Source organism: Eschrichtius robustus, chromosome 3 (assembly GCF_028021215.1).
Source record: "Eschrichtius robustus isolate mEscRob2 chromosome 3, mEscRob2.pri, whole genome shotgun sequence".
Taxonomy (NCBI): domain Eukaryota; kingdom Metazoa; phylum Chordata; class Mammalia; order Artiodactyla; family Eschrichtiidae; genus Eschrichtius; species Eschrichtius robustus.
Window position 1 is genome coordinate 17,737,519 of NC_090826.1, and position 70,004 is coordinate 17,807,522.

At 54.1% G+C, this 70,004-nt stretch overlaps 2 protein-coding genes across 2 annotated transcripts in view; both read left to right on the forward strand.

Annotated features, from left to right (window-relative positions):
- Positions 1–2,068: 2,068 nt before the first annotated feature.
- EPHA8 (EPH receptor A8) lies at positions 2,069–35,381 on the forward strand. The gene is made up of 17 exons (XM_068537770.1): positions 2,069–2,162; positions 7,498–7,562; positions 13,447–14,110; positions 21,409–21,564; positions 23,758–24,093; positions 28,276–28,400; positions 28,476–28,638; positions 29,914–30,007; positions 31,017–31,084; positions 31,810–31,974; positions 32,174–32,359; positions 32,643–32,704; positions 33,276–33,485; positions 34,248–34,397; positions 34,484–34,674; positions 34,948–35,121; positions 35,267–35,381. The coding sequence occupies exons 1-17, from the start codon at positions 2,069–2,071 to the stop codon at positions 35,379–35,381; spliced, it is 3,018 nt and encodes a 1,005-aa protein (XP_068393871.1).
- Positions 35,382–67,159: 31,778 nt separating this feature from the next.
- Positions 67,160–70,004, forward strand: part of C1QA (complement C1q A chain) — a 3,056-nt gene continuing 211 nt past the window's right edge. The window contains exons 1-3 of the mRNA XM_068537772.1: positions 67,160–67,211; positions 68,159–68,328; positions 69,405–70,004. The exon at positions 69,405–70,004 is cut by the window's right edge and continues 211 nt beyond it. Of these exons, the coding sequence (XP_068393873.1) occupies positions 68,166–68,328; positions 69,405–69,979 (738 nt within the window). The 5' untranslated portion in view covers positions 67,160–67,211; positions 68,159–68,165 and the 3' untranslated portion in view covers positions 69,980–70,004. The remainder of the gene's footprint in view (positions 67,212–68,158; positions 68,329–69,404) is intronic.

A 70,004-nucleotide genomic window follows, 5' to 3' on the forward strand; every position in this document is an offset into this window, starting at 1 on the left:
ACCAGCAAATATTTCTGGGAGCCCTGGCCGGGGTATGGGATGCCCATGAGTGCCGTGACTGCATCCTGCACGGTCTGCATCTTTCTGCCCTACCTTGCCCACTGCCCCAGTGGCCCAGGAGTGAGGTGCCAGCCAGGGACTCTTCTGTCTAAAAGAAGCCAAGAAGGAAGGTCTGGAGTCCTGCGGGCTGTGGCCACCTCTCCACAGGTTTGCACACACTTGTTATTAAAATGTTTCCATTAGCTGCCAACTTTAAATATTAGGAGACACCGCATAAAAATTCCAGATATACAGCTTCTCTTGAAAACGCAGAAAATTGGGCTCATACCCCCAGGGCAACGTTGACTGGAGCTGGGAACACTTCCCTTGGCAGGTTTCATTAGCCTGCCTGCCTGTCTCACGTGGGCATTTGAGTTTGCCTCTCCGGGTCTAATCCAATCTGCTCCCCTGAACCCTAGCCCCCTTCACAGCATCCCTGAACAGTCTCTAGCTAGTGTCGCTTTGAACGCTTCAGCTAACAGGGGGCTTACTACATCTTTGAGGCAGTTGGTCTGAGCTGTTAGAAAAGGGCTCCTAATACGAGCCGTCTTCCCCTTTCTGTAACAAAGAAAGACGCACAGGAAAGAAGTGGGTTTTGGAGTCCAGCGGATCTGGATCTGAGCACCTCTCTAGCATTTAACCAGCTGTGTGATCTAAGGCAAATGATGGCCATTCTGCACTTCAGTTTCCTTAGCTGCACCTCCCTTGCGGGGCTGTGTGAGGCTTAAAGTAGCGCAAGTTTATAAAGCGCCTAAAACAGGGTCTGGTACACAGCACACACTCCCCAAATGGCCTTTATCATCCCATGTAACCTCCAGCCGTTGGTCCAACTCTTCCCCAGTGAGCACAGGAGTGGAAGTGTATTCAGAGGGGGCTGAGCAGTGGTGTGCACTAGCTGGAAGGCAGAGCAGAGGTGAGACTTGCCCCAGTGGGCACACACTTGCCAGCCAGTCCCCAGGAGCTGCAGATCTCTTATCTGCTTCCTGGACAGCTTGGCCCACCAGGTGCTCACCGGGTTGGAGGCTGGTAGGTCAGGCTTCAGGAGGGAGCCCCACGACACCGTCCTCCGCCTACAGCCTGCAGCCTTCCCAGGATGAGATCTCTAATCCTGGGAACGGAATTGGAGTGAATGAAGTCAGGGGAGGGGAAAGCAAGGAATAGTAACCACCATCATCCAAGCTGGCCACCTGGCTGTGTGCCTGGCAGCATGCCGGGCACTTTACCTGGGTCCTTGAATATAATTCTCAAAACCACCCTAGGACATAGACACTCTTGTCCCTGTTTTACAGACATGGAAGTTGAGACTCAGGGAGGTTAAGAAACTTGCCCAAGGCCAGCATTGAAACGTCTGCCTGGTCCCTGAGCCTGAGCTCATGATCACTGCACTCTAAGGCCTCCCAAGACTCGAGACTCGGGGTGCCCAGTCATTGGGATGGGGGAGGGGAGAGAATGTTTAACTAGAAGTGATTCTGAGTTTGCCTCTGAGCCTCTGTCCGTGAACTAGTGTGTGTGCATCACCCCACGAGGCACTTTGAGGGGGCGCGTGTGCCTGAGGGTCACGTGTGTAAGAGATAGTGTGCCCGCGTGTGTCCACGCGGGGCCTCCCCGGGTGGGTCCGTGGGTCCCGGTGTCGCGTGGCGTCCGAACCGTGGCTGGGTGCGCGGCGGCTGAGTCCACGTGCAGACGTGAGGCGGGCGAGGGCGAGCGTGCGCACGGGCGGCGGGCGGCGGTGTCCGCGGGTCGGTGTCCGCGGGTCGGTGTCCGCGGTGCGGGCTCCGTGTCCCCCCCCCCCCCCCGCCTCGGTGCTGATTGGCTCGGCGCCGTGACGGGCCGGCCCCCGCCCGGGGCGGCGGCGGCGGCGGCGGGCGCGGGTGCCCGCGTGTGCGCTGCGAGTCGGCTTGTGCGCCGGTGTGTGCGCCCGTGTGTGCGCCCGGCAGCCGGGTGTGCGGGTGAGCAGGGAGCGCGCCGACGCGCGGGCCGCCGCGGCCGAGCCCAGGGTGCGCGGCGTCCCCGCCAGCCCGGCCCGGCCATGGCCCCCGCTCGGGGCCGCCTGCCCCCGGCGCTCTGGGTCGTCACGGCCGCGGCGGCGGCAGCCACCTGCGTGTCCGCGGCGCGCGGCGAAGGTGAGCAACCGCGGCGGCGGCGGGGCGGGGCGGGGCGGGGGCGAGGGGCCTGGGGGCGCGGCGCGCGCAGCCAGAGCGAGGCTCAACTTCCTTTCCCTCGACCCCGAATGCCAAAGGAGCTGGGATCCCCGGGTCTGAGGGGGCAGGCGTGGCACCGCGGGAGAGACCTGGGGTCAGGGGATAGAGCGATGGCGATGGGGACAGGACTGAGGGAGAGGGACCGGAGGGCTTGAGGATGAGGGACAGAGACACGGGGTCAGGGACAGGAGGACAGGACTGAGGGATTCGGAGCCAGGGACAGGGAACTGAGGCTCGGACACTGGGGATGAGGAGACAGGGCGGGGGGACAGAAGACAGGAGAAGAGGTACAGGGCAGAGAGGAGACAGGGCAGAGGACAGGGGTGGGGACAGAGGACAGAGAGCAGAGTGACAGAGGGACACAAGGATGCAGGGTGAGGTTCAGAGAGCTGAAGGAAAAGGGGCTGCGGACGACGTGGAGAGATGGGGACCAGGAACTGGGAAACGAGGACCAGAGAACAGGACTGGGTTTGGGGGAATATGGGAATGAGGGGCAGCGAATGAGGGTCTTGGAAGTGGGCCGGGCTGGAGGGTTGAGGACTGGGGGAGAAGGAGGGACAGCAGCCAGGGAGTGACAGCCAGAGGGGAGGCAGCTTTGGTGGGCACTGGGGAGAAGGAGCCAGTGAGGAGGGGGCTGAGGGGGCTGCAGACGGACTGAGGCAGGAAAGGCCCTGGAGAGCTGGGTCTTGTCCGGAGTCAAAGCTGGGGCAGTCCGGTCACTCAGGGGACACAGGGTGGGGGTGAGGGCTGAGCAGTCGGAATCAAAAGGGTCTGGGTCTCCACACACCTATGTGCGAGCGTGCACGCGTGTGCACACACACACATACATCTTAGCCCCACTGGACCCTCCAGGTCCAGCTCAGGATGCCACCCTGGGTTCTGCTCCTCACCCCAGCCCCTGCCCTGGACCTCCTCTGCTTTTGCAGCTCTGCCAGGAGGAGGCTAGACCTGGTGCTCTGTGCAGGATCCTGGGACTGACATCCTGGGTCCAGAGCTGCGTTCTCACCCTGGCAGGATGAACTTCCAGGTTCCAGGAAGCTCCAGAGCCAGTGTTCCTCATCCACGCTCAGATATACCACAGATCCACCCCTCACACACGAACGGCTCACAGAGATGCAGTCGTACCCACAACCAAACATGCACAAACAAACACATGTTAGGATTCACACACATAGACCCAGGCCTGTAGAGACTCATGTGCATGGACAGCCCCCTCCCCACACCATAGTCAGATGCACGGAAATGCGGCCAGTACACGTGTGCACACATATACATGTAAAGATTCATGCACATGAAAATATGCACATCCGTGGGCAGACACCACACATACAAAAAGACCCTCAAACTTGCATTCATGTCCACAGAAATGCATGTGCACAGAATAAACGCACACAGACATAGATAAACTCATAATCTCCAATGAAACGGGGGCCACACAGGGCGCAGGGACCCTAGCAAGGGAGCTGAGGGGAAGAGTGCACAAGGGGCCTGGGAGCTCTTGGAGCTGTGGCCTGAGGACACAGTTTTCCCAGGGCTGGGTGGGGAGAAGGGGACAATTTCTTCACCCAGCAGGATTCTGAAGGGCCCACATCAAGGCTCTGGGCATTGGGTGGTGCATCCCCAGCTCCTTGCTTCAACTCTCTTCTCCAGCAAGGAGCCAGCACCGTCCAGAATCCCAGGCTGGCAAACCCCAGAGCCCCTGGGGAGGGGACTTTGACCAGGCTCCCGAGCAGAGGAGAGACCATTAGCCTGGGAGAGAGGATGTGTCCAGGGAGGGGCGACAGTTGGGGAAGAGGCAAGGTCTCAAAGAGAGGAAGGGGAGACATCTGTCAAGGGTGAGAAGGAGGGAGACGTTGTCCAAGGGCCAGCCCACACCTATCTGATCAACACAGCAGGGTACCCATGGCTGGACATGGGTTACCCACGCAGGTCTGACAGTCCTGGGTGGAGACCTGGGGCATGGGTTCCACGTAGAACAGCCAGGAGTCGTTGGGCTGGTGCAGAGCCAGGATCGGCCAGGGAGACTGTTGGAACTCAGGGAGGGGGCTCTTTTCCCAGCTGGGGTCCTGCAAAGGTGACAGTGCCCCAGGTTGCCCAAGTGCCCATATGCCAGGTCCCTCGCAGTGCTGGGGACGGTCCTACACCTGCAGAGATGCCCCTGAGCCCCACCAGGCTCGAAGCCTTATCACTCTGTGGTGTGGATTATCCACCACTTCGGGGGTGATCTCCGAGGCATTCACATCTTGGCTGACATCCCCTGGCCACCCCGAACTCTCCAGCCTCACCATCATGCGCTGCGTCCTCAGGGAATGTAAATCAATTTAGGTATTAGTCTCAGCGAAATGGAATGGGGGAAGGTGACAGTGCTGGAGGAAAAAAAGAAATCGCATAATGCCTTCCACAGTCAAACAGGAGAGGCTTAGGAATTATCTGTGCTTCTCAGAGCAGGAGAGGGACCCGTTTGATCCCCCAGAACAGCCTGGCAAGTAGGCCCAGGAAGGATGCCTACAGACATCTTGCTGATGAGGAAACCGAGGCACAGCGGGGTTAAGTGGTTGCTTCACTGAAGGCCCTAAGAGACCATGGGTCCAATCCTCCCACTTACAAGTGGGGAGACAGGCCCAGAGAGGGTCATTGACCTCACAGATGTCACACAGACCTGCAGTCCAGCCGTGCAAGAGGCAGGAGAGAGCCCAGCCCAGGTGAGCAGAGGGTTGGCATCTCCAAGGGGATTCAGGCCCAAGCTGGATGGGCTTAACGCTGGGATTCTATCCAGCCCTGCTGAGCCCTCCTGTGGGCCTGGAGCTTCCCATGAGAGACACTCTGTGTTCCCCCCACAGAAGGGGACATGAGGTAGGGAAGAAGGGGACAGAGGGGGAGGAGGGGAGGGGATAGACGGAGAAGGGTCTGGAGGGAATTGGAGCAAGCTGCCCTGGAATCCTATAACTCTTCCTGAATCCAATAGAATCGACTTTTGACTTATTTTTGGATTATCTGAGCCCCCTGGCTGACTGATCAAGAAGCAGCTGCAGGTGTGGTTGGGGATTTCCAGAGGGGAGGGAAGGGTCTAGAAAGTGGGGTCTGCAGGCAGTTGCCTCTAGAGTCAGGGTGTTAAGGGGGAGAAGTCCCAGCGAGGGACATTCATTGCCCCTCGGTAGGGGCAGGTCTGAGCTGTATCCGGGTGATGCTGGCGAAGGGCTGAGACCCCATCTGGGATGTGGGTTGGGGCGGGGGAACCCACACGTCCCCTTTCCCCACCCTCTCCCCAAACTGGGCCCTGCTGGTCTGGGGGAATCTGCAGTGCGGCCCCCTCCCCCTCCCCCCAGCCAGCAGGAGGAGAGAGCTCGCCTGACCCAGTTTTCTCTCCATTGCCTGAGAGGGAGGGAGGGAGGGAGGGAGGGAGGGAGGCGGGAAGGCTTCTCTGCCTGTGCCCCTGGCACGGGGCCGGCTGGGCTCGGGGAAGGGAGATCCCTCTGCGGACATTCGCTCCATCCCCTGATCCCACCTGGCCCCTGGGGACCCCGGGGAGGACCTCAGAGGCCCCTTCCTGGTTCGGCCAGTCTTCTCTCCAGCCAGCCTCTGGGGCCCCTGACAATGGGTGGGGAGGGTGAGAGGAGGAAGAGGAAGAAAATCAGCGAATAAGAGCACCTTCACTCCAACATTTCCTGAGGACACTTGTCTCCATCTTTGAGGGGCGGGCGCAGAGCTATGCAAATCTCAGGCAGAAGGACACCCAGCTTCTCTTCGGGAAAGTTCCAGGAGGGCCCCGTTTGAACCCTCTGTGACCTGCCGGAGTCCGCAGATTGGGTTGTTTGGAAGCCCCTGGTTGCTGGCTGGGAGAGGGGGTACATAGAAGAGAAAGTGAAATGAAAGCTGTGGGCCTTGGAGCCCAAAGCCCTTTCATCGGCTAGATCAAAGGAAGCAGGGGCCCAGAGAGGTGAAGGGACTTACCCAAGGACACACAGCAGTTAGAGACAGTGCTGAGATTCAAGCCCTGCTCTTCACAGTTTAGTGCATCTTTATCACCTTAAAGTGAGTGGGTGGCTCCTAGGTCCCAAGAGAGAGGCAGGAGGGCCAGGACTTAGGGAATAGGAACCAGCTTTAGTAAGGCATTGACTCCAGACTTTACAGTTTACCCTCGCCCACCCTCACGTATTATTATCCCCATTTTACAGATGAGGAAATTGAGGTTCGGTTAAGTGCAGGTCACCTGCTACCAAGTAGCTGTATTGAGATATGAGCCCAGTGATGTCTGATTCCGAAGGCAGGCTCTTTTCTCCACCCTGTTGTTGGTACTTTGCAGGGTCCCCTTTGAGGGTCTGGCTTAGAGTAAACTTGCCTTTCAGACCAGCGCTCCTTCCCACCACAGTGACAGCCCAGAGGTTCTGCTCCTTGGGCTCAAGCTACCAGGGCTGGTGGCCTTGTCTGTGGTGCTCTGGATGCCAGCCCTGCAGCTACACCTGTGGGGCTCCAGGCACGTTCCTGATCTTCACTGAGGCTCAGTGTTTTCATCTGGAAAATGGAGATAAGAATGAACACCTTTCAGCCTTGTTGTGCGGGCCACAGATGAGGCATCTCAAGCTCCCCTAGCAGAGCCCAGCACATAGCAGGTGCTCCCTACGAGGCAGCTCTTCCTCCTCCAAAACCCTCCACGTCCCATGTGCACAGAGGACCTGTTGGTGCGAGGCACCCACTGGGAGACACTGGTGATGGGAAAGCTGGGGCCAGTCCTCTGGGGGGAGGTTTGACCTCACAGCATGAACGTCGGTGGGCGCTTTTGAATGCCATCATGTCCCATGAGTGGCCCAGGTCATCTTCACAAGCCCCTGTAAGGCAGGCATCACTGTCACCCCATCTTAGGGGAGGAAACGGGGGCTCGGGGAAGGGAGGAACCTTGCTCAGGGACACACAGCTTCTGACTGACAGAGCTGGGATTCAGGCCCAGGACTCCCGGACTGCTGGGCCCAGCTCTCAGCCGCCCCACTGCACCACCAACCAGGGTAGCCTGGCACTCGGGGCAGCTTGTATTCTGGGAGGTGAGAAGGTTATGTTTTGGCTGTGATGGTGGAAGAAGGCTTCAAGGAAGAGAAAGAACTTGAACTGAGCCTTGAAGGATGGGGAAGTGAGAAAGGACCCAGAGACTGGAGCTGGCGTGTTTGGGCTGAGAGCAGACCAGTGTGGCCAGGCTGGGCTGGTCCTATGGGACTGGGGAAGGGGGGCCCAGGGGTCTGATGTGCTCTTGTTTCCTGTTCTGCAGTGAATTTGCTGGACACGTCGACCATCCATGGGGACTGGGGCTGGCTCACGTATCCCGCTCACGGGGTAAGTGATGGGCAGTGGGGCCAGTGTTGTCCCTCTGTGAGCAGGGAGAGGCTGTGACTTACAGTCTTATCATCAGACAGATCAAAAGGAAGCAGAGGCCCAGTGAGGTGAAGGGACTTACCCAAGGACACACAGCAGTCAGAGACAGAGCTGCTGATTTCTTAAATTTAGTGCATGCAGACTTTTGGGATTCCAGAACCAACCCTAGTGCTGCCTCCCAATTCTCCAAGTCTGAGGCTTGGATGTGGGATGCTTATGTCTGTGTCCCAGGCCCATCTGGCCTCCATGGTCTTGGCACTGTGCCTGGCACACGGTGCGCCCTCACTAAACGTATTATCATTATCATTGTTATTAGTGTGTAGTATGGTTACATCTCAATAAATTTCCTCCTGCAAACGTGCTCAGAAACGCACACACACAAGCACACACGTCCCCACCATAGACACAAACGCATCATACACCCAAGACTTCTTTCATGAACACTTTGGCAGCCCCAATGCCTCTGGAGACAGAGGGATAATAATATATTGATGATGATGATGATGATGATGATGATGATGATGATGATGATGATGATGATGATGATACTGAGCTGGTATTTGAATATTTCTTTACTTTGGGGTAAGATTGTCATCTGGGCTCTCTGTGGCCTGTGACTGGGGTCAGGACGAGCCCAACCCCTCTCTCTCTGGGGGGTCTCGTCCCCAGGTATCAGTAAGCTGAGTCTGCTGTCATCAGCCCCGGTGCACCAGGCTTCAGGGAGCTGGAGGGGCAGGCCAGGGGCCCCGAGAGCCCGGAGGACCCCCTTCTCTGCCTGAGAAGGTCAGCCCTGCCTGAGGACAAAGGCTGGGTCCTGGGATGTCCCTTTACCCCCCAGGGCCTCAGTCTCTCCCTGTGAAGCACTCTTTTGTGTGTCCCACGTGGCTGTCTCCCGGGGTGAGCGTGGGTGTGAAAGGGCTTTGGCACGGTGAACCGGCTCTGCCAGTGGCAGGGGCTGACCCGTGAGCAGGTGGGCTGGGTCAGCATTTCCCCTGAGACCCAGCAGCTAGGAAGGAATGGGCCTGGCTCCCCGGGTTGGCTCTGGGTGTCTCTGTCCCTCTGTCCCACTCAGAGCTTAGGACTTGTTTTTTAGGGTAACAAGAAGTTGGAAGGGTTTTGAGCGGGGGGTGAGGAATATGGCCAGACTTGGGTTTTGGTCGATCACATTGGTGATCTAAGGTTCTTTTGTTTGCTGGGTGTTGTAAAGAGTGGCTCAGGGAATTCCCTGGCGGTCCAGTGGTTAGGACTCCGCACTTTCACTGCTGAGGGCACAGGTTCAATACCTGGTCGGGGAACTAAGATCCCGCAAGCTGTGTGGCACAGCCAAAAAAAAAAAAAAGAGTGGCTCAGAGTTACCTCATTTCGTTTAGGAGTTAGAACAAATAACTTACCTTCACATAGCTCTTAACAATTCATGGACATTATCTCATTTCATCCCCACTACCAATCCTGCAAGTGGGTGCAGCCACCCCATTTCACAGATGAGGAAGCTGAGGCTCAGAGCAATGAGAAAATACTTGCCACCGTCAGACAGGTTCCAAGTGATGGATGCAAACTCAGATCTCTCTGGGCCTGGAGCCCGTGTTGAGTCCCTTGTGCCGCCTTGTGAAGGGGTGGGAACCAATGCTGCATTATCTACTGAGCCAGGGACCACCTCCCATCATTATGGGGCCTGGAGATTGGGCTTGCCCAGAGAGGAAAGAAGGTTTCCAAACTCTAGATCTTGAACCTGTGCCAGGCTGGCGGGTGAAACACACAGATGCCCACATCCAGTGGGTCTGGGGAGAGGCCTGGGAATCCTTTGTTTAATAAGTGTCAGCTGGGTGGAGAGAGATGGTCCTTGAGGTTCCATCCACCCTTCTGATTCTGGAGTCTGTTAAGCACCCTGGGTACCAGGGTCATCCAGGGCTGTCTCCAGCATCACAAAGTTATCAGATTGTCCGGCATGCCACAAGGCCTAAAGCCAGCGGTGCTGGGTCTGAACGAGCTGGTGCTCTGCCACCTCTAATCAGTGTGACTCAGGCCAGTCGCTTTACCTCGCCTCCACCTCCTCATTTATGACACAGGGATGATCACAGAATCTGCTCCAAGCAGTTTTCATCCGTGAGATGATGCAGGAAATGGACAGTCGTACTGGCGAGAAACCAGACGCTCTGAGAGCTTAAGCATCTCTGCTAAGGTCAGGGGAGTCTGGCCCCAGAACTCATGCTTTTTACCCGGCTGCGCCCCTCTCTTTGGACCCCTCCTTCCACATACTGGGTACTGCTCCACCTTACCTGGTGAATTAACAGCCATTCGTGAACTTTCCTCTTTATTGTCTCGCTTGATGAAGTAGATGAAAGGGGCAGGCATTAGCTACCGGCTTTGACCTATGAGAAGCCCAAAGCTCAGAGAGGGAATGTGATATACCCAGGGATGCACAGCTGGTTTGCTGCATTCTGTTCCGGGAAGGGGACAGAGTTCCAGAGCGGTGGTGGGGGTTGGGGGAGGAGTGTGCCAGTGGGTAGAGAGGTGGCTGGGGTGGGAGTGCCCCAGGTGGAGAACAGGGCTGATTCCGCCCTTTCCCACCCTCCAGGAACTTATGCCCCTCTGGGTGTCTGCAGCAGCCCCTGGGCTAAGCCAGGCCATTGGCACTGGTAGAGCGGCTGGAGCAGACTCAGATTGAGCTGATTAATTTATCCGGGTCCCTGGCAGGAAACAGACAGCGAGCAGCTGGCTGGCTCTTGGGTGCTCCATTAATTGTGACAATGACTTTAACCCCAGATGTGACTCAGTGCTGCCCAGAGCCCCGGCTGCAGAGTGGGGTGCAGCGTGGGGGTCCTTCTTGGGGTGGGGGGGTGCAGGAGGCACGCAGGCTTTCAGGTGAGGCTGGCACGCCCTGGACTGCTTCCCCAGGGGTCCCTAGAGGCAGGCACGGGTGGGCTGGGAAGAGGCTGCCAGTTCAGCATCATAGCAGTCCTGTTCCTCGGGTGCCTTCTGTGCCAGGCCCAAGCTAAGCACTTTGTAGGCATCTCCTTTCATCCTCTCAAGCCTCACTGAAGTGGGGCCTTTCTGAGCCCCTCTTACAGATAAGGGCACTGAGGACTGGCACATATAACTGGCCAAGACGAAGTCAGACCGAGGGGCTTTCGTCAGGCAGGAAAGACTTGAGATGCCCACAGTCCCCACTCTTGCGCTTGTGGGACAGCTCAGGACCCCACAGTTTCTCAGAGCCGCGTGAGGCGTGGTCTTTACCTCCTTCCTCCCCTCCCCGACCCCCTGCTTAAGCAGTAGCATCTCTAGTTCAGGGACAATACACATAGAGGCCCAAGAGGGAAGATCAAGGCACTACATCTCTGGTGGAGCCAGGACAGGGACCCAGAGCCTGTCCCCCCCTCTGCCCTTGGCCACCAGCCCCTCCTCAGAACCCTCCAGAGTCCACTGAACTCAGCCCAACAGTGACTGCTCCTGGCTGATCAGCATTCTGCAGCTGAGGAAGCTGGGGCCCAGAGAGGAGCAGCAATTTGCCCAAGGTCACACAGCCATTTAGAGACTGACCCAGGCCCAGAACCCAGGCCTCTCGACTTTCGGATCATTTCACAACACTGTGTCTTCAGTATGACTCTTCTGTGTCCAAACTGGGCTTGCTGAACATTGCTTACACTTCCCAGCTTCTGCTGGGGCTCGTCCCCCCCATCCCTGAAAGAGGGTCCTGCTTCAGCCTACAGGAAATTTCGCCATACCCTACATGCCCACTCCCTTTGGTGTGTCACCCTCCACACCTTGTCTGTGAGGATGTGAGGTGCCTGGGGGCAGGGAGTATTTCTGGTGTATTTCTTTCTTTTTTAAAAAAAAAAAGTTGTGATAAAATACGCTTAACATAAAATTTACCATCTTAACCATTTTTAAGCCTACAGTTCAGTGGCATTAAGTACATTCGCGTTGTTATATGACCATCACCACCATCCATCTCTAGAACTCTTTCATCTTCCCAGACTGAAACTCTGTATCCATTAAACTGTAACTCCCATGCCCCGCTTCCCCTGGCCCCTGGCAAGTACCACTCTACTTTCTGTCTCTAGGAATCTGACTTAAGTACCTCAGATAAGTGGAAGCATACAGGATTTGTCCTTTTGTGTCTGGTTTATTTCACTTTGCATAACGTCCTCAGCGTTCCTCCATGTCGTTGCAAGTGTCAGAATTTCATTCATTTTTAAGACTGAATAATATCCCATTGTATGGATATACACATTTTGTTTATCAGTTCATCCACTGATGGACATTCGTGTTTCCACCTTTGGGCTGCTATGAATGTGGGTGTGCAAATCTCTGTGTCCCTATAAATAAATAAATATTTATTTATTTTTTTATTTTTACCTTTATTTATGTATTTTTTGGGTCTTAGTTGCGGCACGAGGGCTCTTCGTTACAGCGCGCAGGCTTCTCTCTAGTTGTGGCATGCAGGTTTTCTCTCTCTAGTTGTGGCGCATGGGTTCCAGAGCACGTGGGCTCTGTAGTTGCGGTGTGCAGGCTCTCGCTGAGGCACGCGAGCTCAGTAGTTGTGGCGCACGGGCTTAGTTGCCCCGCGGCATGTGGGATCTTAGTTCCCTGACCAGGGATCGAACCCACGTCCACTGCATTGGAAGGTGGGTTCTTTTACCACTGGACCACCAAGGAAGTCCCCCCTGCTTTTGTTTCTTTTGGGTGTACACTCATAAGACGAATTTATGGTAATTCTATGTTTAATTTTTTGAGGAACTGCCGTAGTGTTTTCCACAGTGACTGCACCAGTTTACATTCCCACCAGCAATGCACAGCGTTCCTCACCAACACTTGTTATTTTCTGTTGTTTTGATAATAGCTAATGGGTGTGAAGTGGTATCTCATCGTGGTTTTGATTTGAATTTCCCTAACGCTTAGTGATGTCGAGCATCTTTCCATGTGCTATTTAGCCATCTGTGTATCTTCTTTAGATAAATGTCTGTTCAAGTCCTTTGCCCATTTTTTAACAGATCTGTTTGGTTCTTTGTTGTTCAGTTGTAGGAGTTCCTTACAGATTCTGGATATTAATCCCATATAAGATATGTGATTTGCAGATATTTTCTTCCATCCTGTGGGTTGCTTTTTCACTCTGTTGATAGTGTCAGTGATGGTCACTGGTTTATTTCTGAATCAGTGATTCCCGGCCAGCACCTGGCACAGGAGCAATCATACTCAACTTTCCCACATCCTGGTACCCCCCTTGTGTGGGATCCAGGCCAGCCCGTGAGCCCCCAGCCTTAGGTTGGGGGCAGAGGGAACATCACACACAGCAAAGCAGAGGGAGTCCATCCATCAGACAGTCACTCAACGAGCACCAATGCAGGGGTTGCTGCTGAAGGATTTGAGGCGGGGGGTGCAACATAGGTTCAAGCATTAGAAAGGTCCTTCTGGCAGCTGATATGGAAACTGGACTAGTGGGCTCACTGATTTCCCCAAGCAAGTCACCCCACTCTGGGAGTGACGGAGTAGCCGTGTAGAAATGAGGTCAGAGCTTTGTAGCTTTGGCATCAGTTCCAGTCCCAGCTCCATCACTCACTAGCTATGTGACCCCAGACGCGTGGCTCTATGTCTGAGCCCCTCTGTTCCTCATCTGTGAAAAGGCAGCAAATAACACTTCCCCAGAAGAATGTGACACTCTATGAGATCACTTCTGTAGGGTGCATGGCATCTGGTTGACAGTCCACTGGAAGGTCAGCTCCTCGAGGCTGCAGAACATTCCGTCTTCTTCCCCAGGAAGCCACCAGCACAGGTGCATGTGGCTTGTGGTGAGAGAGGGCCAGGTGCTGCCTCTCGTTTCAGCTGGCTGTGCTCTCTCTGCCCGCAGTGGGACTCCATCAACGAGGTGGACGAGTCCTTCCGGCCCATCCACACATACCAGGTGTGCAACGTCATGAGCCCTAACCAGAACAACTGGCTGCGCACCAGCTGGGTGCCCCGCGACGGCGCCCGGCGTGTCTACGCCGAGATCAAGTTCACCCTGCGGGACTGCAACAGCATGCCCGGCGTGCTGGGCACCTGCAAGGAGACCTTCAACCTCTACTACCTGGAGTCGGACCGTGACCTGGGCGCCAGCACACAGGAGAGCCAGTTCCTCAAAATCGATACCATCGCGGCCGACGAGAGCTTCACCGGGGCCGACCTGGGTGTGCGGCGCCTCAAGCTCAACACGGAGGTGCGAGGTGTGGGCCCCCTCAGCAAGCGTGGCTTCTACCTGGCCTTCCAGGACATCGGTGCCTGCCTTGCCATCCTGTCTCTCCGCATCTACTACAAGAAGTGCCCCACCATGGTGCGCAACCTGGCCGCCTTCTCGGAGGCGGTGACGGGGGCCGACTCATCCTCGCTGGTGGAGGTGCGGGGCCAGTGCGTGCGTCACTCCGAGGAGCGGGACACGCCCAAAATGTACTGCAGCGCCGAGGGCGAGTGGCTGGTGCCCATTGGCAAGTGCGTGTGCAGCGCGGGCTACGAGGAGCGGCGGGATGCCTGTGTGGGTGAGCGCGCCTCTGTGCGGGTGGGCCGGCAGCTGGGCTCAGTCTGGGCAGGGATGCTGGGGGCCGGGGAGCAGGGCTGGCACAGTCAGCAAGCTCCTGGGTGGTACACACAGCACCTGGGAAGATGCGTGAACCTCCAGTGTTCCTGTGTCACCAGGCCACCCACGTGTGTGTTGTGTGTGTGTGTTGTGGGGAGGGAGACACACCACAACCAGGTGGACCCTCCGTGGGCATCGTGATGTACCCAGAGAGGTACATCTCTGGGCACCAGTGTGATTGGGAATACTACTGGGTACATACCTATGCTAGGGAACAGTGATGTGACCTAACATGTCCAGCATTATTCTAAGCACTTTTCACATATTAACTCATTTAATCCCCACAACCATCCAGCGAAACAGGAACTACTATTATCCTGGCTTTAAACATGAGGGCACTGAAGCACAGAGAGGCAAAGCAACTTGCCCAAGGTGACACAGCTAGGAAGTGGCAGAGCTATGATTTGAACGCAGAAGTCTGGCTCCAGAGTCTGGACTCAGAACCACTAAACTTCTAACCTGTTGGGCGGAGGAGGCATGGATTGGAATCAGGGCTCAGGGCGAATGTGTGGCGTACAGGGCCATTGTGAGGTTATGCGGGCAGGGGCACCCCGGGAGGACTGTCTGGGGTGGGTATGTCACAGCCTGCCTGTGTTCAGGGATGTAGGGGAAGGGACGGCCAGGAGCACTTGGGTCATGAAATAGCACCTGTTCCCATGGTGTACTGCTGGGGTTCCCATGTCACAGACCAGGAGCCGGATCCAGAGCCCAGGCTGTGTGCATGTGTGTGTGGTCAGCAGACCCCTATGTGGGGGCAGTGCAGCCAGGCATCCTGACAGCCCAGGAACACTGGGAGGGCTGGTGTGCACAGACAGCTGGTGCCCCAGCGATTAGTGGTCTCCACCTGGTTGCCCTTCCTTGATCTCCCCAGGGACTAGACGCATGGCAGCTCAGCCACTCAGAGCTCAGTGAAGCCTGCTTCTGGGACCATTGGTTCTCCTGAGGGAGGAGATGTTCCTGGGCAGGGATCAGAGAGACTAGGGCCTGCCCCCAGACAGCCTCAGTGAAAACTGGGACGGGGCCCTTAAAGACACTAGAAATATCCTCTGAGCCCTTTGCTGGTACGACACAGGCCCTGAGACCACAGTTAGAGGGACCTTCAGGCCTCTCAGCACCACCCCTCTGCCCTAGCTGGCAGGAAGGCGCCTTTGTGCTCGCAGGACTGAGCAGGACACAGGCTGACAGTTTCAGGTGATGTGCAAAGTAGCTTCAGAGTCCAGCCTGGTCCAGCTTAGGAGTTATCTTGCCCCGAGATCTCCAGGACTAGATGCTTCTGTCCAGCTACCAGGCCCTTTCTGGCCCCTCTCTGGGGCTCTCTGATTTCCTTAAGAAATCTTTTTTCATACTGCCAACTGCCACGAGTCTTCACTCTCCTGGACTCTAAACCCCAAAGCACCTTCTGTGACATTTGCCTGTTTCTGGATTTGTTCTACCCTCTGTGGCCTAGTTTTCCAGGCTCTCCAGGCCTCCAGCCTCTCCTAGTTCCTTCACAGACATCCCTGTACTTCTCAACTTCCCTCTGGGTAGTAACAGTAACAACAAACATCCCTGTTGCCTATACAGCTTGCAAGGGGATTCCTAGCACATCCATTCATTGGCTCATTGTAGCAAGGCAGGTATTACAATTACACTTTACAGATGGGGAAACTGAGGCTCAAGAGGTAGTGTCCTGCTTAGGTTCAGAGCTGGTGAGAGGTGGAGCTGGGCTCTGAGTCAGATCTGTCTTACTCTGAGCCATGTGTGTGGGCTTTTCACCTATCCCTGGCCCATCCTGACTGCATTCCTCGCTAGAGCCAGCTCCCAACATCCCCTTATTCGGATGGGGATATAAAGTCCCTTCGTGACAATTTTTTGAGTGTTTGCCATGTGCCAGGCACTCTAATGAGCACTTAGTACACATTATATCAGTTACGCATTCTGTTGAGCATCTACTGTGTCCCAGGCATCAGGGATAGAGACACAGGGCATCCCTGCCTTCGGGGAGTTCACAGTTTCTCATCCTTACAATAGTCCTCTAAGCTAGGTATTACATCCCCATCTTACAGACATGAAAAACTGAGTCCCCTCAACTTAAGTGGCAGAGTAGGGATCTGATCCCATGTTGTCTCACTCCAGAGCCCTGAACTGCTTCCTCTGCCCACAAAGCTCTCTGTGAAGCCCCCTGGGGTAACATTAAAAAGGTTAGTAACCAGGACAGTATAAGCTGTAACAGTCGGGCGGGCTAGCCAGTAGATACCTGCTCAAGGTCAGCTGCCCCCAACCCTGGATTGAGCCAGTGAGCACAGCAGGCCACTTGTTTGTACAGCGTGAATCCTTGCCCTTAGGAGGGAGACTGGTCCTCCTGACTTCGGGGTTGGGGCCTCACTCAGAGGTACTGCTCCAGCCTCCTTTTTTGATAGAGATGGGAAGTGGAGCCCAGAGAGGGAATGCGTCTTGCCCAAGGACCCACAGCATGTCAAGGGCAGGACTCTTGGTGGAAACCCCACGGCCTGAGCAAGGGGACCTCCTCAGAGCTGGGAGAAGCCAAGGCCACTCCCATTCCCTGACGCTGCTGGTACGTTAATAAAAAATAATGAAGAAATGCCAAAGCAGGGTTAGGGAATTGCAGCATATTTTGAATTTTACATTTAAATCACAATGCAGCGTAATTATGCCAGTTGCAAGATAATTACAGGTTTTATAAAAAATATTAATTCATAGTGCACTGCAGGCAGTGACGTTTGGGGGCGGAATGCCAGTTTTAAATCGCACGAGGAGAGACTTTTCTTAACCCTGTCGGTGGGCTTCTGTGATTGTCTGTTAACCTCCTCTGAAGAAACAGCACAGGTGCAAAACTGAGGCCCTCCCCGAACGGGAGACCTGGGCCAGCGGCCCTGCAGTGTCGCCCATCCCCACCCCTCCCTAGTGGGTAGCCCGAGAGTGGGAGAGGATGGGGGATGAGCAGGAGCTGGACACAGACTGGGGGTGCCTTTGCTGGGCTACTTGAGATGGCCTCTCAAAGCTGGAGCCCCCTGCCCAGCCTGAGCGGGGCCTCCTGAGACCCGAGGGGCCCTGGCCTTCTCCATCAGGCAGTTCTGTCTGAGCAAACAGGGCTGGGAGAGGGATTCCCGGCTTCCCCAACCCGAGTGCCCCCCCCTGCCCGCCTTCCTTCTAGTGATAGGAGAAGGGACCCAGAGCTTGAGGCCTGCGGCAGCGGCCAGGCCCATGGCGAGAGCCACCCTCCCAGCTGCCAGGTTCCCATCTCGCTAGTCTCACCCTCAAGGCTCCCCTCAGAAGTGGCTGGGCAGCAGTTGCTTTTACGGAGAAGACAGTAAAGCCCAGGAGAGGGGACCAGCCCAATCACATGGCTTTTTAGAATCCTTATGGAGACCGCACTTGGGCCTCAGGGACCCACGGAAGAATGTCAGAGCCACATGGAGCTAGTCCAGTTTACCAGTGGGGAAATGGAGGCCCAGAGAGGTGAAGTGACTGACCCAAGGGCACACAGCTAGGAGTGGTTGATTGAATCCCACATCTCCCAACCCCCTGACCAGAAAGCTCCCCACACTACCCAGTTTCTGACCCAGTGACCTCCCCCAACACGTGGCTGCATCCCCCCCCCCACCCCCTCCAGAGAGAGGAAGGACCTCTCAGAGCATCACCCAACAGAGCAGCCCCCAGAGTCTCAAGTCCTGGCTGCCGTCCTTTCTGTCACCTGGACACAAAATATAAACCACCCTCTGCGGCCCTAATCATCTTTCTATAAATATCAGAGCATCTCATTTCGGAGGGGCAGCGTGAACAACGAGCTCTTTTGCCTTCCTGACTGTGTTCAAAATCTGATTTAGAATTAATTTCCTTTGGTCGGCCACTGGCAGACACCTTATTTGTCAAATCTCAAGCTCTTCGTGGGGGAGAGGAGAGAGGTGGCCAGGGTCTCCGTCAGCTTGCCGGCCTGACAGGCGGCCTGGGCAAGGTGCCCTCGGCAGGGGCGGGAGCCCCTCCTGGTGCACGGCCGACACCGGGCACTGCAGACTCCGGAAGTGCCCTGGGTCGACGGGCAGGGCCGGGCCCCAGCCCAGAGACGCTCCATCTGTCTCGGCCATTAATTCCCGGCTCTGCCTCCAGGTCTCCGGGCTCCCTGAGGCCTGGTGATTAGTATTCTTATTCAAGATTATTTTATTTTCATTGAGCGGATTAATCTAGCCTTGACACTTTATAGCCATATGGGTATTAGCCGAGCGTGTGAGAACCGCCCACCGGTGAAGTGGCAGGATGGCGGGGCCGTCTCTAAGCAGAGGCCGGGTGTTGAGAGGCTGGTGGGGGAAAGGCTGGGGTTTGCATCCTGGCTCAGCGGGGACCCTGGGGCGAGGCACGCAAGCTCCCCAGCCTCTGTTTCCTCTCTGCCAAACAGATGTATTCATGCTGACTGCGTACAGTGGTAATGACGAGTGCCAGGCGCTGTGCTCGTGTGAATTCACGTGTATTCACTCTTGTCATCCTCACAACAGCCCTCGGAGGTGGGAACTATTATTGTCCCCATTTTCCAGATGAAGACACTGAGGCCCAGCAACTTGCCTAATGTCACTTAGCCTGGGGGAAGGGGCTGGAAAAGAAAAGGAACCCAGGCAGCCTGCTCCCAAGTTTCTGCCCTTTAACACCTGAGGACTAGCAGAACTCTGAACGGTCAGGGACTCAAAAAGCAAAGGCTGTCGTGTTGTGCCATGCATCACACCAAGATGGCACCGCATGTGTCCTGATCTGCCCCTCACTGCTCTGACAGCTCCTTGAAAGCAGCACTAGCTCTTATTTACGTCCGGTCTGTGGCTCAGTAAATTTGGGTGAAGGAATAAATAAGGGACAGAATAAGCAAACGGTTCCCGAGATGTTGATCAAGGTGGACCCGATCAGTACAGTGAGGAAGAGTGTCATTCAGTTCAGCCACAGGTTCGATAAATGTTTGCTGGTGAAGTGCAAAGCCTGTTTCCCCTGTCTGCTTCTTGGGCTCAGAAGGAAGCTCTTAGGCTGTGCCCCGGGACTGGGCCTCCCCAGGGGGCTTCTGGGAGGAGGAGGGGAGATCACAGGGTGTCAACTAGGACCCTCCCCACAACCCCAAGCACCCAGCCCCCAGTCAGGCCTGAGCCCTCTTGGGGTCTCCCCAGGGGGCAGGAAAGAGGTCTCAAAACTGAGGCACATTCTCGCTGACTTCCCAACCTATAAGCCCCTTCCGGCTCCACGGCCTCTGAGTCTGGGAAGCAACTTAAGGGCATCATCATTTCTCCTGATTTCAGGTTTTCTCTCAAGTTTGTAGAATTTTACAAATTAACCTAATTTTAGCTATTATGATAAAGAGGTACAGTCAAGTAAATGACATATCTTTGCAAATGAAGCTTCTCTCAAGCACTGAGTTTTCTAGAACGGGACTTAGCGGAGAGAGATCCCAGTGAGTTTCCTGGTGGTCCCCGTGGCAGAGGAGTTCAGTTCCACAGATGGAGCTGGGAGCTGCCCGGCTGGGCGGCATTTGGTCCTCCTGAACCCCTGGGTTGTCTTTCTGCCCAGAGCAGATATTGGCCGGATTAGCTCACTTTGAAAACTCCCGCCAGTGTTGACAACTTCTACCCTGAGCCAGACCCTAGGAACTTTGAGATGAATAAGGCGGCCCTGCCCTATTCACAAGGATCTACCCACAAGGAAAGAGAGTCAGACACACAGATGAAAAAGTACAGCCATAATGTTGCAGGTGGTGAGACCGAACAGGGATGCAAAGATGGGGAGGGGAGAGGTTGCTTCTGTGTGTGTGTGTGTGTGTGTGTGTGTGTGTGTGTGTGTGTGTACATGTGGAGATGTGGATCAGTCCAGAAAGGCTTCATCAAAGGCACAGTTAAAATGAATCTTGAAAGAATTCGACAGGGTGACAAAAGAGAAAAGGCACAGCATGTGCAAAGGCCCCGAGACAGGAAACAACTCCTGAGTGTGGGGAATGGCCAGTCCTTTAGTTCAGCCTGAGGGAGAGGGAGTGGCACTGAAGGAGGCTGCAGGGAGGCTTTGAACACCAGGCTTTATTGTTTAGGCCATGGGGAGCCTGTGAGGGTTTGGCCCAGCAGCAGTGTCATTTTAGAGAGTCCCTCAACCCACAACATCTGCACTCCCTGCATGGCTGACTCGTTCTCAGCCTTTAGGCCACAACTCAAAGACCTTCTCAGGGAAGGTCGCTCCTCCCACCATTTACCCTTTGCCACATCCTCTGCTTTATTTCCTTCTGGAAATGATCACAGCCTCATTTACTGTGTCTCCCCCTGCCGCCTTGAAAAATGGCAGCTTCTTGAGGGCAGACACTATGTGGACCTTGTTCGCGGCTGTGTCTCTGGCACAGAATAGGTGTTCATACATACTGGCTAAAGGAAGAGTGATCTCGCGGGCAGTGGGGCTGGGGAGGCGGGGCTGGGGGCCAGGTTTGGAAGCTGCTGTGGTCATCAGGGGCAAGATGTGTGTGTCAGAGGCCGGAGAGAAGGTCAGATACGAGAAACGTATCAGGTCAGCCACGGTGAGACTGGGAGGGTCAGGAGCCTGCAATTCCTGGACGATCAGCATTGTTCGGGGCGCTTGTAAAACACAGATTCCGAGGCCCCAATCCCTGGCTCTTCTAACTCAGTGGCTGTGATGGGGCTGGGGTCTGTGTTTTTATAGGGATGGTTCCACGTCTGTCCGTGTTTGGGAACCTCTGGTCTCATCACACATGTCTCTTCCAGTCACGTTCCTCCCTCACCCCCATTCCCTCTCTGGCTTTCATGTCCCCAGGTCACATCCCTGGGGTTTCGGCCCCCCTCGGATTCTTAGCCTTGACCCCTGCCCCTGAGGCTGGTGTCTCGCTCAAGGACAAGTGCCCTGTGAACGACAGAGCCTGGATGGGAGGGGCCATTGGAGGCCCGGCGAGGGGGATTCAGAGAGGCTCCTCCCTGTGCAGACTATGGGGCTGGGACTCAGGTGTCAGGGTCCCAGCCTCAGCTCTGCCTCCGACTTGCTGTGCAACCCTGTGTAAGTCAGAGGCCCTCTCTGAGCTTCAGTCCCTCCATCTGCAGATGAGAGTAGGAACGGGTGATGCTGAAGGTCTGCACCTCTGTCCCTCAGGGGGCCCCCCAGGAGCCCCGGGGCCAGAGAGCTGTCCCTGAGGCCCGTCAGGGTGGCCAGCCGGCTCACCTGAAGCCTCCTTCTCTTCCACAGCCTGTGAGCTGGGCTTCTACAAGTCGGCCCCCGGGGACCAGCTCTGCGCCCGCTGCCCTCCCCACAGCCACTCTGCAGCCCCTGCCGCCCAGGCCTGCCGCTGCGACCTCAGCTACTTCCGTGCAGCCCTGGACCCACCGTCTGCAGCCTGCACCCGTGAGTACCACCCCATGGCCCCAGAACCCTCGAGACTAGGCTAGGACCCCATGCTCGGCCCCTCAAGCTCCCAGGGAGCCAGGTCTCAGCGGGTGAGGCAGGGACAGGTGGCTCTCATGGGCCAGGGGCCAGTCTGGGGATGGGGGGTGACTCTGACCCCTCAACAATGGCCTTGACCTCTCTGGGCTCCCAGCTTCTTGTCATAGGTCACCTGCCATCTCTCCAGGGAAATCTTTCCATTCCTCCCTCGGTCTCTCCCCTCTGCTCCAAAGGGCAGGACAGAACTGGACTCATGCCCTTCCCAGCACCAGGTGGCTTTGGTCATCTTCTGACCCAAGGGTCATGCCAGTGTCCTGGGGGCTGGGGGACTGCCTGTGAGGCAAGGCGGGCATCAGAGGAGCCGCCCCCACCCCTGCCCCGCACCACTGCCATCCCTGAGAGACTGGTGGGGGCTGCTGAATTCGGGGAGCTGCTTTAGTGGGGGGCGGGGTGCATGATTGTGTATGTGGAGTGGGTGTGGCTGCTGTGTGTCGGATTCTGTGTGTGCCTTGGGAGGCCTACAGCGCTTGTGACTGTGTGTGTCCTTGTCGGTAGCAGTTCATGCAGAAGATGCCTGCATAGAGTGTGAGTGTTCAAGTGCTTGTGCCCACGTGTGTAAAGTGTTCTTAGACGGGCATGTGCACACGTGTGTGTGCATCTGGGTACCTGGAACGGACTCATGAGTCCCCGTGGAGCTTGAACGAGCCTGCTTTGTGAGCTCAGCATGAGCACACCTGGCCCCGCAGGGGAGGTGTGCGCCTGGAGAGGGTGAGGCAGCAGCGCGCATGCCCCGTACCTGAGGGGACGCTGAGCGACTCTGGCGCCGTGCCTGCAGGGCTGCGTGACTGTCTTGGCATTTCTGCTGATGCAGCTCCTGCATGGCCTCCTCTCCGCTGGCCCAGAGGGGCCTCTCCCTCCCATCCCCGCTGGGGAGGAGCTGCAGCCAGCTCAGCCCACCCTGTTCACCAGCCTTGGGCTCTTGTGACGGGGTGAGGGGTACTTTACTCGGTGCTGATGGGTTTTGCCCCAGAATTTACCCCAACCTGATCTCCATCTCCCCCTCCCCCAACTTCCATCACCACCCAGCCCCAGACCCCCTGCACAGGGCAGGTAAGGGCCCAGGTGTATTCACATTGCTACACACACACACACTTCGCACACACACACACACACTACACAGATACACACACCACACCACAGCCGCGCGCACAAGTAAACCCTTCTTCCCTCCCTCCCTGCCTCCCCTGTTCTTCCCAGACGTGTGCCTTTGCCCCATGTAGGACCTGCCGGGGCAGAAAGGACTGCTGAGGGGCATGGTGACTGCTCTGGGCTCCTCAGGCCAGGTGAGCCCGGCTCTAGGTCACGAGCATTTGCACTTAGCTGGCTGGACTCCAGTTTCTCTCCAAATCCACAATCCAGTGCCCTCCAGTTCTAGGAATCTTAAGACTGTAAAAGACTAGGCTTTTAGTATTCCATACCCTGCAGAGTCTAAGGTTCTTTATGATTCTGAGATTCTACAATTCTATTTTCTTAAGATCTAAGATTCCCAGCTTAGGATTCTGAGAGTTGGAATTCCATCGCCCCTCAGGCCCTCCTGGTTCAAATCCCCACCCCCAGGATCCTACCCCAACTCCCAGCCCCCAGCCCCACCCCTCTCTCCAGTGTCCTTGTGCTGCCCAGACTGGGGCTCCCATCCTGGGGCAGTGGGGAGGGGTCACTTGGCACACGGAGCTCTGCTTTTCTCCACCACAGTGTTCGGTGTCATTTACATTAAGTTCAGCCAGGGGGTTCAGGAGTGGAGTGGGGGATGCAGATGACTGGGGCATCTCACACCCAGGGTAGCTGCTATGTGCAGTCTCTCCCCAGCTCTGGATGAAAATTTTGTGAAGCACAAACCCCAGGATCCGGGTGGTGCTACATGGGGTGGGGGAAGGGTGGCTTCTGTGCCCAGACCCTGACTGTGCTCCCAATCTGATGGCAGAGACACTGCCTCTGCCCTCGGGGAGCTTCCAGAGGATGGAGTAGGTGTGCCCTTATCCTTAGGGAGCCCCAAGTATCATGGGGGAACCACAGCCCTTCCCTGATCTGATGGGGGAGACTAGACCAGCCCAAATACGTGCCCTCCACGCCCACCTGTCATTCTCTGCTTTCCAGGCCCCCCCTCGGCACCAGTGAATCTGATCTCCAGCGTGAATGGGACTTCTGTGACCCTGGAGTGGGCCCCTCCACTGGACCGGGGCGGCCGCAGTGACATCACCTACAATGCCGTGTGCCGCCGCTGCCCCTGGGCCTTGGGCCACTGCGAGACGTGCGGGAGCAGCACCCGCTTCGTGCCCCAGCAGACCAGCCTGGTGCAGGCCAGCCTGCTGGTGGCCAACCTGCTGGCCCACATGAACTACTCCTTCTGGATCGAGGCCGTCAACGGTGTGTCCGACCTGAGCCCAGAGCCCCGCCGGGCTGCCGTCGTCAACATCACCACGAACCAGGCAGGTAGGCGGAGCCGCCCGTCCCCAGCTCCCGGGCCCTTCGTCCTCCCCGGCATCTGACTTGCTGTGGCGTTTGGGCGAGTGCCTGCCTCTCTGGGCTCCGCCTTCCTCACCAGGACTCTGAGCTCCAGGCTTTGCGCCCTTAGAAAAGTGAAACATGTTCTATAAGTGGAAGGAAACCAAAAAGCACAGAGGCAGGCTAGCATGGCCATCCCAGGCCTGGGTTCTAGAATTTTCCCTCTCTGCCTCTGTCTCCTCCCTGTTGTAATAGGAGTAATAATACCTGCTCTGTTACTGAGGCTTAAATGAAGGAAGTGAAAATGCTTAGCCCGGTACCTGGCCCACGGTACGTGCTCAATAAATGTCATTAAAATATCAAATCACTCTGATTATCATTTTCCAGAACAGCTGCCACTGCTGCCCCTGGGATGGATCTGGTCATACTGGTTTGCACGACAACCACTTATCTCTCTGTTTCTAGCCAGTTGTTGGACTGAAGTTAGCCCCTTTCTTTCCAAATTCTGGTGGGTCCTGCCTGTCAAGTGGCAGCCTGACCCGAGGGCCGCCTGCGGCAGTTTCCCTGCTAACAGCCCCCCTGGCACGTGCCCTGTGGCTCCTCACCCCCGTCTCCTCCCAGCACCACGCAGGCCTGGCTCAGTGACTCCGTTCCCACCGTGTCACAGAGGAGGAGCTGCGGCCCGGAGCCAGCCAGGGTCACCACATAGAAGTGGCAGAGTCAGGATTCGAACCCAGGTCTGTCTCACTGCCAGGTGAAATAGGCTTCCCCACCCTGAACCCAGGGCACCCCCTCCCTGATGCCAGGGCTCCATCCTCCCAAGAGACCCTCATTCCTCTGGCACCTGTGGAGCACCTGTGAGATGCCACGCTCCCTGCTCGGTGCCAGTGACGCAATCGGGAGTAGGCCCTTGTGCGTGGTGCCAGGCCCCGCCCCTGCCCGCGTGTCTCTGGGGGGCCGAGACAGGTGTCCGGCTGGTCAGGGGCGGAGGGCGGAGCAGAGAACCTGCGGCCCTCACACTGCTCCGTGTGCTCCATCATTAAAAAGAACAGCCTCCCGTGAGCCCGCACGCCCTTCCAGCCACGAGACTACTTCTCTTCACGTGGAAGCTTCCTTAAAGAGCTGTCTTGCCCTCACATCTGCGTCCTCTCCTCTGTGGGCCTCTTCGGGCACCTCCAGTCGGGCGCCTTTGCCCACCTGGCCCCAGAAATTCAGTTTGCGGTGGGCACTCTACCCTCCCACCCCCTGCTCTTCTTCCCTCCTTCTTGGAGTACTTTTCTCTTGCCTTCCATGCCCAGCCCACCCCCCACTTTCCATCCAGCTCTCCGGCCTGTCCTTCTCCATCTCCACCAGCCCCTTCTCTCTGCACAACTTCCCGAAAGCTGGAGGACCCCAGGCACGTCCGGACCCTCCTCTCTTTCCTACTTACCCAGCTCCATCTTGCCTGAGTGACCTTATCAGGGCCCACGGCTTTGAATTCCACCTTCGTGCTGACGTCCCCCAAGTGTGTCACCAGCACAGGCCTCTCCCCTGAGGCCCAGCTCCCCACTCCCATCTCCACTCGATGTGTTTCAGACACACAGAACCCCCAAACCAGCCCCTTCCCCAGGCCCCCATCTCAGGACGTGGCACCACTGTTCGTGGGGTTACTTGAGCCCCAAACCCAGCCGTCATCCTTGGCTCTCCCTCCTTCGTGCCTCGTCCACCCACCAGCCAGTCCCACTGGGTCTCCCTTCAGCGTGACCCCCTCCACACTCCGACCCCTCCACCCCACACACACACATGCCCTCGGTCCTAGTCAGCTCAGGCTGCCGTAACGCATACCATAGACTGGGGCTTAAAGCACAGACATTTACCGCTCACAGTTCTGGAGGCCACAAGTCCAAGATCAAGGTGCCGGCCAATTTGGCTCCTGGTGAGAACCCTCTTCCTGGCTTGCAGACGGCTGCCTTCTCGCTGTGTCCTCACATGGCAGAGAGAGAGAAGGAAAGAGAGAAAGAACTCTCTGGTGTCTCTTCTTAGAAAGGCATCAATGCCATCATGAGGGCCCCCATCTAAACCTCATTATCTCCTTAAGGCTCCATCTCCAGATACTATCGTGTTGGGGGTTAGGGCTCCAGTAGACGAATTTTGGGAGGGGGACACAATTCAGCCATCTCATGTTGCCTGGACGACCCTGCACCATGATTCAGGGGACCCATCGGACCCTCCCCTGCCCACCTCCCCAGCCTCACCCCATCCACTGTCGCTGGGCTCTCTCCCTTCCAGCCACACTGGCCTCTGGTCCTCATCCTTGGACACACCAAGCCCTTCCCTGCCCTGGGCCTTGGCCCTGCCTCTCGGTCGGAATGACGTGCTCCTCCCCGTGACGTTCCCCTCGCTGCCTCCTTCAGTCCTCGGTTAGCTGTCCCCCACCTCTGGGAGGCCCACCCTGACCACCTCAGCTGAAATGGCCCAGTTCCCTCCTGGGCCCCTGCAGACGTCAGGTCCTCTCCATCACGGCACCCTCTTCATGTCTTTCATGGCACCTAGCATACCTGTAATTATGCATTGATTTGTTCTCTCATTAACTCTGTCTCTCTTAACTAGACCAGAAGCTCCTTGAGGGCTGTCTTGGGCACTGCAGTATCCCCAGGTCCTAGCCCACTGCCCAGCACGTGGGAGTCATTCAGGAAATTCTAGGGGTATGATCCAGTGGACACCCACAGCTCTGGGCTGGGGGCCTGGGGCAGACAGCAGCCCTGAGCAAATGGGAGAGGTCTGTCCTCAGAAACCACTTGCCCCTCCCCTTCCCCGTGCCTCCCCGTAGCCTCTTGCCTACAACCCCCTCCTCCCTGGAGCCCTCTCTGGTGCTCTGCCCTGTTTCCCTCCCACCTCTGAGCCCCAGTCTCCCTCTGTGTCTGCCCCACTCACACAGCACCTCTTGCCTTGCAAATTTGTTGGTTTTTAAGAGGCACCCATGTGTTCCTGGCACTGCTGTCTGTCGCACACATACGGTGGTCTTCTCTGATCCTCACCTCCACCTGGCAGCTGGTGCCCACCAGCTTCACTTTCTGGGTGGAGAAACTGCCCAGAGGTAGTCATGGGCCCAGCCAGCAAGAGACGGGCCGGGTTGTGAAGCCAGACCTGATTCCCAGGCTGGTGGGGTCTCCCCTGTACCACACCCTCCAACTTAACTCTCGAGTTGCTTCTTAATTTTTCATGTCAGCGTCATCCAGCAACATTTATTGGGCACCTACTATGTGCAGTCCCTGCCTCAGGGAGCTCCCACGTGTGCAGAGAGATAGGATGCCCAGTTTTGAGGCCAGAGCTGGCCACATGGGGCAGGTGGGGGGGCACGGGAGGAGTAGGGCAGAGTTGGAACTCGGGTGAGCAGAGGGGGAAGAGGAGGCCTGCGGCTGGAGGGGTCAGGGAGGACTGGATTGCAGCTCTGAGGGCAGTCCCTTCGGTTTGGCTGTGGCTGGGTCGACATCCGACCCTTCCCAACAGACTCACCTCAGGGGTAATTGCTCTGAGCACAGGAGTGGGGGAGAGAATGGGTGGATGAGGGAATGAACAAGGGGGCCAAAGGGTGACCTAGTGTGACTTCGAGAATACTTGGGCTCACATGGGCCTCAGGCTCAGCTCATGTCCCTCCAAACCCAGGCAGTGAGGGCGCTGGTTCCTTTGATTCTTCCCCTCCCCTCTTTTCTTCCTCCTTCCTCGAGTGCTCCTGAGAGCCTGCTGCACACCAGGCCCTGGGCGGGGGTGGGTGACATGGAGACAGAGACATCAGGTGATGGGGCCTCAGGGTCGACAAGTGCGGCTGCTTGATGGGGCTGACGGGGGTCCAGCATGCTTCCAGTGGATGGGCTTGGCCAGAGAGGAGGAGGAGACAGTGGAAGTTGGGGGGTCAGGCCCCATCTGGGTCAAGCCAACCCCAGCATCCCAGTTGGGAGCCAGGCTGTGCCAACCCCAGATAACTGACCAGGGTGGCAGCCAGTGATTTGCCAGGAGGAGCAGAGGGTACTGGCTCTCCTGGGGCGGCGGCAGGACAGTTAGCAAGGTGAACGTGGCCCAAGCCGGCATCCCTGGGCGGGGCCTGAGGAAGGGGCAGACAAAGGCCAGTCCCCATCATCACCCATCCACCCATCTGACCTGACCGAGCTCCCTTCCCTCCCCCTGCCCCAGCCCCATCCCAGGTGGTGGTGATCCGCCAGGAGCGGGCGGGGCAGACCAGCGTCTCGCTGCTGTGGCAGGAGCCAGAGCAGCCCAATGGCATCATCCTGGAGTACGAGATCAAGTACTACGAGAAGGTACCCACAGGGAAGGGAGAAAGAGGGAGGCCACCAGGCCGGGGACCCTTGGCTGACCACCCCTCCCACGGGCAGGACAAGGAGATGCAGAGCTACTCCACCCTCAAGGCTGTCACCACCAGGGCCACCGTCTCGGGCCTCAAGCCGGGCACCCGCTACGTGTTCCAGGTCCGAGCCCGCACCTCAGCTGGCTGCGGCCGCTTCAGCCAGGCCATGGAGGTGGAGACCGGGAAACCCCGTGAGTGCAGGGAGGGGGAGGGCAAGGGAGCTGGGCCAGGTGCCAGGGCCAGGGCCAGGGTCGTGGTGGTCAGAGGAGGGGAACTAGTGCATGCTGAGCTGGTGCATGGGCCAGATCAGCATTTTTACAGGTGAAAAAACTGAGTCTCAGAGAAGGAAAGTTACATGCCTTAGGTGACAGAGCTCATAACAGCCCATTAACTGCAGGCTTTCCCCGAGCGTCAGTGTGACTTGCAGGCATCATGGTGCCCTTTGCTAGCAGGATAGCCTTATAATCGTCCCAGAGACCCTTTAGTGAGTTGGCAATATCCACATCCCCATTTTACAGGTGAGGAAAATGAGGGTCAGAGCAGTAAAGCGAATTGCCCAAGGTTACCCAGCAGAGCAAGACTTGAACCTGGTCAGCTTGGGGACAAACTCTGTGCCCTTCCCCAGTATCATCCTGCCCTGCACCACCCCCCCCGCCTCCAAAACAGCAGTTCCCACAGTGTAGTCCAGGACCAGCAGCAGCTGCAGCCCCTGGGAGCTATCAGAAATGCTGATTCTCAGGCCCCACCCCAGCCCTTCGGAAGCAGAAACCCTGGTGCTGGGGGCCCAGAAATTTTGGTTTGATCATACCCTCAGGGTGATTCTGAGGCACATTCAAGCTTGGGAACCCCCTGCCCCCATCTCCAGCCCATTGGGGTCTTCTCCTATACTCAGCACCCTCCAGGGGGGCAGTGCTAAGACAGAGGGTTCAAGGCTGAGTTGATGACCTTCCTCAACCTGGCACCCCCTTGACACTTGTGTGTCTCAGGTGCTCTTAGGTCTGATACCATGTTGAGACCGCCCAGGTAGGAATCCTGCCCGGCTCCATCCCGTTTACTGTGTGTCCTTGAGTAAGTTCCTTGAGTTCTCTGGGCCTCGGTTTTCTCATGTGACAACTAACGATAATACTGGGCTCTCCCTGGAAGGGATGTGGGTTACTGACTGGAATGTGCAGCTCTCAGTGTATTCAGCTTTGTCACTGTTACAGTAACGGGCAGGACAGGCATTTTTGGACTCATACTACAGGTGAGAAAGCTAAGGCTCAGAGAAGTCTAGTGACTCTGCCCAGGTTACACAGTCCCAGGAAGTGGTGGCACCAGGTTGGAAAGCAGGATATTGAAGGGGAAACTTGTAGAGGGGAGGGTGGGGCAGAGGAGGGTGCGGCCTGACCCCGGGAAGGCTACCAGACCTCTGGGCCTGAGGCCAGGGCCGAGTGGCTGGCCACCCCCAGCCTGGCTTCCCCCCACAGGTCCCCGCCATGACACCCGGACCATCGTCTGGATCTGCCTGACCCTCATCGCTGGCCTGGTCGTGCTTCTGCTCCTGCTCATCTGCAAGAAGAGGTGGGTGGTCCTGGCCCCCAGCCGCCCCAAACCCCTCCCCCGGAGCACTGTGTCTCCTGCCTGCCCCCGGCCCCGCTGAGCCAGTGATGCCCTGTGCCTGGGCTCACTTACAGATACACCTGTTCTTCCTTCCTCCTTCTTGGAACGCTTTTCTCTTGCCTTCCATGTCCGGCTCACCCCCCACCCCACCCCTGCCACTTTCCATCCACCTGTCTGGCCTGCCCTCCATCTCCGCCAGCCCCTTCTCTCTGCACAACTTCCTGAAAGCTGGAGGACCCCAGGCTGGTCTGGGACCCTTTTCTCTTTCCTACTTACCCAGCTCCATCTTGCCTGAGTGACCTTCTCAGGGCCCACAGCTTTGAATTCTACCTTCATGCTGACATCCCCCAAGTGTGTCACCAGCACAGGCCTCTCTGCTGAGGTCCAGCTGCCCACTCCCATCTCCACTCAGACGTGTTTCAGACACACAGCACCCCTAAACCAGCCCACCGACTAAGTAGGTGTCAGAACTGGGACAGGACCCAGGTCTGTTAAAACTAAAGACCATGCTCTTTGTTACTCTCCCCCCTCCCACTCTGTTCCAGAGAGAGGTGGTGTGGGCTTAGGGTCCCACTCAGCGAAATTGGAAAGATCATCCATAGATGGAGAAACTGAGGTCCAGGGAAGGGAAGGAGCTTGCCAAGGTCACACGGCGGAGTTGGCATCAGAAGCCTCATCTCCCAGCCCCTCTACCAGGGGTGATTTCGTGTAACATTGAGCCAATAATGCCATAGACTTTGCTGTGAGGGCCAAGTGGACTTGACTCTGTAAATTATTTGGTGTTTGTAAATGTCAAGAGTGTCACAGTTCAGCTGGGTTGAGAGCCTGAGGTTGGGACTCCCCCCTTGCAGGGGCAGGGACTGGGGTGGCAGAAGCTGACCTGAAAGGGGAAAGGGTGTAGAAGGGAGGAGTTTGGACGTGTCCCTGAACGGGGTCAGGGCTGAAGCCAGGGACGGTCCACCCTCCACAGGCACTGCGGATACAGCAAGGCCTTCCAGCACTCGGACGAAGAGAAGATGCACTATCAGAATGGGCAGGGTGAGTGCAGGGCCCGGGGATCTGGATGCAGAAGACGAGGTCACAGTAGGAACCAGTGCTGGTCTGGGGGTGGCGCAGGTGGGAAGGAGAAAGGTGCCCACAGAACAGACTAGAGCCCCAGAGAGAGACAGCGGGCTGTCACAGAGACCCAAGACCCACATACAACTTTGGGGGGTCATATGCTCTTGGACAAGAACCCCTGCTACAGAGAACTTTTTCAGGACCCTGCAGAAACCTCAGAAAACAGGGCAAATATGGGGACGCCTACCTCAATGCCCCACTTCTTTGCCCACGGCAGAGTCAATCATGGTACTGATTCCCATGGAGCCTGAATGCAGTCTCAGAATCCTTCTTAACACAGTCTTCTAGAGAAGCGTTTTCCATCAATCTGAGTTGGCACTGTGATGTGACCTTTTTTGGTCACATTCCTACCCTAGGACAATTGAGAAAGGTCTTAAGGACCCTAAAAGTGACCCCAGAAAAATGACAGACAGGCTTAGAACTCAACGAGAAATCCCAAACTCCCCTAGAGACCTCAGCTACTCCACAGAGACCCTGCTTTCACGTGGCAAGCACTTATTGGGCACCTACTGTTTGCCACCACATCCTGGGATTCCCGGAGACACTTCTCACTCCACCCCCCAGTCCCGTCCCAGGCCCAGGGAATGCTGGGAGAGAAAGTCCTCATGGGGCCCACCGATGGCCCTTCTCTCCTGGCCCTTCAGCACCTCCACCCGTCTTCCTGCCCCTGCACCACCCTCCGGGGAAGATCCCAGAGCCCCAGTTCTATGCAGAACCCCACACCTACGAGGAGCCGGGCCGGGCGGGCCGCGGTTTCACCCGCGAGATCGAGGCCTCTAGAATCCACATCGAGAAGATCATCGGCTCCGGTGAGCTTCAGGGATTGTGAGCGTGGGGACATCACAGGGGGTGCCCAGGGGAGGGACACCCAGTGCAGAGGGACACGGGAGCCAAGATGCCCCACATGGCCAGACACTCGGGTGTGCGGGGCTGGGAGAGTGCGGAGTCTGGGGTGAGGGGAGGAAGGTCCCACCGCCCACCCCCTGCCTGCCTCACTTGGGTTCACAGGAGAGTCCGGGGAAGTCTGCTACGGGCGTCTGCAGATGCCGGGGCAGCGGGACATGCCCGTGGCCATCAAGGCCCTCAAAGCCGGCTACACGGAGAGACAGCGGCGGGACTTTCTGAGTGAGGCATCCATCATGGGTCAGTTTGACCACCCCAATATCATCCGCCTTGAAGGTGTCGTCACCCGTGGTAGGTGCCAGGCGACGGCAGCCTCACCCTGCAGGGCCCCTCTTGCTGGGGTCAGGGCTCTAGGTCCATCCCCAGGCCACCCTGCCCTGCCCCATCCCCCTGGCTCAGGTCCCCAGATGACTTGGCAGGGAAGGGGGCCCAGAGCCTGGAACCCCAGTGGAAACCCTACGTTCCCTGGGGCCCTGGGTGCTGGCCCAGCTCCTGGCAGCTCATAGCGGGGGTGCGGGGGACATGTTCCTGATCCCCCCACCAGTAGCCACCTCCTCCCCGTCGCCCTCCCCAGGCCAGCTGGCAATGATCGTGACCGAGTACATGGAGAACGGCTCTCTGGACACCTTCCTGAGGGTGCGTGCCCCGCCCCTCCTTTCACCTGGGCCGGGGGAGGGAAGTTCAGTCTGGGTGGTGGGAGATAATGTGAGACCTCCAGATACCCCCTCCTCCCCAGAGCTTGGACCCAAGAGACCTGGGGAAGGGCGAGCCAGGTGTGGGGAGGGGTCTTCAGGGTCAGCCCATCAAACTGCCTTTCAGCCCCCCATCACGTGGAAGTCCCTCTGCTGCACGGGTCCTGATGCGCTGTCCAGCACACAGGCTAAGAGGGGTGCCTCTGTGGGGACCCAGGGCCCCAGTCAGCTGGGAGGCATGGCGGGTGGTGGTGGAAATCCCTAGATTCCCAGCCCTCGCCATGCCGTTTATCTGCTGGGTGCTCTTGGGCACAGGGCGAAACCTCTCTGGGCCTCCATTTCTCCTTCTGCAAAATGGATGACCAGTCACTGCCCCCCTACCTACCTCTCAGGGTTGCTGTGAATGTAAATGAGACGTGAGAACAAACCTTAAATAGCAATATGCTTCCTAAGCAGTGAGGCACTTTGTAAACTGCAAAGAGCCTTCCTGAAGCCCAAACCACGTCCCCCTGCAGACTCACGATGGGCAGTTCACCATCATGCAGCTGGTGGGCATGCTCAGAGGAGTGGGCGCCGGCATGCGCTACCTCTCCGACCTGGGCTACGTCCACCGCGACCTGGCTGCCCGCAACGTCCTGGTCGATGGCAACCTGGTCTGCAAGGTGTCTGACTTCGGGCTCTCGCGGGTGCTGGAGGACGACCCCAACGCCGCCTACACCACCACGGTGCGTAACCCGCACCCCCTTTCCAGCAGGCCCTGGGATGGAGCCCCCCACGTGTCGTTAGGGAAGTTGGACGTTTCAGGGTTGCCTTCAACCTGGGGCGAGTCCTACCTCTTCTCTGCACCTCAGTTTGCACCAAAGCTTTCCCACCTCTGCTCCGTCACTAACTGGCTTGCGGAGATACCAGGGCCGGTCCCCGCATCCCTCACTGGGAGATTTGGGGAGAGTTGGCGTCTCTCTGAATAGCCTCCACTCCACGTCTGTCTCTAACGTTTGACTAAAAACCAGCATTTTCAAAATGTGTTCTGGGGGGATTTGGGCTTCTCTAGCAGTGCTTTAGGGGCTGCCTTAAGGGCGGAGGGCCTCCACCCCTGCCTCAGTCAGGACCTTCCCTTAGGATCTCGCCCACTGAGCCTCCAAATAAGGTTTCATGTAGAGAAAGGATTTTGTGACCAAAAAAAAAAACCCTCCAGGGGAGCTGGAAAATTACTAGACCACGTTCTCTGAGCTTTGTCACTTGTTCAGGCATCAACCTGTTGACCGATACTTACTGAGCATCTACTGGGTGCCAGGCCCTCCACCCACTGTCTTTTGTTCAGTCTCCACACCAGCTCCATGTGCAGGTCTCCCCCATCAGAACAGGTGCTCTTGGAAGGTGGAGGCCGTGTCTCTCCAACCAGCCTTCAAGTTTCCCAGCCCAGACCCCTGCCTTCAGCTCCCTGACGAGCTGGGGAGAAGCTCTCAACACTCGTGTGTCCGTCGCAGGGAGGGAAGATCCCTATCCGCTGGACGGCCCCCGAGGCCATCGCCTTCCGGACCTTCTCCTCGGCCAGCGACGTGTGGAGTTTTGGGGTGGTCATGTGGGAGGTGCTTGCCTACGGGGAGCGGCCCTACTGGAACATGACCAACCAGGACGTGAGTGCCGGAGCCTGGCTGGGCAGAGGCGGCCGGGGCCTCGGAGGGAGGGACCACTCCAGCCCATCGCCGTGTTCCCCCCACAGGTCATCAGCTCCGTGGAGGAGGGGTACCGCCTGCCCGCGCCCATGGGCTGCCCCCGCGCCCTGCACCAGCTCATGCTTGACTGCTGGCACAAGGACCGGGCCCAGCGGCCTCGCTTCTCCCAGATCGTCAGCGTCCTGGACACGCTGATCCGCAGCCCTGAGAGTCTCAGGGCCACGGCCACCGTCAACAGGTGCCTGGCGCCCACCCCCGCTCCGCCCAAGCCCGGCTGCCCTCCCTGCTTGCCCTAGGCAAGGCCCAGACTTAGTTCAGGCCTTGGGATGGCTCTGCCCTGACCCCTGGACCAGACCCAGCCTGGGCCTCTGACCCCTGTTCAGACCTCTACTTCCAAGCCTGCGGTCTAACCCTTCAGACCCTCCTTGCCACTGCCGAGCCTAGATGCAGGCTGAGTGGCTGGCGCCAGTGTCTCCTGGCAGACCACTTACCAAGGGCCCCTGTGCCTCAGGTGCCCGCCCCCCGCCTTTGCCCGGAGCTGCTTTGACCTCCGCGGGGGCGGGGGTGGCGGCGGGGGCCTCACCGTGGGGGATTGGCTGGACTCCATCCGCATGGGCCGCTACCGGGACCACTTCGCTGCTGGGGGTTACTCCTCTCTGGGCATGGTGCTACGTATGAATGCTCAGTAAGTGGTGGGCCCCTGGGGACGGGAGCAGGGGGAGAGGGCAGAGGCCAGAGGTGGAGCCGCTGAGGATGGCAGCTCCAGGGATGGGTATGTCCCCGTCTCCACAGCTCCCAGACTCCCAGGTCAGCACCGCCTTCCTTTACAGGGATGTGCGTGCCCTGGGCATCACCCTCATGGGCCACCAGAAGAAGATCCTGGGCAGCATCCAGACCATGAGGGCCCAGCTGACCAGCACCCAGGGGCCCCACAGGCACCTCTGACCAAACCGAGCCAGCCCCGGGTCATGCCAGCTGTCAGAGGACTCGCAGGGTTGGCCCCCCCAGGCCTCTGTCCCTCCTCCTTGGCTGCCTTCCCCTCAGGTGCCAGGGAGGCTGAGGACTCCACCGAAAGACCTGGAGTTATCTGGGGTCAGGCCACCTGGGAAGGGACCTTTGGTGCCCAGCAGGGAGGGGACACCTGCCCCCAGGGCAGAGGGGCTTCTCTTTCCCAGAGGCTGGGGCCTCAATGCCACTGAGCCCAACAGCGATGTCGCTCACCTGCCTCTGTGTGTGTGTGCGTGTGCGTGAGGGTGCCTGTGTGCACACACTCACATGCTGTAGGGGTGTGTTCTCACGAGGTCACAGGAGCCCTTGTGAACACGTGTGATCATGTGTGTGTGCGTCCACCCATCAGGTCCCCCATGGATGTGTGCCAGTTATGGTGAGTGTGCTTATTCGTTGAGGCTGGGGGCACATGTGTGTGACTGTGGATGGCATGTCATGAATGAGGACGCGAGTCACAGCGTGAGGATGCGTGAGCAGGGAACTCGGTGTGACACTGCCCATCAGATGTGGGCCCAGGTCCCAGCACCCACAGGGACTGGGGAGAAGCTCACCCCCCTCCCCCAAGCCTGGAGGCTGGAGCCAGGGGCTACTTCCAAACCGCACCAGCACCAGGCCCACCCTTGTCTCCGCCCGGGTGAGCCCACCCCCGGCTCTATCTCAGGTCTGAGCCCTCCATCTAGCTGGTGGGGGGCCACCTGCCTCCTCCACCTGGCTCCCACCACTGCTTCAACAGGAAAACAGGGCTCCCGGCCAGCCCCTCTGGCCACCTTCTGTCTAGGCATCAACACAGGGTATGTGAGATGCCCTCAGCTGAACTTGGCTACCTGGCCGGGGGCCAGGGGCCACCAACTTCCTTCTAGTCTCTGATGCCCCTGCACAGCCTAGGGCTCCTCACTCGGAAGTCCCTCTGCCAATCTCACTGCTCAGCCCTGGCCTGCCCCCCAGACCCACACCTAGGAAAAAGGACCGTAACATCCTAGATTTTCAGCCCCGAGTCCACCCCTCCTGCACCTTCCGGGCAGACCAAGGGAGTGTGCCTTGTCCAAGGTCACATGGCAGCGAAGTTTCAGAGCTGAGCCTCCTCCCGGGGCTTTTCCCCCACGTCCTCCCGCACAGAGGAGGAAGTCACCCCCCACTCAGAGTTGACCCTCCCTCTAACGGCCCACCAGGGTATGTAAATATCTTTTTCTACCATGTCAGAATATTTTTTCCTCACTCCTGACAATGCAAAAATGGTCTTCAAAGCACATAAAAAGCACCCAGGGTGAGAAAGCCCTATCCCAGGGGAAGCTGGCAGGGCCCAAGGAACCCCACTGGGCAGGATGCCGGGTGACCACTGCCGGCCCCGAGGGAGGGGCAAGCCCAGCCCCACCCCCTGCCCAGCCCTCCCAGTAGCCAGCACGGCTGTTCCACGGAGACACCAGCACTGAGCCCCCTCTCCCTCCTGCAATAATTCGGGGAGTCTCAGCCCCGCCCAGGTGCCGCAGCCAGCTCTCTACACCTCTATATATTATATTACTATATAGCCGAGCTGTTCTTCCTTCCTATGGAAGTCGGAAACATGGTCAGGACACGATCCGGGGAGGACCCTGTCTTCCTCCCACCCCCACCCCACTCTCACCCAGTTCCTGGGCTCTGGATCCTCACAGTCAGGGGGAACAGAGTGGGCCTGGCACTTGGGAAAGTGTGGCCCCTGCCCCCAATGTGAGGTGCCCCTCAAAGTCCCAGGGATCTGCCTCTCTGTGGTCTCCATCCTGAATCTTGTACTTACCCACATTGAGAATAAATTCTGCCTCATCTTTGCCTGTGTCCCCTATTTTTTCCCATTCCTACAACCTTGACCTCTCCTGGTAAGGAAGGAGCAACCTTATGCTGTGCACCTACTGTATGCATCCCATACATTTTTTTTTCCCTCTCTGGTCTTCTCGTCTATCCTAGGAGGTAGGATTCATGTGCCCATTTTGTGTAAGAGGAGGCTGAGTCTTATAACTTGCCTAAAGTCAGTTTTTGGGGGTCTGAATTGGAACCCAGGTTTTGTCCAACTCCAAAGCTCATGCTCTGCTAGGAAGCACCCCCAGTTCTTTCTTCTGTGAGGTACAGATGGTGCTTAACACTGGAGCTCAATCCCTTGTAGCTGGGCATCGCCCTTGCCTCGCGTTCTCTTGGGGAAGAAGGACAGCCCTGGAGGAGGAATGCATGAGAAAAGAGCGTCTCATGGGACAGCTTCCCTGGGAACAAGGGGCCCATTGAGAGACCTGGGTCCTATGGGGCAGGGAAGGGAAGACAGTATGCAAGCAGCTTCCATAGTTACATCAGGAGGCTGAGGACCCGACTCTGCTCCCCGAGAAAGGGGACAGCAGCAAGAGAGAGGGTGGTGGCAGCAGAGCCCAACTGTGCCCGTTTGAGTCAATGGCTCAGACGTTTGGGGAAGATACCCCTGGGGTCTTGCTGATGAACAAGTAAATGGTCTCCAGTAGCCCCTCCAGCTGAGGGAAGTGTCTTCGTTCCTGCCTCTCCCTCAATTTGGGAAAGGGGGACCATGGAGAAAACACATTTATGTGTTTTCTACAATCTCACTAATAATCATGCTCAGAGAGGCCAATCCCACGTGGCAGAACCATCATGTAAGCTAGATCTGCCTGAGCTCAAGCCAGATGTGTTTCCCTCTGAAACTCTTAAACTCCAATCTAGGCGCCACCCCCATGGAACCAGCTGTTTCCTATGAGGAAGAACTTGTTATTACATAAGTTCTCTTCCCTAAGGACCAACCATCTCAGTAGGACCTACTGAGCACCTACTATGTAGTGGGTGCCACTGGGGATACAAAGCTGAACTCTAGGCGGAGGTACAGAGTGCACAAAAATGGTTCCCTCAGTTGGATCCAGGAGGCTAAGTGTCCAGAAAATGGTGCATGCAGAGGGGTTAAAGGAGGTTAGAGGAGGAGTGTAGGGGAGATTGAGCCTGGAGGGCCAGGGCTGTCACCAAGGACTTCCTGGAGGAGGGAGAATTCAGCTGGGCATTGGAGGATGAGAAGGGTTTGGAGATTCATTTCCTAGGCAGTGCCCTGTGCAAGGATGGAATGCGGAGGAGATAAAGAATAACAGCCACAGGAGAAACAAATCATGCTCGTGGATGGGAAGCCTCCCTGTTATAAAGTTGACCAGAAGCTTCCAGTTTAATCTATACATTTTATTCCCAATAACATTTGCAATGAGGTTTTCTCTGCAACTTGACAAGGTCATCCAAAAATGCATATGGAATAAAAAAGAACCCAGAATAGCTAAGACAGTTTTGAAGATGAAAGAAGAGGAAGAGGAAGGGAACTTCACCCTGCCAGATCTCAATAATTACTATAAAGCTTTAATAATTAAAATCATTTGATTTAGTCCCAGGAATAGAGAAACATAAGAAGAACAGAATAATGTCTAGGAACAGACCCAAATATATATGTGTTTGAAACATGGCAAGGGGTAGTCAATGAGTGATGTTAGGACAATTAAATACCCCCATGGAAAAAGATAAAAGTAGATTTCTGCTCACATGACTCACAAAATAAGTTCCAGGTTGATCAAAGTCCTAAATGTGAAAAGCAGACTATAAAGCTTTTACAAGAAAACAGGAAAATAACTTTACGATCTTAGAGTAGAAAATAAGACACAACAAGCACAAATGATAAAAGGAAATGATGATAAATCTTATTTCATTAAAATTAAAAACTTCTACATGACAAAAAATAAATTTGTTAAAGCCATGGCTGGGAGAAGATATTGGTAAACTGTACAACCAACCAAGAGAGAATTAGTTTCCAAAATTAAAAAAAAAAATTTTTTTTTAAACTTCAAAGAATCAATTTACCAAAACATTCCAAAGCAATAGGAAAATGGACAAAAGCTATGAACAGACAAATAACAGAGGAAGAAATCTGAATGGCCAATAAAGATATTAAAAAGATTCTCAACATCACTAGTAAGCATGGAAATGAAAATTAAAACAAAAATTAGCATATTACACCAATCTGACTGGCAAAATTAATCTATAACACTAGTATTGATGAACGTGGCGGGGGGGAATAGCAATGTTTATAAACTGCTGGTGGGAATGTAAATTAGTACAACTACTTTGGAGAGAAATTTGGAAACAGTAAATTTTAAGATGAGACCCAGCAGCTCTGCCTTAGTGTGTGCCTGTCCTAGGTTAGGTCCCCTAAACAGTGCCTGAGATTCCTGTGCAGGTGATTTATTGAGGGAGGGCTCTCATGTGAAGAGAGAGAGGCAGGCAGATAGGGTAGGAGGAAATGTTAAGTAATGGTGGGTTCTCAGTTGGAGATTAGCTTCAATCTGATCCTGTGGGGAGGTCTGGAGCATTAATAACATTGCAGAGCGCATCTGCCTTGAGGCAAGGGGGCCAGACTTTTGCACCCCCCATATCCATCAGTCATTGGCTATGGGCTGCCCAATGCAGGGGGGCAACTTATAACTTCCTGGATGAGGACATTCCCAAGAAGCTGTGAGCAGCTGTGAGCCCTTAGCAGCCAACACTCACAGCAGCTGGAGGATGAGTGCACCTGCAGTTCAAAGAACGTGGGTGGAGAACCCAGAGTGTTTTCTATGCATCCTAGAGAAACTCATATGAAAAAGGATACATGGACAAGGATATTCATTGCACCTTAGTATGTGATGATAGAAAAATGGGGAGCAGCCTAACTGCCTCTCAGCAGGAGAACAGGAAAATAAGCTGCTTTATAAATATAATGAAATCATCTATCACAGTTAAAATGAACAAACTAGATCAACATGTCCCAGTATAGGTAAATCTCCAGAACATAAATATGGAGTGAAAAAATAAATGACGAAGGAATGTGTACAGTACTATACCATTTATATAAACTTTTAAAATTTATGTAACAATACAATTACAGGTTTTGCATGCATAACTAGATGAAGACAGTACACGTCTGGAACAGATAAACACCAGCTTCAGCTCAGTTACGTCTGGGGAATAAAGGCAAGGAGGAGAGGGGTATTGAACTGTATTGATAGGTTTCAGTTATTTTCTTTTTTAAAAAGAGAGGGCTCTGAAGTAAATATGGCAAAATGTTAACACCCATTTGATCTTGGTGGACACATACCCGTCTGTCACATTATTTTCTGATTTTTCTGAATGTTGAAATGTTTTATAATTAGAAAGTGAAACGTTTTATAATTAGAAAGTAATGAGGGCTGCTTTCAGGAATCTCAGCGTCTCGGGAGAAACCGGAACCAGCCCTTCGGAGAACTGGAGTGCGCTGTCCAGGGTGCTGGACTCCAATGGCTGGGGGCTGGTTGTGCAGCAACCGATCAGCAGGTCCTGTCAGCTCTCTCCGAACTGCATTCTAAATCTAACCATGTATCTCCACTTGCCCTCAAGTCTGAGCCACCACTACTCCCCTCCCCTGGAGGTCTGCGGGAGCCTCCTCATGGGTCCACTTGCTTCCTCTATCGCCCCCATAATCCATTCTCCATGAATGGCCAGAGGGATCTTAAAAATTTAAAAGAGATCATGCCACTTCCCTAGTTATAAAACCCTCCAAAAGCTTTCTATCAAGTTGATAATGACATCTAAAATCCTCACCTGGCCTAAAACACCCAACATAACCTGCATCAGCTGGCCTCTCCAACCTCCCTCCACTCATCCTCCCCCTCATTCATGCCCTTCTTTTTACTTCTTGAACGTGCCAGGCCTTGGCATTAGCTCTTCCTCCTTCATGGGATGCTCTTCCATGTCTTCAAAATATTCAGCCAGACAGTGACTGCTTCTTCCTGAGTCACTTTCTACCATGTTACCCAATGTTATTTTTTTTATAGCCCTTGAAACCTGTTGAAGTTATACATGGTCTATTTACTTATTTTCTGCCCCCATCATTCAATACATTCTAAAAAGCAAGTATGGCATCTAGTTTACTCAATGCTTTAACTTTAGCACACAGCACACTTGTGGCCCTCATTTGTGTGTAACAGGTGTTTGTTGAATGAATGAATGAATGAATGAATGTATATTTACTGAGCACTTCTTCTGTGACAGGTCCTGCCTTGAATCTGTGAATTCTGGAATAAATAAGATAATTTTTGCCCTCAAGATGCTCACAGGCTAGAGAAAACATAGAAGCCAAATCATAGGATCATAGAATGTTGGAATAAGTTCCTTTGTTTTATTATAGAATTAGAGGGCTTTGAGGAACCAGATTGTTCATTCTCCACACCCTCTATGTTTCTTAAATAAAGAAACCCAGCCCTGCCCAGAGAGAGAAAAGGATTCAACCAAGTTCCCACAGCATCAGAGGCACAGTCTGGGTCTGAACCCAGGCCACCTAACTTTTCATAACGTGCATTAAAGGAAGGCTTCCCAAAGCAGCTTTGGACTGTCTTCTACCTCCTGGATCTTGGTATCACCATTCTAGGACCACCTGCAGAAGGGAAAAAAATTCCCCAGAGGAGCAGTTTGATGATCAAAAGGAAATCCTCAGACATATGAACACCTTACACTTTAATCAGATACAATGCCTGAATTTTCACCATTAGTATCTCATCTCTTTGGAGCAAGCCTTGCTCTACTTGGACTCCCCTGAGGAAACACAGAAGCCCCCTGGAAGAATAACCTTCTGGGCCCTGAGTGTGGGCAAAGCTGGCCAAACCCTCCCAGCCCTCTGAGGGAGCTTATGGGGAGAGGAAAACAGATGGTACAACTGGGGGTTAGAGGAGGTGTAGGAAGAGGTGATCCAAGGCACCAAGCAAACGTTCCTTATCTGGCCCCACCCATGTATCTTGTCTCATCCCTTGTGCCCACTCCCCAGAAAACCCACAGAGGACCCTACAGCCACAAGAAAACACCTGCAGGTCCATAAACATTCTCGGCCCTCTCCCATGGCTGTGGAACATGTATGTTTTCCACTAGAGAAATGTTCTTCCTCTCCCTTCCCCTCTGGTTAATTCCTCCCCTACTGAAGATCCCAACCTCTGGTACCCCTCTCCCTAATTTAGGTCTGGATGCCTCCCTTCTCTGAGCTCCCGCAGACCCCCAGACTTCCCATTAAAACACTTATATTGCACTGTGATAGATTTCCCCCCCCCCTTCCCTGTGGACTGATTAAGGCCAGAGCTGTTCCTATTTAGCCAGAGAACCCCAGTGCTCAGCCCAGGGCTGGAGCATGGTCAGAATTCAGTGAATGAGAGAGACACAGGCAAATAACCTTACTGGGGCCCTGAGTATGTGCTCTATCTTGGGGTCAGTTTCTTCATCCTTCCCTTCCATGTGATCCTGAGCCCATTACATGGGGTCAATACTATACACACCACACAGGCTTGTCATGAGGATTAGAAGATGATATGAGGGTAAGATACAAGGGATCGTGTCTGGTGTTGGTCACTACAGCTGAAGGAAGGTGGCTGGGTGCCTCTGGGATGGTGCAAGGGTGAAGCTGTCGGTGAGCGTGGGTGAGGTCTTGGAAGCAGGAAGGGGTAGGCTAGCATCCTAGCCCCAGGGAAGGCCCCTCACCATTGTTCCTCTATCTCTCATTTCACCTAGGGGATGATGGCCTAGGCCCGTGGACCACCACCTCTCAAACTCCATTCCCGATGCCCGGGCACCTCATTAGGACACCTCCATCTCTCCCACCCTAGGTGGCTGGGGAAGGGTCAGCTACTGGCGTGAAATTCGCAGTCCTTGGAGGGTTTGCATTTCCATGTCTCCTGTGTTGGGGCTGGTGGAAGGTGATGAATAAAAGATGGGAATGGGGGGAGCGCCTGTGGCTTTAAGAGAAATGTGATGAGCATTTAGAGTGGAGAGATTATCACAAGAGCTTCTCTCTGAATACCAAAGATGAGGGGTCCAGCATCAAATAAAATAAACCAAAATAAACCAGAAAGCCACCTTCCTGCTTTGAGATGGCAGGAGCCCAAGGGAAGAAGAAGGGGGCCCAGGGTCTTGGCTGGGCAGAGGGCAGGGGTAGAGGTGATGCAGACTCAGGTGAAGGAAGCCAGGAACCATCAAGGGAAGGTTCAAGTGGAGGCATGGCCAAGGTGACACAAGGGTTGGGGCCAAGGCGGTGAGGGGAGGGGAGCCCAGGTGCAGTCCCCTCCCTCCCAATGCTGACATCATCTTTGGATGCTAAAAAGTAATTATTCCTCCCCTCCTCCCCGGGCACGCACTTGTGTGAAAGAGGCCGTGAAGAAAAGGCTGTCTGTATGGCATCTAATGGGAACCTATGGGGGTGGCTTATTGTTATTAATACTAATGAGTCACTATTTACCACAATTTTATCATGTGCCAGACACAGTGACAAGTGCTTTCCATGCATGCTTTCCAGTCCTCACAGCAGCCTTATGAGAGTGTTACTATTACTACCCCATTTTTACCAGTAAGGAAACCAAGGCTCTGGGAAATTATGCAACTTGCTCAGAGCTGGTGAGTGGTGAACCAGGATTCAGACCAGGTCAACCTGGCTCCTTGGGGAGGAGCACTGGTGAGGTGTGCTGGAGGGAGTGGTTAAGGGTGTGGGCCCTGTCCTAAGCTCAGGAATCACCCAGTCAGTCAGCAGATCACACCTAGGAAACCCTCCCAGGCTCACTGGACCAAGAGGATGAGTGATGGGGCAGAGCCGGGGTGGGGGAGGCCCACTGTTATGGATTTGTGTTTCGATGACTCTGAGAGATCGTGCAAATATTTTTGTGCATGTGGTAGCATGTAACTGTGCAAAAGGGTATGTATGGCATTATCTCCAAGGGTATATACGACTGTTGGTGTAGGATTGTATGTGCATGTGTCTCTGCGAGTATGGCTCTGATGAGTAAGTATATGCCATGAAGGTAAAGGCGGCTGTGGTTAATGGATGTGTCTTTGTATGTAGAACCCAGCGACTAAAAGACATAAAACACACAAATGTGTGTGATTGGTGTTGGTGTACTATTGTATATGCAGTTGTATGTGTGTGTGTGTGATATATGCATTTCCATGACTGTGACATGAATCAGTGCGTGACTGAGTATATGAGTGGTGTGTCACTATGTAGAGGGTAGTAGGAGCATGTGTGTGTGTGTGTGTATGTGTCTGTGCATGCAGGGATGCCAAGCTCAGATGGTCACCTCTGATTCCCTCCCTCCCCTAGTCTCTCCTCCAGTGACAGTTTGTCAAGATGCTCAGAATGGGAATCACTCTGCCTCAGTGTAAGGATCCTCACAGGAACATCCTGGACATGGAATGTCCAATTTCAGATGCACAACAGAGCCCCAGAATCCAATTTAACACATGCATTTGACTCCTCCTCTGAGATCCTCCCAGTATCACTCACAGGCCAGGCAGACACTCCTGGCACTATCCTCAAGAAAGGCCAAGTCTCAGAGGGATTATGTACCAGGCCCTTTATATATATCTCCATCCTTCTTCCCATCCTTTCACAGCTGGGGAAACTGAGGCTCAGACAAGTTAAGACTCTTGCCTCCAACTTCAGGTCCAAATTGCTTTCCCCCTACCTCCCCAATTTCTGCACTTATGCTCCATAATTTCTCCTAACTCTTGTCCTGCCTGAAACCAACACTTAGTCAATCATTTATTCAACATTTATTCAGCACTTCCACCCTGTGACCAGATAACCTGGCCTGCCAGTCTTTAGCCAGTTGTCTGAGGACTGGAGCTATCACCTTCCCTGGACTGCACTGAGCCTCAAACCCAGCAGGACACTCCTGCAGCCGAACACTATGGAGCTGTCCTTGGTGCTGATTCTGCATCTGCAGGCGCCTGACTCCAGGGCCTGGGCTGGGGCCACCTCTGGACTTTGAGAGGAGCTGAGGCTGGATTATTGGAAGTATTGAGTCATAGTCAGGGGAAGTGATTTTCCTGCCGTGCTCCATGTAGGCTTGGCACGTCTAGAGCCTTGCCTCTCTTCTTGCCTAAATACTTCTTTTGGAGTTTCTCAGGCACTGGGTGAGGCTGATGCAGCGTAGGTCCTGGTTCAGTAATATTTGCTAGCCTGTGCTGAAGGAGGTAAACAGAACCTTGGGTGTGTCAAGGGGAGGGTACCATGCTGAAAGGGGGGTCTGGGAACCATGGCAGCAGGAGATTGTGTCAAGACCCTAGTAAGGACAGGGGAGCATCGCCTATCATTGTCTTCAGATCCTGGAGGGGCTGTCCTGGGAAAGGGATTTGGGGTATTTCCTCCCACAGTCGGAAGCTTGAGGCTTCAGAAAGGCAGATTTCAACTCTACTTAAGAAACCCTTCTTATGGTCAGAGTGCCCCCAGTGAAGGATAATTTTGCCTCAGGAAGAAATGAGCTTGCAGACAGTGAGAAAGACAAAACATCCTATTTTTCTAGGGTCCTCGTGAGAGCAGACCAGCCCTTAGGCACAATGGCTGCAATTTATTGAACACCTATTATGTGCCTGCCACGACCTATGGGCATGTATTCATTAGCCTCATGTTACAGAAGAGGAAACTGAGGCTCAGAGAGGGGAAGTGACTTGTTCAAGGTCACATGACTAGTAGGTAATTGAGCTGAAATCATGCCCACGTATGTGATTCCAAACTGTGCTATTAACCTCTGTGCTACAAAGTCTCCCTGAACCAATCCAGAAGGTGTGGAATTACTACCTTCTCCCCGACATCCCTCCACAGCCTTCTCTCAGCTCCCTCCCCACCTCCTCCTCATGGGTTAAGTTTTAAGGAAGAAATAAATTAAAAATGGATGAGACGCCCAACACAGGGTGTGGGGTCTGATCCGATTAACACTGATGTTTCTTTCATGAGGGATGGGACAGTGATTCTCACCTGCAGCCGCCCAGGGTGTCTGTAAGTCACCAAGGCCACCTGCCTCCCAGCTCTGCGGGTTCTCGGACCCGCCCTGCCCCACCATCTGCCACCCCCTTCCCCTCCTCCCGTGCTCCCCGTGGTCCAGCCATGGCTCTCACAAGCCCCACCAAGCTCTGGCTGCATCTCCAATCCTGCCTGGAGTGGCAGAATGAGCCCAGGCTTTGGATTAGACCAGAAGCTAGATCCTGACTCTGCCTCTTACTATGAGAATTTAGAGAAGCCACGTAAGTTTGGCTTTCTCTCCAGTAAAATGGGGAGGATGCCTGCCTCACAGACTCACTGTGAGGTGTGAGTTAACCTATCTAGAGCTTGGAACATAGTTTATCTTCTCTTAGTGAACACTCCATCGAAGACTGTTACTGCTACTACTGCTGCTGCTACTACTATCATTATATTGATGAATGGAAGCATTTCTTGTCCTGAGTGCTTGATGACCAAAAAGAGAAACGGATGAAAATCAAGGAAGTGGGAGTTGAGGCTCCATTCATGGAGGAGCAGGGGACTCCTTAGGGAAGCCCCAAATTTCTCCCCACCAGCCATGTTTACAGAGCAGGGAACAAGCAACAGAGTCAGACTGACCAGGGCCCTGATTATTGGGGGTTTGCCCCACCTAACTTTGCAACCAACTGAGAGGCAGATGGGAGGCCCTCAGATGGAGCCCCAAAGCATCTTGATCACTGGAAAAGCTGATACTGGAGGAAGTGGCCTCTATCTGAGGGCTGGGAGGTTTCCTATGGCGACCCCAGGGGCTGACAGACACACTGCCCAGCCACTGGACCCAGCAGCAGCCCCAACTGCCAAGGAGCAGAACGCACGTGGGCTTCCTGTGGGCAGCCTGGCTCCCTCCACCTCAGGCTGAGTCCTTGGCCTGGGTGCTTCCCCTATCTGAGCCCCAGTTAGCTGCTCTGTTAAATGGGGTAACACCAGAACCTTCCACACAGAGCTATGGCCAGGGTTAGAGGGTATAAATGAGGCAGAGGGGCAGCGGACCAGAAGGCTCCCTCCAGGGCTTTAAAACGCCCCATGTCCCCAGGGCTAGGACCTTTCACTGGATCTGAGCCCCCTACAGACATCTGGGCCCAGGTGACACAGGGAGGGGTCCAGGCACTGTCCTCAGCCCCCAACCATGGAGCAGATCTCAGCGGTAGCTCCGAGCCTCCTGCCTTGCGTGACAGATGCTGCATGTGGCTGTGAGGAGGAGAAGGAGGGGAAGAGGTCAGGAAGCCTGGGGCCCAGGGGAGCACCCGGCACGCCAGTCTCCCTCACGCAAGGGCTTGACACGCGAGAGGAAGGCATCCACCAGGCCTCCTCCTCCCCTCCCCTCCCCCCAAGCACATCTAGGGAGGGTTAGCAACCCCAGCCTCTGCCCCATCTCCAGCCTCCACTCCCTGCGGCCCGTCAGTCCTTCTGTCCATCTGTCCTCTCAATGGGCAGACTGGCCACCTGCCTCTCCCTTGAACTGCTTCTTGGACTGTCACTGTGCCCGTCTGTCGGCCTGTGATTCTGTCAGTCTGCCTGTTGGTTGTCAGGCTTCTTGTAGGTCAGTCTATCTATCCATTGGTCTTCCCCTGTGTTTTCCCACTAGGTCTATCTACCTGTCTTCCCAATGGTCAGACTGACCTCCCACCTCTCAGTCCACCTGTAGTCTGTCATCACAATCGTCTGTCAGTCTGTCTGTTCATTAACTCCCTTATCGGTCAGGCCGGCTGCCCATCTGTCTTTCAGTGTCTGTGTGCTTTCCTCTGTCTACCTGGGGGTCGATCAGTCCTGCCTTTCTGTCTGCCCGTCCATCCACCTTGCTCTTCCCACTCCTCATTTTTCTCCATGTGTGGAGCTGGGTTCACTCATCACCAAAACCCACCTCTGTCTGCCACGGACCAGGGCTGGCTGCCCCCAGCGAAGCAGAGCAGACTGGCCAGCCCGCCCAGGAGCCCCTCCAGCCCTCCAGCCCTCCAGCTCCAGTTCCCCCCGCCCACCACCGCCTCCACTGCACAGCCTCTCCCTTCTGTCGGCATCCACCCCCTCTCTCCAGCGCTGGAGTGTTATAGAAAGATTTAGCAAAAGGTATTTAAGGGAGACTAGGTTCAAATTAATGGTGAAAATAAGGTTTTATGATTCCATTTCAGTTTTATTCCTCGACTGATTTTCTCTATTAGCACTGAGCATCAGTTGTGGATGGCTGTTCTCTGTAGTATTTATGGTAACGCAGGTTAATGTCTGAGTTGGAGGAGCTCAATTAGCAAATTCATGGACAAGGGGGTCTGCTCGCGCTTCTCTTGCGAAGCCCGACGATTCATTAGCCACAGGGAGACTCTGAGTTTCATGTCCGCATACAAAATGCAGGCCGCCGTTCTCCCACGCGTGTGGTGTCTGACTCAGAGCCGGTGCTCAGAGAGCCTGTGGGTCTGTGCTTCCGGCACCGGTCATAGTGCTTGGCACAGAGTAGGACCTCAATATTTGTTTGACACTCTGCACAGGGAACATGGCAGGTGTCTCCAAACATTGAATAAATCAACTAATCACTTTGTCCCCAGTGCCAGGCACAGAGGCTAAAGAAATTGGCACACCCTTGATCTCCTGTACCTCACATGGGGTTGCCACGTGGTAAATGCTGGATGAGTGTTTGTTGGGTGACTGCTAACAAACGAATAAATGAATGAGTGAATATCACTGGTCTTCTCCAGCAACAAGGCTGCCTACATCCCCAGCATCCCCCCCTGAGGGGGACTAGAAGAAACAAGATCTCAAGGTCCTAGTCTGGAGGCTCTAGGGCCAGAGGAGACATACAGAGCCCCTGCCCCCACCTTAGAGCCAGACTTTAACAGGAGGGGCAGCCATTTCCAGGTCTGTAGCTTTGGGGTATGCTGGGTGGGGCGTCCAGGTTGAGTAGAAGAGCGGCAGGCAGCACCAACCTGTCCTCTGCTAGTTTCCCAGCCCTCTTTTTCGGGGTGAGGAAGCTGATCAGGAAGAGGATTCTCCTAGTGCCTCATTGGAGACTCATCTCTTGGTGATGCAAGGCTGGGCAATTACTTCCGTTTTGCAAATGTGGAAACTGAAACCCAGAGAGGGGAAGCTCTTTGTCCAAAGTCACACAGCAAGTTAGTGGCTGAGTCAGGATTTGAACACAGGTCTTCTGTGTCCTTTCTTCTACTTCTTGCTGCTGCCCAGCCCCATCCTTTGTCCCCTCTGGACCACTCCCACTAGAATGTCAACTCCATGAGGTCAGGGACCTTTTCTATGTTCACTGATGTCTCCCCAGTACCTGGAACTGGGCTGGCAAACTATATTAAGTGCATAATAAGGCCTTATTGAATAGTAAACGAATGAATGGCTGGATGAGTCCCATGCCCAGCCGTGAGGGTAAGAGCTTGACAATATTCATAGCATCTTCCACCTATTCTGTTCCTAGTGCGTGTGCCGGGTGCTAGCACTAGAAGATTGTTGCAGTCTTCCCAACAACCCTGTGGGGCGCGCATTAACCCTGTCCCCACTTTCAGTTGAAGAACCTGAGTTTAGAGACCTGCCCAAGGTCGCATAGCTAGTGAGTGGCTGAGTCAGGGTCAGGATTCCAACCCAGTTTATTCTGTCTCCCAGCCCTGAGCCCACACCCACTGGGCACCTGCCCTGTGCACCCCTTGCTTGAGGCTGAGCCCACCCAGCTGCCCACCCACCAGCTCCATTTAAGTCCAGACCCCGGACTGACGGCCCCCCGGCCCCAGGCAACATTCAGGGCAACCTCCCAGGGGCTGGAGCCAGTGCTGTGACAGGGAGACCAAGAAAGTCTAGGTCCAGGGGGAGCAAGGCCGGGCCCCGGGCCACTACCTGCCCACTCTGCCTGCCGGAGGGGTCTCATCAGTGTCAGCAGAGACCTCTTAGCGAGATGAGGTTGACATTTCCTGCACAGCCTGCCGTGGGCTGCCTGTCTCTCCCAGGAAGGGGCTCTGGTGGGAGGGGTGTGGCGTGAAAGGCAGATGTGACAGCCAGGCCCTGGAGACTGGCCCCGGGTGCCCTCCTTTTCCAAGTGCTTGACGAAGAAACAGATGCAGCTCCAGCCCCAAGCTAAGGACTTGCAAGAGGAGCTGCCGGCGTTTAGGGAGGGCTCCTGTGTGCCAGGAACCACATCTTATCCTTTATTCTTACAGCTGTGCACAAAGGAGGCACACGGAATAGCCCCGTTTTACAGTTAGGGAAACTGAGTCTCGGAGACGTGAAATTGATTGCCTAAGGTCACACAAACGGAGCAGCGGATGCAGGGCCAAATTCTCTTCAACCCCAGAGTCCTCACCCTTAAACTCCCCTCTCAGGGGCCTCAGCTGAAAAAAAGTAAGTCACATAAACGTGGCCCCTGTTCTCTGGGAACTTCCTCCTACTATTTAATGAGGTAGGAGAAAAAGCCCCTGGCTGGGGAGCTAGAAGACGCAGATTCAATCCTGCTACTACAGATTCCCTCTCTGTGTGACCTTGGGCAAGTTACTTAACCCCTCTGATCCCCAGCTGTGACATCCTCAAAATGGAGATTTTTATGCACCCACGTCTGAGAGGGATCATCCTGCCTGTCTGATCCCTAAAATCCCCTCCACCCTCTCACTCTCTGATTTCTTGAGCTGAAGAAGACTTTCATATTGAGAAGGAGGAGGTGGCCTGTGGCAGTCAGTCTCGGAGAAAACAAACAGCACAGCCTGTAAGAAGGCTCCCAAAATGTGGAGTGGGGCAGAATCGGTCCAACCCTCATCAGGGATCTGATGAGCAGAGAGCAGTGACTTGCCCAAGGTCCCACGGCACATGAGCATCCATGAAAGGATCCCCAGTCCAGCACCTTCCCCTGTGCAGCTGCCACAGCAGTTAAAATGTTCAAAGAAATTTAAAGCTTTACCTTTGGCCCTTATTTTTTTTTTTTAATCTTTATTCCTTTTTCTTTGAAGAGAACAGCACATTAGGGTTCTTGGAAACTTTTTTTTTTTTTTTTTTTTTGTCCTTTTAAACAAAAAATAAGCAAACTCAGTCTAGAAGACCCTGAGGACAGAAATGGCATCTCGGCTTCCTCTCGCTACCCCCCTGGAGACCCAGTGGCTGTCTCCCCGAGTCCCTGGCGGCTGGCACCGTCATGGAAAGGCCCGCCGGAGTTGGGGGGGATCTTGCTGGACCAGCTGCTGCATAAACAGCCAGCGACTTCAGACAGACTGGAAAATCAGGCATCACTTCAAAGGCTCAATGACAGTCAGCACCGGTGGTGGGAGCACGGAGGTGGCCTCCCCTGACGACCAGCCGTGAAGCGGAGGCTGGACTCACTGCTGTGCTCTCACCAAGAAACAGCCGACAGAAGGACGGGCACCACCTTGCCCCACCAGCGAGCAAGTTCTTACAATATTTGTCAAACCCTGAGCTCCAGGGAGGGTGGATGATCCTGCTAGAGGAAGGGGAAAGGGGTGGGAGCAGAACGGAGCACTGGCCCTGGGGTCCGGGGCCTAATCCCTCCCGGAGCCAAGCATCACCTGCAGAGCTGGGGCCTCGAGCCGCTGGGGAAGGAGCAGGGGAGGGTGGCCGTGGGGCTGGGAGCCGGGCTGAGATGGAGGAAGAGGAAGGGCCCAGCTCCCTCACCCAGGCGCCTCGGGGTGCCGGGCGGTCTGCGGCCACCGCAAACCTCAGGCCACGCAGTTCCGTCCCCCTTTACAGAGGAGGGAGGGCTGGACTCACTGGCCGCAGAGAAGCAGCAGGAAGCCCCACTAGAAAGGTTAGAGTGAAACAGAAGCAGTGGGGAGTGTGCATATGTGTGCATATGTGTGGGTGCACCCATGTGTGTGTCCTCAGCACCACCTCTTTCACACTCACACCTGCTGGGCGTATTCCCGAGGGGCTCATCCCACCTCAGGCCCCCACTACCCTCTCACTTCTCTCTGTCCTCCCTCCCCCTCCTCCACATCTGCTGCTCAGAGAGACGTTGGAATGAGACAACCCAGGTTCCAGACCCAGTTCAGCAACCCCAGGCTGTGTGACCTCAGACTAGGGGCCCCGCCTCTCTGAGCCTCAGCTTCCCTGTCTGTAAAATGGGACATATTGCTCTGCCTTCTTGGAACGGTGGAGGTGTGTGAAGCACCGAGCTTGTGTCTGGTACACACAAGCCCCCAGTGTACACAGGTCCTTCCTCTCCACCCCCCATCCTCTTCTCCCCTCTCCTTAGCTCCTCCCAACCCCTCTCTGTGCCTCTGTTTCTCCGTCTGTAAAACAGGGTTAACGCTGCCTATCTCCAAGACTGCTGGTGAAGATTAGGAAAAATATGTTTAAGCAGGGCCTGTGGTTCCGTCACTCTCTGGCCGTGTTCTCGTCATCCTGTCTCAATGCCTGGCACATAAATGTAAGTTGTTAGTACGGAATGAGGGAGGGGCATTGGTCTCGCGTGTTTAACGGTTTGCACTGATCTTAAGTGTACAGCAAAATGGCTTAGTACATAGGTATACACCCATGACACCACCACCCAAATAAAAATGGAGACCATTCCCAGCAGCCCAGAATGTTCTCTCTTCCAGTCAGTACCTCCCGCCGCCACCACCGGAGGTAACCAACCGCTATTTAGGATACAGCCAAAGTTTTAACCTAGAAAAGCTGCGGGTTTAGACCGCAGGGAGGAGAATGGATTGGAGGATGAGGCAGGGGGCCAGGGCACAGGCATCCGGGCAGAGATCTAGTGGTGATTGCATTTGGCATGGGGTGCCAGGAAAATGCTGGCTGTCAGAGAAGGCCCTCGAGCCTGGAGTCTCAGGGGACCCCTTCTCCAGAAGCCTTGCTGCCCGAGGGAGAGGCAGGAAGTGTGCACGGTGTGGCTTGTGGTCACATGCATCTGGGGGTTCTGGGCTGGGCTGGGCCAACAGAGCCAGAACTGTGGGCAGCTGCCACCCCCAGGTCTCTGATGTGACAGAGATGGAGACACACACGTGCCCGACAATTAATTAATTGTGACTTTCACCATGCAGCGGCCGCTTCCTATTGATCTACGCCCGTCTGGAGTGAGAAAGACAATTAAGAGGGAGCGCAGCGGCGGCAGCTAATTACCCACAGAATGAAAACCGTGCCTTTCAATTTATTAAACTTTTATCACAAAACTAACCTGGCCACCCCCTCCTGCTGAGAAGCCAAGGTGGGGTGCTCTGGAGTGGCACCCCCAGTTAGCCCTTCACAGAGGCTGAAGGCCCTAGGAAGTCATGACACCTCATTGCCACAGAAGACCCTGCACACACCTGGGTTCTGGGAAACAGAGCTGGGAGGGGAGGCCAGAACCAGCCCCGGGGGCCTGAGGCCTGAGTTCTGAGTAAAATCAGGCAACGGAGCAAATGAAATCAGGCAGAGGCCTTCCCGGAATCCAGAGGCTTAGTTGAACGCAGGGAACATTCCAGCCAAGCTGCAAAAGCTCTTGGAAGTCACCCAGCCCCACCCCTCAGGTGACAGAGGCAGCCGGGCATGTGAGCAGGTCCAAGAGGTCACGCAGCCCTGGTTCAAACCTCAGCCAGGCCTCCTAGGACTTATACTGCCTGCCATTATTTAGTGCCTGCACAGAAGAGACTGCCACTCCCATTTTACAGATGTGGAAACTGAGACTCAGAGAGGCAAAGGTGCTCGCTCAAGGCCACAGAGCTGTATACAGTAAAACCCAGTTTACACCTCTGCTTTCTTATTCTCTTAGTGCTTGGCCTGGGGCAAATGACATCACCTCTCAGAGCCCCCATTTTCTTATCTGTAAACTGGGAATGATATATCTCCCAGGCAGGGAAGTTGTGAACATTGAGATATTTTTTTTTAAAAAATCCCTGCCTGCCCTACAGTGTGGCTAACTGCCATCGCCTTTGGCAACAGCGAAGCTGAGGCCCCGAGATGGTGTCACGGACTCAAGGCCAGCACGCAGGTTGCAGAGGGAGCAGAGGCTACCCAGCCAGCCCTCTTTCTGTTCCATAAACGTCTCTAAGTTCAGACCCAGTTCTGCCTATTGTGGGATGTCTGTGGGGAACCCTGAGCAGGTCACCCGCGAGCAGAACTCTGATGCCCTTAGATCTATCTGGCTTTGGGGATGTTCTTTCTTGAGTATCATCCCATGGAGTCTGCCCCCAGCCCCACGAGGCAGGCAAGATGGTGCTTGTTAGAGGTGAAGATACACCCTGAGAAAGAAGGGAGGGGCTGAGGTAGCATAGACAGAGCCTGGCCGAGCACCCAGTCTCCAGCCCCCAAGCCAGGGTTCCCTCTAGGTGCCTGGGCAGAACTAGTGCCCCAGCCTGGCTCTAACAGCAGCCTGGAACCCATACCCAGGCTGGCCCCAGAGGCCAACCCATGAGTTTTTGCTTCCTCTCTTCCCCGCCAGGTCAAGCCGGCCTCCGGAAAACCCCCCAGCAGCCTCGGTTCCTGTGGGAGATGGTGGGAACAAAGGGAAGGGTGCTGGTCCCACCAGCCCCTACCCCAGTGTGTGCCAACTCTCACCAGGGTTTCCCAGCAACTGCTGTCTGCTGGGAGCCAAGAGGCTGGAGAAATCGAGTGGGGCGGGGGGCGCCCAGAGAGGGCTGCTTTGAAGTCCATTTCCCAGGGGAGAAAATAGCTGAGCCAAGGCTGTTTGCACTGCTCTCCCTCCCAACCCCGTGCCTTCACCCCAAGCCCCCCACTAACACCCACAACAGCCTGGCAGTGTAGGCAGCAGGCACATTCTTTACTTCTTTACTTCGTGGAGACAAGGAGAAGCCAGAGGCTAAGCAGCTCTCCTTGCTTAAGTTGCCTCGAGGCAACCAGGCACCTGCTGACTTTGAACCCAAGTTCCTTCTTCATGCTCCTTCCCGTTAACTTGGCCAAGTTTCCCTGAGCAAGCACTATGTATTTCTGGAATAAGTAGCATCTAGTATTTTGTAAGCACTTGCTATGTGCTTGGCACTATTCTGAAGACATTACTGTCTTGACCCCATTCAGCCTCAGCCCAGCCACATGAGGTGGCTTCTATTACTATCCCCATTTTACAGCTGGACACACTGAGGTGCAGAGAAGTGAGGAATAAAGTGACTTGCCTAATATCACACAGCCAGGGAGAGGCAGACTCAGGATTTGAACCCAGGCTCTCTAGGCTGCTTCTCTAGCAAGTGAGCGAGGGTTGGGGGTGAGGGGGGGTGGATGAGAGGGAGGAAATGGTGGGGGAGGTTCCGTTCATGGGCCAGGCACTGTGTCAAGCTGGGAACAGGTGACTCTCACCTGCCCCTGCCCCTGCCCCCCAGGACTCACACTCTGCTGGGGCTTCAATGTGGCTCAAACACTTCAAAGTCCATTGTGACCCTTCTTGACCCACCACAGGGTCCACACACAAGGACCCTCCACTCCAGGCATCTCAAAACGGACAAAAGCCCTCTTACCTGGAATTCAGGGCCCGCGCCAGGGAAAATGGGGGAGTCCATGGCCCCTGCCCCCCACCCGTGCCTTCCCCCATTTTCTCTCTTGGGTAGGACATGGTCCACAGTCTCTTGTGGGTGGAACTTGGTTGTGCCTGGGCTCCCATCTTCAATTGCGTGTTCTCATGGAGAAGCTTCTGCGCCAGGCCGGGTCTCAAATCCCCACCCAATAGAGCAAGAAGAGGCCACGGAGCTCAGCCCTCTTGCCATGATCCGTCCCCACCCACCTCCCTTCACTATAGCTTTCAAGCTGGGTCTGGTTCCCGGGAGACCTCCTATCTTTGCCCCCCGCCAGGGCTTGTTCGGTTCTAAGACCCACTCAGAAAAGGAGTATTTAGCTACTGACTCTGCTGCCTCTTCTAGCTTGAAAAGTCAGAGTGTGACAAGACTCAGGAAGTCACGTTACCTCTAATTCATCCCTCTAGTGCTTTAAACCAAAGAGTCTTTGGTCACCCAAGCTGGACACATTCTGGGGGGGTGGGAGGAGGACTCTCATTTTTGCTTTTCTTCAAAGGGAGATTATCTCAACAATATTCTGAAGGAAATTCCCTATTATGAAAGGGAGGGTGTCGGTGAGACCAGGCACAGATAATAGTAATCTAAGGTTTAAAGTTATCAGAGACTTAAGCAAGGGATAGATGGAGGGTTGGGCGCTATAGGGGCAGGAGAGAACACTGGAGGGTAGAGATGGCTTCCTGGAGTCGGGGTGCATTCAAGATGAGCCTTGGGGGACGCGTGGATTTGGACTATGGAGATGGTGCAGCAGGGCATGCCAGGTGTAGGGGAACTGTGTCGGCAAAGGCATGGAGCTGAACAGGTAGCAGAATGGCCAGTGGGCTGTGAGCTGGGTGGGGGTCTGGTTCCTGGATCATTGAGAACTGGGGCTCCTGGCAAAGACCTTGGAATGGCCCCCCAAGATGGTGGCAATAGTAGGGTCTCATGAAAGCAGGGACTCTAAAAGATATCTGTACATCCATGTTCAAGGCAGCATTAATCACACTATAACCAGAGATGGAAGCAACCCAAGTTCCATCAATAGATGAATAGATATTAACAAATAAAACGTGGATGATATATACAATGAAATATTATTCAGCTTTAAAAAAGAAGGAAATTTTGGGCTTCCCTGGTGGCGCAGTGGTTGAGAATCTGCCTGCCAATGCAGGGGACACGGGTTCGAGCCCTGGTCTGGGAAGATCCCACATGCCGCGGGGCAACTAGGCCCGTGAGCCACAATTACTGAGCCTGCGCGTCTGGAGCCTGTGCTCCGCACCAAGAGAGGCCGCGATAGTGGGAGGCCCGTGCACCGCGATGAATAGTGGCCCCCGCTCGCCGCAACTAGAGAAAGCCCTCGCGCAGAAACGAAGACCCAACACAGCCATAAAAAAATAAAATTAATTAATTAATTAATTAATTAATTTTAAAAAAAGAAGGAAATTTTGACACATGCTACAACACAGAGGAACTTTGAGGACACTACGCTAAGTGAAATAAGCCAGTCGTGAAAGAATAAATACTGTCTGATGCCACTCATGTGAGGTACACAGAGCAGTCAGCTTCACAGAGACAGAAAAAAGAATGTGATTGCCAAGGGCTGGAGGGAGGGGGAACGGAGAGTCGCTGTTTAATGTGTACAGAGTTTCAGTTTGGGAAGATGAAAAGAGTTCTGGAGATGGATGGTGGTGACGGCTGCACAACAATGTAAATGTATTTAATGCCACTGAACTGCACACTTTAAAATGGTTACAATGGTAAAAATTTTTGTTATGTATACTTTGACCCAATTAAAAAAAAAAAGAGTGGAATCTCAAGGGTCAGGCATGGAAAGAGTGGGAGATGTGGTCAAGGCAGAGGAAGCAATGAGGACACAAATCCTAACACCAAACAGGCTCTGGTGAAAGGCAGGCACAGCTTGCAGTCCACGCTCAGCCGCTTCTTAGCTGTGTGTTTTTAGGCAAGTCACTTGCCCTTTCTGAGCTTCCTTTTTCTCGTCTGCGAAACAGAGACAATACTAGCTATTTCTGTTCTCTTGCAGGGTTGTTGCAAAGGTCAAATGTGGTCATAAAAACAGCTCTTCATTGAGCAATTACCACATGCCAGGCACTGAGTAAAGCGCTTTACACATATTAACTTGTTCAATTCTCAGAACAGCTCTATAAAGATGTATTTTTATAGTCCCCATTTTACAGATGAGACAACCAAGGCTTTAGGAGGGAAGATGCCTGCTCTGCATTACACAGTGGGAAGTAAAGGAACTGGGACTCAGACTTGAGTCATGATGAGAGCCTATGAGTACCCAGAGGGGAGTTGCTGTGGCCACCTTCTTCCTCCTCCTCCAAGAAGTCTCCCAAGATTCCTGCACTGGGGTAACTCTTGTCTTACCCACTGGGAGCTCCCACCTCGGGTTTCTACACTGTCTGGCACCCGATAAGCCTTCCACTTTGGGAGTTATTTCTGTATCTGCCTCCCTGCCACAGAATTTAAGCTCTCCAGAGGTGAATCTGGGTATTTTTCATATTAGAATCCTGGGAGCCCAGCCTAGACAACACAGAACTGATGAAAGTCTGGGCAGTGCTGGAGAGCTCAGGCTGAGGACAGGACCCTGGAGTTCAACGGGGATCAGCTGGGGAGGGTGTAGCCTGAAGGGTTCTTTGAGGGTGTTGTCAATGACAACGACAGCCTGAAAATGAAGAGGAGGAGGAGGGTGGTTCAGACTATGAGGCCAGCAACAATATCAACGTCATTATCATTCTGTGTCAGGCCCATCCTGTGCTGTATGGGTCAGGAGAAGGAAGTTATGCTGTAGAAACAACCCACACCTCAGTGGTTTGACACCACCAAGATTTACCCATCGCTCCTGCAAAGCCTGTTGTGGCCCAGATGACTCTGCAGGGCAGTGGTCCTCCATGCAGACAGCGAGCCAGGCCACCTGGATTCTGTGGCTCTAACCATCGCAACATGAGGACTCCACAACAGCAGCAGCAGAACAAGAGCGTGTTAGAGGATTTGCACCAGCAATGTCACTTATGCTCACATGTCATTGCACAGAACTGGTCCCAGACCCTGCCTAACTGCTAGGATGAGGTGGGGAAGTGCAATTCCCCTGTGTCTCCAGATGTGCAGAAGCTCTTAATATCTCACAATATGTGACAAACATTTCACATATCACACCTCACTTAACCCCTCATGATGATTCCTGAGCACAGACAATCCTGGGACAGTCAGTAGAGTAGAGGCCAAGGCTTTGGACTCTGGAGTCAGATCTGGCTTCAAATCCTAGTTCCACTGCCAAACAAGTGATGTCCTGGCTCCATTGGTAGTGAGCTCCCTGTCACAGGAGGTATACAAGCAGAGGCTGGATGACCACCTTGGTCATCATCATCATGGTACATTAATGTGTGATGTCTCCCAGAAGACACTTACATTTTATTTATTTTAAAATTATGTTTTATGGAAGTAAAATATATATACAGTGAAATACACATAAATGTACCATTTGGTAAGTTTTGACAAATGTGTACACCCGTGTACCTGATACCCCAGCATAGATATAAAATATTTCCATCACCCAAAAAATTTCCTCGTGCCCCTCTCCCTGCTCCCCTCTCCCATCTCTGCACTTTAAAGGACAATGCTTAACTCTGAGAGATGATTTGACAGATGTGGGGTGTCAGCAGAGCCTGGACCAGCATGAGGTGAGCGAGGTGCCCAGGGCACACATTTTAAGGAGGGGTTCACTCTCGGAATCAGTTTGGCATTCACAGAGTCCTGAGCGATCGCCTCCTTACCCTAGTCCTGGCCCAGAATTTCAGGCCAGGCAGGAGAAATAACGTACCTGGTAATAGAAGGGCCATTCCTGAAGCCTTTCAAGTCACATGTCACAAGACTGACTGCAGCCCTGAAAGGCAGACTGGGAGAGGATGAGCCCCCCAAGGGCGCGGAGCCTTGACTCAGGAGTCTTTGGCCCACAGGGATGCTATGGGCATATTTTGATGCTTTCTGGTAAGAGTTCCCATTTACTGAACACTGAAATGCCAGGCCATGTTAGACACTTTGTGTGCTGTCCAACTCTCAGTACAAGCCTGAAAAGCGTGTCTTTGTATCCCCATCTTTCAATGAGAAAACTGAGGCTCAGGAAGGTGGAAGTGACTTGCCCAGGGTCACATAAGCAAGGACCAGTGGTGTGATTCAAAGCCAGTCCTCTCTGAGCCCTGAGCCTATTTCTCCCTCTGCCTTCCCGCAGAGCTCCAGACACAAGGACAGCAGGTGTGCTGGGGAGCCCCGAAGGTGAGCCCCCTACTCCTAGGCTGACCCCTCCAACCTCCCTAAACGTGACGGCCCAGGACCCCTGCAGCTGGGGTCACCGTTTCTCAGAGCCTCTCCCTTCTCAGCAGCCGGCGCCGCCGGCAGCTCTGACAGCCTTTCCTGGGAGCCCGAGAGGTTGGTTTGCATACTAGGGGTGTCATTTGCATATACTTAGGAAAAGCCTTCATTTTTCCCACCTGCAACAAACTCCAGGCTGATTAGTTCTCCCCACGTTGGAGAGTTAATTACTCTCCCGTGTAGACTGGTGTTTATTTGTAATCAGCAGAGGGCTGGGAAGAGGGGGAGGAAACAGGCTGAAGCATCTGTCATTAGCCCAAATTCCGAAGCCGCCCCGTGGGTGGAAAAATGAGTAGGAGCTGATCACGGCAGACCTGCGCCCAAATCCCGGCTCTGCCCCTGGGCTTGCCCCCGTTCAGGGAAAGGAGAAGGGAGATTGGACCTGAGGTAGCGAAGTGTAGGACAATTGCCCGCTGTGAGTGGCTGGCAGGACAGAGGCGGCGGCTCAGAACGTCACACTGAAGAAAGCAGCGCCTCGGGAGTAGGGCATTGTCTGTCCCAGACATCTTCCAGGACCGCCTTAGGGTGGGGCTGGTGGCGGAGTCCCGGCCCCAGAGACAGGAGACTGGACCAGCTCTGCTGTGTAACACGGGAAACTGATTGCCCTCTCTGAGCCTTAGTCTTCCCATCAGTTCACCGGGGCTGACAACAGTAGTCTCACCAGTCCCCTGGCGGGGAATCACGTGAGGCACGCAGGGGCTGTGGAAAACATAAATCTCTACTCAGATGTAAGAAATATTTCTGAATTCCCAGGATGGAAATGGTCTCAGCCCCAGGGAGATTTAGTGACCTTCCCTCCCTCCCACCCCCACCCAACCCAACAAACCTGGGCTTTCCCCCGCTTCTCCTACTTCATCAAGGCATTTCTAGACACTTCAGCACCTGCTCCCCACTTGTCCGATGAAAAAGGCAGGCCCAGCCCACCTGTCAAGATTGGAGAGGCCCTCAGGTGCTGTCAGAGCTCCAGAAAGATGCTGGGCTGCCTGCCTCAGCTCACTCAGGGCACCTATGAAAACGGCAGAAGCCCCACCTCACAGATTCTAATGCAGTACACGTAGGGATGCAGCTCAGGCAATGGTATACTTAACCAGCTCCCCCAGGTGACTCTGACCCAGGGAACTACTGCTTTGGTTCAACTCCTCCCTCTTTTTTACAGATGGGGAGTAGAGCTCTTTTTTACAGAGCTGGGAGTAGAACCCAAGTCCCCTGCCTCCGCTCATAGTGGCCTCTCCTGATGAAAGTCTGGGGCAGGGAGAGAGTTGGCAATGATATGGGGGGGGGGGTCACAGTGGGAGAACCTGGCTGGGGTTCTTGGCTCGCCCACAAGAGCAGTGATCTTGGCCCCCAGACGGAGATGAAGGCACCTATTCCCCTTTCCCCTGGGAGGCAGAGACAAGCATCCCCTTCAGCCCACATCTTCCTACCAAGATAGGCTTCCCAGTGAGCCAGGAAGAGTGGGGAGAATAGTCACCCACAGGCTGTGTGACCTCTGTAGGCTGCCAGATAAAATACAGGATGAATAATTTTTTTAGTATATCCTATGCATAGTGTTGTTTATCTAAAATTCAAATTGTACTGGGCATCCTGTATTTTTATTTGTTAAATCTGGCGGCTCTAGACCCATGAGCAAGTCACTTTACCTCTCTGAGCCTTAGTTTCTTCATCTTTAAAAATGAACCAAAATACTACCCTGTAAGGATACTGTGTAAATTAAGTGAGATGATATATGTAAAACGCTTGGCACAGGGGAGGTAAATTTGTGAAGCTGGCAAATCTTGCCTTCAGAGTCCCCATACCCAATACTTTTATCTCCTCCATTCCTCTCTCCCTTTCAGAGTTCCTATTTTAGACCCCCGATCTGCAGGATGCCAGTGAACATCTTCAGAAAGGTACCTGCTGTGGTGGAAATAACACTACCACTTACTGGCTGTGTGACCTGTGGGGATTGTTTACCCTCTCTGATCCTCATCTGTAAAAATGGCTTGTCATAGTACTACCTCCCTGGGGTTGTGATGATGAAATTTTTAGATAGTGTATTAAGCACTAGTACTAAGCCTAGCAGTAGGGCTCACTAAGTAGAGCCCATTAACGTCTTGCAAATGCACTAAGACACAACTTTAATTGTAAAACATCCCAGAGAAGGCAAAGCTTACCCCATGGAAAGAATGAGTAAAAGTGGAATTGCAGGCCAAGCGACGGGCAAATGAGGGAGGTCATTTCTGCGTGGCAAGTTGGGGGCGGTGGTGGAGGAGGATAGGGGGAAGAAGGGTGGCGGGGGGGATTTAAAGGTGGGGGTAGGGTGGGGCTTTCCCCTGGCTACTCCCCTTGCATCTATGTGAGCTCCTCTGAAGCTCGCATTATCCAGGCCTTCTGGGTGCCGCGTTTCCTGGCTGTGGAGTCCAGGCAGCCCTCAGGACCCGGGGCCCATCCCCCACCAGGCAGAGGACTGTCCTCCTTGCTGGCTCTCACAGCCTGCACTGTTTGTTTTCCAAACTCTCTCCTAATCCTCTTAATCTTTTTACATCTCATCTGCCTGCATGCCTGGTGGCTTCCATTAGCACCTTTCCAGCTCGACCTGCGATCTGTGATCTACACGTTGGGAATTTCTCCCAGAGCGGCTCCACCTGGCCCCTTGCAGTCTTGGCTGCTTCCTCCTGGGCAGCCAGGATGCTGGTCTCCAGCTGTGGCCAGCTGTTAGGGGAGCTTGTCTTCTTCGTATTTTTCTTACTCTCCCCGCAAAATCATTTGTGCTGTGTTTGGTCTTCTTTTTACATTTTTCCCCGCAAACTTCTCAACTGGTCTCCGTGCATGCCCCCCTGAGCAGCAGGTGGGAATTTTGCTAAGTGCCTCCTGCCACATGCCAGGTTCAAGCCACACTGATCAGAAACCTTGTCCCAGTCCAAGGGGTCACTGCCATTCCCCAGACACAGGAGTTCTCTCGTGCAAGAGCAAAAGGGAGGCAGATGCTGGATTTGAACCCACGCTGCCTCCGTCTCCACAATAAATCATTTCTTGTTCTACAGTGCCCTCCGTTTTTCATAAAACAATCCCCCAAAGCTCTTTTATCTGCTGAGAGAGGCAAAGAATAAAGAACATGCACTGAAAACGTGTAGCAGTTTCTGACAGCTCCCTCCCCAATTCCCAAACATCCCCCCCCCAAAAAAAACCCTGATCTTTTGGGTGGAGGGAAGGTGAATGGAAGGAGAGATTCAGAAGGCCCCAGAGGAGGGGAAGGATTTCACAAGAAAGCCAAGATTAAGACAATCTCCATAATAAAGAGCCGGGAAAAGGAGAACAAGCGGATCGGGTAGAGGGTCCAGGAGGTTTGTGTTTTTGAGGGAGAGGGAGTGGAAGAGGGAGGTGGGGGGCAGTGGATGGGAGAGGAAGGAGTATCCACGTCAACTCCATGTCCCCTTCTTGGTGTTCAAACAGTACAACAGGGATTTGAGCACATCCGTTCACAGGGTGGCACAAGGAGGAGGGTTGTACGCGAATGTTCTCAGCAGCTCTCTTCATCATTATCGAAAATATCCACGAACAGGAGAAGGGCTACACGAAGTGCACCGCATGCACGCAATGGAGTACTACTCAGCAATAAAACCGAACCGACACGAGCAATAAGACAGCTGAATCTCACAAGCATGTGAAATGAAAGAAGCCAGACACAAAAGACACACACTGAACAATTCTATTTACGTGAAGTTCAAGAACAGGCAGAAATAACCCATGGTGAGAGAAGTCGAAACGCTGGTCACATTGCGGGGAGGGGGGAGTACAGTTGTCCCTCAGTATCTGCAGGGGATTGGTTCCAGGACACCCCTGTATCCCCTCGGAGACCCAAATCCAAGGATGTTCAAGTCCCTTCTATAAAATGGAGAAGTATTTGCATATAACCTACCCACATCCTCCCCTATACCATAAATCCTTTCTAGATTACTTATAATACCTAATACAATGTAAATGCTATGTAGATAGTTGTAAATACTATGTAAATAGTTGCCAGCGCAAGGCAAATTCAAGTTTTGCTTTTTGGGAACTCTGGAATTTTTTTCAAATATTTTTGATCCGCGGTTGGTGGAATCTGTGGATGCAGAACCCTCGGACACTGAGGGCTGATTGTACTACAAGGGGCACGAGAAAACTTGCTGGGGTGATGGAAATGTTCAGTATTTTGATCTGGGTGGTGGTAAAGGATATCTTCATTTACATGAGAAGCCATTGAACAGGGCACTTAAGATTTGTGCATTTTACCGTATGTAAATTATACCTCAATGTTTTTTGATTAAAAGAAAGGAATACAAGAACTTCAGAGTTACATTATATGCACATTTGACTATCTGTATTTTGCCTAGTAAAATTCAGAGTGAGAAAGAGCTAATGATACCAATGAAAATAAGGTAAGGGACGCTGCCCATCACTCCAGACCCTCAAGGAGCCTATTCTGGACCGTTTTCCTGCGGTCCCCACGTCTGCCTCAAATCCAGAGCCTCTCGTGGTCTAAATGCCTCACCACTGAGTACAACTCTAAACCTTAAATATTGAATTTCTTTCTTTTTTTTTTGAAATAGGAGGTATATATTAGCCAACTGATATGCAATTGAAGAACAAGAAATTGTTCTGATGTCAAAGCTAAAAGTGACAGCATAGAAGTATCCGGAAATGGTAATACAGTCTCCAACATGGCGCTTTCCTAAGAATTTCTTCCAAGGGTAATACTGACCATTTACAATTATTGCCTTATAGGCTGATTTTGGACCCCAGCCCTTGAGTGAGATGTGACTCCACCATAAGGAATTTGAGTAATTTAGAAATTATTTTTCTGGTTATTCCTTAGACCCTTGGCTATACTGTGGGATGGGGCCCCTGGATCCTGACCTCACAAGCATGACAAGGGGTTTCCTCTCATCCCTATATCTCCTGCCTCCCCTCCAAGAGCCTGAGCTCTGGAGAAAAGGAAGAGAAAGCCATCCCCTCTGATTGAAGGTGTCCCAGCTGTGACATTCACAGGGCTATTGCCAACCCATTACTTTTCACATTAATGATATGTTTATTACTATCGATGTCTTTTATTTCTTGGGAAGTGTTTATACTCTTGTAACAGCCTGATAAGTGAAATCATCCAACACTTGGAAATAAGGCAAATAGATAACTGGTGTCCTTTCAAAGTCAAATTCGAGTAGTGTCTAACAAGCCTTCCTAAGGATCATCTGACACTCCAGGGGAATGTCACTTTGCTTGACTTATTACTTACTATTGATTAGGGCCCAGGCTCTATAAAGATAGCTGTTAGCTGGTACAAAACTGATAAGTTGCCAATTATTTTTGTCTGGTAGAGATGCAAATGATTTCTTTCTAATACAGAAGATAGCCCCAACGTTAGGATTTTATTGCCCTATAGAACATTAACCAGTTTTGTATGTAACTTAGCAACCTTATGAATATTCCAGAATTCTTGGTTTTTTGGTTATTGTTGTTTTTGTTTTTACTGAATCTTTTTTACCATATATAGGTATATATAAATTTTTTTCTCATATCCTTCATTGCACTAGCTTTGTTCCTTCATTTATAAGCTACAAAGAAAATTCACATGAGCTCACTATGTATTTCTATATGAATTGTGTATTTAATATTTTGAAAACTACATTTTGAGAAGCCTTTCACAGTATTTGTTTTTCCCTCATGCCACCTCTGCCGTTCTCTGCTTCCCACCACTCTCTCATCTTGAGAAAGTGAGGCTCAGAGAGGTTAGGTAACTTGCCCAAGGTCACACAGATATTATTCATAATGATGACTTATTTTAATGTGGTGTTTGACAGTGTAAACTTCCTCATATATTCATATAATCTCTTGGCAGCTCACCGAGGGGACTGTATCATCCCCATTTTACAGATAAAGAAACTGAGGTCTGGAAAAGTGATGTGGCTTGCCCAAGGTCATAGAGAAATTCTAGTTCCCCTAAGCCCCTGAATCCTGGGGAGCAGTAGAGGGTCTGGCAGGAGGAGCTCTGGGTCCCCACCCTTAAACCAGAGCATCCCCGTCTAGATTTGTTGTATATATATTGTATGTCACACAAGATTGCAAATGAAAAAGGAGTCCCAAAGGCTTGAAAACCCTGGCCCTAGACTGTCTTCACCTGCCCAGGTACAATAGCCCTCCCTCTTCTCCTCCTCCTCTTCCTCTCCTCCTCCCTCTGGAAAGCAAAACAAAACATCAACAACGACAAAAAACATGGTCATGGGAAGAAACAGAAAGACATGGTCAGCCCAGGCCTGAACACATTGGTCTCCAGTCTGGAGGAGACAGAATCACTCAATCTAAAGAAAAACATTCTCCGGGTCCAGGCTGTCAATGACAAAGTGAGCTGTGCTGACAGGTAGTGAGCACCCCGTCAGTGAGAGTGAGTAAGGCTAGATGATCCATCCAAATGTTAACAGCAATTCTCTAGATGGGCTTTTGTCGCTGATTTTTAAATGTTGATAAAAGCTAATTATTAAGTGGTCACCATGTGTCCACTGTTTTGTATATGTATTATGTCATTAAAACTTTATAATATTCGACAAGGTAGAATCTGTTGTTTCCAATTTACGAACAAACAAACTGAGACCCCAGGAGGTCAAGTATCTTTCCAAGGACATGCAGCTAGGAAGTGGCAGGTCTAGGAAGTTGATTACTGAGCTTCCCATTACTACTGCACTGTTCTTCTTTCTTCTGTATTTCTGTATTTCCAAGCTTTGGCAATGAATACATGCTGCTTTCATAATCATGAAAAAGTCTTACAAGTTACTGATTTTGTAAAGGTTCCTTCTGCCCTGATGTTCTAGGCCTCTATGGGTCTCACAGCCCTGCCCAGTATCCCCACCACGGCCCCCCCGGCAGACTCCCGGCTTGCTGTCCCTGTCCCCACACCATCTGTGGCTGGGGTAGGATGTCCCATGTCCCAGTCTTGCTGAGGTCTGCTCAAAATGTCCCTTGCAGGCCTGTGACCCTAGGGCAACACTGGGGGCAGTTCCAGGGAAGGAGAAAGGGAAGTGGGAAGGGATGTGAAAGTTGGCCACAGGCCAGCACCGCCCTGCTGGCTGTCCCACAGGGGTCCCTGGGTGAAGGGACGGGAGTATCCAGTGCGTGGACGACCAGACGCAGGTGAGGCCAGCGCTTGACAGGGAGGGAGCTGTAAAGTTCAGGGAACCAGGAGGGGTGGCCCAGGAGGCTGGACCGGGCAGGGAGGGAGGGAGAGCTCTGCTGGCTGGTTCTGTACCAGGACAGTGTTTCGGGGGTGGGGGGGTGGGGGGAAACGACCCTGATCTAGGACCCAGAATGAGTGAGTGGGGGGACCTTAACTCCAGGGGCTTGGGGGAGGGGGGAGGTAGTGACAGACCCATCAGCTGTAACCAAAGTTCCTGGGTCCTGCCCGCCCGCCCCCAAAACAGAAGAAGCTGGGTAAAGGCTGTGGGTGTCAGAGCCCAGCAGAGGGGTCCCACGAAGGGATAGTGGGTGGCAGTCAGCCCTCTGTCCTCCAGTGGGTGCTGAAAGGGGCCGAGTGTGTGGAGGAGGGAGCAGATGTGTGTGTCAGGTGTTTGTGAATTCAGGTATCTATGCGCAGCTCTGCCATCTGGGTGAGAGGGTGTAAATTAAACGGGGAGCAGGCACTCAATAAATATTTGTTCAGTCATCTGTAGGAGTGTATGACTGTGTGTGTCCAGGTGAGTGCGGGGAGGGGGGCATGTCAGTTTGGGTGTCAGTTTGTGTGTCCAGGAGTGTGTGGTGGACTTTTGACTTTGCTTATTGTGTCGTGTAGGTGCGTGAGCAAAAAGCTGTGTTCGTGTGTCTGAGTGTGTAACTATATGGGTATGTTCAGTTGCATGTGTGTATCTGTGTGAGTTTGTGGTTCTGTGTGTGCGTTTGGGGTCCCTGGAGCTGGATGGAGGGTGGACATTGAAGGCCCTCGAGGAGGTGTGTGTGCAATGGTCGGGGAGATGATATATATAGATAGACAGAATTGGGCGGGGTTGGGGGGTTCAAGTGTGGGTGTTGGGTGTGCGTGAGTGTGTGATGTCCAGCCTGCCCAGGCCCTGCCCGTGTCTCCACAGTGACACCATGGAAGCCCCCTGGGGCTGGCTGGTGATCAGTGTGCTGGCCATATCCCTGGCCTCTTCGGTGACCCAGGACGTTTGCCGAGCACAGGATGGGAGGGACGGGGCCGCAGGAATACCCGGCCGACCCGGACGGCCAGGCCTCAAGGGGGAGCGAGGGGAGCAGGGTAAGCCCTCCCTCTGGACCCCAGCCCCTCATCCCTGGGCTTCGCCTGGCCACCAGGGTGGAGGCTTGGGACGGCACTGAGAAACAGGAGTCCACCTGGGCCCACACATGAAGCCTCTCCAGTCTGCACTTGGTCCCAGGGGCTGAGGGGGGCCTATCCTTCTTCCAAGGCCATGTCCACAGGCCCCAGTGGCCTCTCTGTATCCCCTTTACTGCCCGGGTCCTCTTTCTTTGGCCTCACCTTCCTCCTCTGGACAGTGGGTCACTGCAAGCAATGAATATGAAAGGTCCCAAAGCTGTGTTCAGTCCTTGGCCTTTGTTCAGTTACCAGAAAGATTAATGCCCTTGGCTTTAGACTCAGGAGCCCTTGTCTTGCTGTGTGACCTTGAGCGACTTACTGATCCTCTCTGAGACTCAGTTTCCTCATCTGTAAAATGGAGAAATAACCCCACCTAGCACATCGAGAGGGATCAATTCATGGCAACTATCTTTTTTGCTTCCAGCTTCCCCACAACTCTGTCCCTGCTTCCCCCTTCCCTGCCCCTTCAGGCTTCAGAAACTCTCATGTTCTAGAAAAAAAGGCTAAGGGTGAAGGGAAAGGGAGGAGGGCACGACCAGAGCAGGAAAGGAAAGTCTCATGTAATCGCCCTGAGCCTCCCAGTCCATAGCAGACCAGAAAGATCTGCATGGGCATTTGCAAACCATCTGCACACAGGCATCCTACATGTAGTCCCTGAACCTGAAGAAGTCAAGGTCAGTGCCCTGGGGGGAGTGTGGAGTGCAAGGCTGTGGGCAGGAGTACCATGAAGCCAGTGGACTGCTTTTCCCAGAACCTGACACTCCCAAGTGCCTGCTCACATTTCTCTCCATTTTACAGATAAAGAAGCTGAGGCTCAGAGAGGTTGAGACACGTGCCCAAGGTCACACACAGCCAGTCAGAATCAATGTCTTGAAGGCCCAGACACTCCCCCTATCCTCTATCCCACAGCCGTCCGGGGTCCCAGCCACCTCCCTGAGGTCTGGAGGACACTAGACCAATTGGGACTCTCACTCCCAATCTGGCCTTTCTCCCCACAGGGGCCCCTGGTATCCGGACAGGCGTCCGTGGCCTTAAAGGAGACCAGGGAGAGCCTGGGCCCCCTGGAAAACCTGGCAGAATGGGCTACCCAGGGCCCAGCGGCCCCCTGGGGCCCCCTGGCCTCCCAGGGTTGAAGGGCATCAAGGGCAACCCAGGAAACGTCCAGGACCAGCTGCAGCCGGCCTTCTCGGCCGTGAGACGGAACCCTCCGATGGGCGGCAACGTGGTCATCTTTGACACGGTCATCACCAACCAGGACAGCCCATACCAGAGCCACTCGGGCCGGTTCATCTGCACTGTGCCGGGTTACTACTACTTCACCTTCCAGGTGGTGTCCAAGTGGGACATCTGCCTGTCCATCGTGTCCTTTGGCAGGGGCCAAGTCCAGCATTCCTTGGGCTTCTGTGACACCAACAGCAAAGGAATCTTCCAGGTGGTGTCCGGTGGTACGGTGTTCCAGCTCCAGCAGGGAGACCAGGTCTGGATTGAAAAAGACCCCAATAAGGGCCGCATTTACCAGGGTTCAGAGGCCGACAGCATCTTTAGCGGCTTCCTCATCTTCCCATCCACCTGAGCCCCTCCCCACCATGGCCTCCGCT

Bases quoted from the DNA above. Each gene is read 5' to 3' on its own strand.
- EPHA8 (XM_068537770.1), top strand. From the start codon at position 2,069: ATGGCCCCCGCTCGGGGCCGCCTGCCCCCGGCGCTCTGGGTCGTCACG. The intron at 21,565-23,757 runs GTGAGTACCACC...TCTGCTTTCCAG, and splicing joins ACCGTCTGCAGCCTGCACCC to GCCCCCCCTCGGCACCAGTG. The intron at 28,639-29,913 runs GTGAGTGCAGGG...TTCCCCCCACAG, and splicing joins GGTGGAGACCGGGAAACCCC to GTCCCCGCCATGACACCCGG.